The 72,089-nt window shown below is 37.4% G+C and overlaps 1 protein-coding gene across 2 annotated transcripts; it reads right to left on the bottom strand.

The window, feature by feature from the left end:
- Positions 1-38,346: 38,346 nt before the first annotated feature.
- Positions 38,347-42,873, bottom strand: LOC121980152 (serine/arginine-rich splicing factor RS41-like). 2 transcript variants are annotated; one of them, XM_042532115.1, is made up of 6 exons: positions 42,784-42,873; positions 42,071-42,213; positions 40,778-40,890; positions 40,466-40,704; positions 38,747-39,007; positions 38,347-38,664 (listed from the first exon to the last, which is right to left on the bottom strand). In XM_042532115.1, exons 2-6 carry the CDS (start codon positions 42,174-42,176, stop codon positions 38,637-38,639), a joined length of 747 nt encoding a protein of 248 aa, XP_042388049.1. In that variant the 5' UTR covers positions 42,177-42,213; positions 42,784-42,873; the 3' UTR covers positions 38,347-38,636. The 2 variants fall into 2 exon arrangements, with proteins under 2 accessions (XP_042388049.1, XP_042388056.1); XM_042532122.1 differs by lacking the exon at positions 42,784-42,873 and adding an exon at positions 41,079-41,408 and having other exon boundaries at positions 42,071-42,209.
- Positions 42,874-72,089: the final 29,216 nt, after the last annotated feature.

Genomic DNA, 72,089 nt, shown 5'->3' with positions numbered 1-72,089 from the left:
GCTCGAGGAACTTCTCCCAAAGTTCCTTCACGGAGTTGTAGTTGCCGATTCGATTGACTTCTTGTGGCGGAAGAACACTCAATTGTTGGAGTGTATACTGAGAGCCTAAGCTTTGTAAACATTCATTATGAATAAAGAATCACATTTGGTCTAATTATATACATTTGTTTGTAGTTGTTCATTTAATTTATATTGTAGATAACATAGTATGTGGTGTCACATACAGAAGATGATGTTATCGGTACCTTATAAATTATAAACAGTAGCTCACGACCAGAATGGAAAGGAACAAACCATTAGAAAGTCGTAGTGTAATTAGGTATTAGTTTATCTTGACTATATAATTACACTAGTACACTCAGAGTGTATTGAGTAGGACCATTTGAGGTCGTTCCTTTTATACTGACTTTATAAAGGAACAAAGACCTTAGTTATTATGGAAGTGTGTGCTCTTAATCCTAATATAATAACAAGCACATATGTTTGATATTTATTTCTTTAATTTATCAATGGGTGAGATTTAGTTCGATGAATCAATAAACCCGATAAATTGGGAAATGGTATCACTCATAGTGTGTGTTGTTGATTATAGAAGGAAACCGTGTCCTAGTGATACTAGGTTGATAATGTCCTCAAGAGGAGCTCATAAAGATTGTCATGTTAAACCTGCGGTGGACTTAGTCCGACATGATAATAAGGTTGAGTGGTACTACTCTTGGACTTAGATATTAATTAAATGAGTTGTCAGTAACTCACTTAATTAGTGGACATTCGATATCTTAAACACAGGGAGACTAACACACTCATAATAAGAAGGAGCCCAAAAATGTAATTTGGGATTGGTGCGGTAGTTCAATGATAGTTCTCTAGTGGAATGAATTATCATTGATAAAATTAAGTTGTGTGTTCGGGCGAACGGGATGCTTAATTTTATCGGGAGACCAAAACCAATTCCTCCTCTCGGTCCCTATCGTAGCCTCTTATTTATAGAGTATTATACCCACCTATACCCACCTTCTACACCCACCTAAAGGGGGCCGGCCAAGCTAGCTTGGGAATCAAGCTAGGGCCGGCCTAGGTATGATTTTGGGTGGCCGGCCCTAGCTTGAACCCAAGCTAGTAGGGCCGGCCAAATAAAATTAAAAAAGAAATTTAATTTTAATTTTTATTATTATGTGGAAGATATATTTTAAAGAGAATTAAAATTAAAATATCTCTCTTATAAAAAATCTACAAAAGATTAAAGAAAGAGATTAGATCTCTTTCCTTATTTGTAGATTGGAGAGATGTTTTATTTTCTCTTTAAAATTATTCACATGTTAATAAAATTAAAATTATAGATATTTCCTTTTATTAACCATGAAGAGATTTTAAAGAGAAATTTTATTTTTTTAAAATTTCCGGAAACAAATTAGGAAGTTTTAATTGTTGATTGAAACTTGTCCTATTTGCCTTCCAATGATGTGGCCGATCACAAATTAATTGGGAAATTTTATTTTATTTCTCTCAATTAAATCATGTCAAGGAAATTAAGGAAAATTTATTTCCTAATTTGCCTAGGCCAAGGAATATAAAAGAAGGGGTGAGGTGCCTTCACAAGACACAACCTCTATTGTTTTCTCCCTCTTTCCTTGGTGTTGTGGCCATCATCCTCTCCTCTCTTCCTCTTGTGGTGGCGAACCTCTCTCCTCTCCTTGGAGTTCTTGTGGTGGCGGATACTACTCGGAGAAGAAGAAGAAGAAGGAGAGAAAGCTAGCATCTCTTGGAGCTTGGTTAGTATTTTGTTTTCCTCCTTGGTGAAGTTTCCTTTGTGGCCGAACCTTGCTTGGAGGAGAAGAAGGTGGTTGGTGGTTTCTCATCTTGGAAGATCGTTGCCCACACAACGTCCGAGGTTAGAAGAGGAATACGGTAGAAGATCAAGAGGTTTTTCTACAAGGTATAACTAGTAATTTCTATTTCCGCATCATGCTAGTTATTTATGGAAATAATACCAAATACAAGAGGCTTACGTTCTAGTATTTCGAATATGTTTTTTCGAAGTTGTGTTCTTTTGTTTCTTTCTTTTCCTTGTGATTTGATTGTTCTCTTTGGTTAACCTAAAGTTATTTTAGGAAATTAAATATTAGCTTTCTATTAAAGGTTTTGTCTAGTCGGTGGTGGTTGCTCCCATATCCAAGAAGGTCATGTGCCTCGCCACGTCAGTACTGGGAACCTTTTATGGAAATTAATATTTAATGGAATTAATAACTTAAGGAGACTTGGGTCGAACGTGTTAAGTTCCGCAGAGATCCAAGTCAAAACCTAAAAGAACAAATAGATTAAGTTTTGGATCAAACGTGTTAAGTTCCGCAGGAGATCCAAAATTTAATTTAAAAGAACACATGGTAGCTAGGAAAAGGTTCAGACCTTTGTACAAAATTTTTGTACAGTGGAACCTATAGGCTTTCCGAGTAGCAACCAACAATTGGTATCAGAGCTAGGGTTTTGCCTCTGTGTATTTGGTATTTAGTTTAATTATGCACATGTCATACATAATTTAGGCAGGATAATAGTAGGATGTGCTAACTTTGTGGATGCAGGATCCAACTATTATGGCTTTTAGTTAATTATGTGTGTGATTGGACCCTTGGACATGTCAAGGGCAATTTATATGTGTGTGCATGATTGTATTAAAATACCAGCTGTATTTAGTTTTATTAGGATTTTATTTTGATCTAGATACATGTACATTCCTTTTATGGAATATAGGATCAAAATGTAAAATTCTATTTATGTCATGGATCGAATCTTGCAAAGCGTGGAACCTTCTAAGGACCAGAGGCGCAGCGGAACTCGGAGCAAGATGGATGCGACAGATAGACCCGATGGCGGTGGCCAAATATGGCAGCAGCTTGGATGACAACACACGGAGGACAATTAAAGATAAAAGCCATAATAGTTGAAAATTAGATTTTCTATTTATTGCTTTTATATTGTCTGTATGTGCATGTTAGTTTACAAGTTTAGTAGGCTAGCATAGTTAAAATTCCTCATTTATAAATAACTAAGTGGGAGAGGATTTTTAAGTAAATCCCATGGTCTCCATTACTGGTTTGTAAGTGATGCAAACAAGCTTGCGCGTTGGCTCTGAGTGCCTTCCTCCATAACGGATGAGCTTGTTTGCGGATCACTAGAACAGACTTCCATTTTGGATGACTATAGGAAGTTAATTAAGAGCGTGTGATCTTCCCCAACGGAAGGGGCATAATCTTATTAATGGACTTAGTGTCAAGTAATGGTGTACACTTAGACACATCTAATAGTATCCTCCCCAACGGAGTCACTGCTATTATTTGTGTGACCAAATAATACCAACTATTAATTTTATTTTTCAAAAGTTAGGTTGACAAGATAATAAAATTAATGGGTTAAAACCCTCCTTTTACAAATGTTGAATTTGTATACGTCCACACTAACGTGGCATACAAAATTCACGGTGTTTTAAGGTGTTGGTTAATTTAAAATAGTATTGTTTGAGGAATCAATATTATTCTAAATTTAGAGTTCTGACCAAAAGTTATTTGTGATTCTTAGGATGACTTTCAACCCACTGTCCATCATACTTCAACAGAATAGACTTACTGGACCAAATTACATAGATTGGAAAAGAAACCTGGATATTGTTCTTACTGCTGAAGGCTATAAATTTGTACTGACTGAGGCTTGCCCTGAAGCACCTACTGGTGAATCTACCCAAGAGGAGATTGAATATCATAGGAAATGGGTAAAAGCTGATGAGATGGCGCGGTGTTACATTTTGGCTTCAATGTCAAATGTATTGCAACATCAACATCAAGATTTACCAACAGCTTATGATATTATGAACAATCTCAAGGAACTCTTTGGTCATCAGGATAGGGCTTCTAGGCAAGAAGCCATGAGAAAGATAATGACAGCCACCATGCAAGAGGGTACTCTGTAAGGATCATATCCTAAACATGATGGCTTATCCGAACGAAATCTGAGATCCTTGGAGGAGAAATTGATGGGAAACCCGGATCGATATGATCCTCCAAACCCTACCTAGAAGTTTTGAGCGATTCCCTTTGAACTATAATATGAATAAAAGGATTTATTCATTAGGGGAACTCTTGACAGAACTTCAGCAGAAGGGTTATTTCGTCACAATGCTCAAATTCACTATGTTGAAAATGGTTCTACTTCTAAACCGAAAGGTAAGAAGAAGAAGAAACAAAATGGTTCAGCAAAGAAAGTGAATAAATCTCAGAGTACGGGATTTAAAGCTGGAATGAAGAAGCAGAAGGGCAAGTGCTTCATCTGCAAGCGGCAGGACATTAGAAGGCGATTGTCCTCGTAAGAACCAAAACAAAGGTATATCTCATACTCTAGTTGTTGAAACATGTTTAGCGGTGTTATCTACCAGCACCTGGTGTAGAACAGGAGCCATGATCATGTCTGCAATTCCTTGCGGGGTTCCAGGAACGACTATCTGAAGGGAGATTACCGTCTACATGGGCAATGCTACTAAGGTGGCGGTGTTACAGTGGGAGACGTCTACTTATCTTTTAGTAGAAATAGAAATTTGGTTTTAAGAAATTGTCTTTATGTACCCAGTTTTAGAAAGAATTTAATTTCAGTTTCTAAACTGGTTTTAGATGGATATTCAGTTTCTTTCAGTAACGATGTAGTTATTAAAAGAAATAAAGTGATTATTTGTTCTGGTGCATTAGTTGGCAATTTGTATACTTTAAATCCAATTTCTTCCACAAGGCAAAACATGGAAATTTATAACTCATCTTCTAACTCTAATAAAAGAAAAGAACCTTCGGAAATGAATCAAGCATATCTTTGGCATCTAAGGCTTGGTCATATTAACTTAAGTAGGATTCAGAGGCTTATAGATGATGGACTTTTGAGTTCGTTAGAGTTGGAAAATTTTCCAACTTGTGAATCTTGCTTGGAAGGTAAAATGACCAAGAGGCCGTTCAAGGCCAAGGGGTATAGAGCCAAAGAAGTGTTAGAGTTGGTTCACTCTGATTTGTGTGTCTGTCCGGGCAAGAGGAGGTTTTGAATATTTTGTCTCTTTCATGGGCGATTATTCAAGATATGGATACATTTACCTAATGCAAGTCAAGTGCTTTGATAAGTTCAAAGAATACAAGGTGGATGTGGAGAAACGACTAGGTAAAGTATCAAGACACTACGATCGGATCGTGGTGGCGAATACCTCTTAGGAGAGTTTAGGAATTACTTATCGGAGGGATTCAATCCCAATTATACGCACTGGAACACCCCAGCAGAATGGTGTAGCAGAACGAAGGAATAGGACTCTTATGGAGATGGTTAGATCAATGATGAGTTATTCAGAATTACCAAATTCGTTTTGGGGATATGCTCTGGAAACAGCAGTATACGTTCTGAACTTAGTACCTTCTAAATCAGTTTCTTCTACTCCCATAGAATTGTGGAATGGGCGAAAACCCAGTCTAAGACATATTCGGATATGGGGTAGTCCAGCACATGTGCTGAAACCAGATGCTGATAAGTTAGAATCTCGTACAGAAGTTCGCGTGTTTGTAGGATATCCCAAAGGAACGAAAGGTGGTTTATTTTATAGTCCTAAAGACCAGAAGGTCATTGTTAGCACCAATGCCCAGTTTTTAGAAGAAGACTATATAATGGATCACAAGCCCAGTAGTAAAGTTGTTTTAGAAGAACTTAGAGAGGACATGTCTACTTCAGTACCAACAGTACAAGATGAAGTACCACAAGAGACTGCAACACGTGTCACACATGATACACAACCACAGACAGTGCCTCGTCGTAGTGGGAGGGTTGTAATGCAGCCTGAAAGATTCATGTTTTTGGGAGAGTCTTCGGACTTGATCCCGAGTAAACATGAACCTGATCCCCGGTCATATGACGAAGCACTCCAAGATATAGATGCAGCATCTTGGCAAAAGGCAATGAATTATGAAATAGAGTCCATGTACTCTAATAAGGTCTGGGAGCTTGTAGAACCACCTGATGGTGTAAAAGCCGTTGGATGTAAGTGGATCTACAAAAGGAAAAGAGGGACAGACGGGAAGGTAGAAACCTTCAAAGCTAGGCTTGTTGCGAAAGGGTACACTCAGAAAGAGGGAATCGATTATGAGGAAACCTTTTCACCGGTAGTCATGCTTAAGTCTATCCGGATACTCTTATCCATTGCTGCTCATATGGATTATGAGATTTGGCAAATGGATGTCAAGACAGCTTTCCTTAATGGAAGTCTTGAAGAGAACATCCATATGAAGCAACCAGAAGGATTTATTGAAAAAGGCAAAGAGCATCTAGTATGCAAGCTCAATCGGTCCATTTATGGACTGAAGCAAGCTTCAAGGTCTTGGAACATCCGGTTTAATGAAGTAATCCAGTCATATGGATTTATTCAAAGTCCGGATGAGTCTTGTGTATATAAGAAGTGTAACGGAAACGTGGTGGTATTTCTTGTACTATACGTAGATGATATTTTGTTAGTTGGCAACAATGTCAAGGTATTATCAGACGTAAGGGTATGGTTGTCCAAACAATTTGATATGAAGGACTTAGGAGAATGTGCACACATTCTTGGGATCAAAGTTATAAGGGATCGCAAGAAAAGAATGTTGTGTCTATCCCAAGCTTCATATAGATACAATCCTTGCTCGTTTTAGCATGCAAGACTCCAAGAAAGGTTTCTTACCTTTTAGACATGGAGTAGCTCTATCTAAAGAGATGTCTCCAAAGACATCAAAAGAGATAGAGGACATGAAAGCAGTTCCTTATGCTTCGGCTGTAGGAAGCCTAATGTATGCAATGCTATGTACGAGACCTGATATCTGTTTTGCCGTAGGCATGGTCAGCAGATATCAGAGTAACCCTGGACAAGGACATTGGACTGCGGTAAAGCATATATTAAAGTACCTGAGAAGGACTAGGGATTATATGCTAGTTTACCAAGCAGATGATTTGCTCCCTGTGGGTTACACGGATTCAGATTTCCAATCAGATAGGGATAACAGTAAGTCTACATCAGGCTATGTGTTTACTTTAGGAGGTGGAGCCATTTCATGGAGGAGTGTTAAGCAGAAATGCGTTTCGGACTCAACCATGGAAGCTGAGTATGTAGCAGCCTCTGAGGCAGCTAAAGAAGCAGTATGACTCAGGAACTAAGATGTGATTCGTTTGAACCTGATCATCATTGTGATAATAAGCGGCTATAAACCAAGAACCATACTATAGCAACGGAGAAATGTATCACGTATGATCGACCGACGTGATAAGGTAGGACGAAGTTTCATCGTGCATCTTGGAGTGAGTGGACTACCAATCCTTTCACTTTGACTAGCTTTAGGGTGGAATGAATCATATGGTGAGAGCTAGTCATTAGAATGGGAGATTGTTGGAGTGTATCTTGAGAGCCTAAGCTTTGTAAACATTCATTATGAATAAAGAATCACATTTGGTCTAATTATATACATTTGTTTGTAGTTGTTCATTTAATTTATATTGTAGATAACATAGTATGTGGTGTCACATACAGAAGATGTTATCGGTACCTTATAAATTATAAGCAGTAGCTCACGACCAGAATGGAAAGGAACAAACCATTAGAAAGTCGTAGTGTAATTAGGTATTAGTTTATCTTGACTATATAATTACACTAGTAAAGTCAGAGTGTATTAAGTCGGACCATTTGGGGTTGTTCCTTTTATCTTGACTTTATACAGGAACAGAGACCTCAGTTATTATGGAAGTGTGTGCTCTTAATCCTAATATAATAACAAGCACATATGTTTGATATTTATTTCTTTAATTTATCAATGGGTGAGATTTAGTTCGATGAATCAATAAACCCGATAAATGGGGAAATGGTATCACTCATAGTGTGTGTTGTTGATTATAGAAGGAAACTGTGTCCTAGTGATACTAGGTTGATAATGTCCTCAAGAGGAGCTCATAAAGATTGTCATGTTAAACCCTGCAGGTGGACTTAGTCCGACATGATAATAAGGTTGAGTGGTACTACTCTTGGACTTAGATATTAATTAAATGAGTTGTCAGTAACTCACTTAATTAGTGGACATTCGATATCTTAAACACAGGGAGACTAACACACTCATAATAAGAAGGAGCCCAAAAATGTAATTTGGGATTGGTGCGGTAGTTCAATGATAGTTCTCTAGTGGAATGAATTATCATTGATAAAATTAAGTTGTGTGTTCGGGGCGAACACGGGATGCTTAATTTTATCGGGAGACCAAAACCAATTCCTCCTCTCGGTCCCTATCGTAGCCTCTTATTTATAGAGTACTATACCCACCTATACCCACCTTCTACACCCACCCAAAGGGGGCCGGCCAAGCTAGCTTGGGAATCAAGCTAGGGCCGGCCTAGGTATGATTTTGGGTGGTCGGCCCTAGCTTGAACCCAAGCTAGTAGGGCCGGCCAAATAAAATTAAAAAAGAAATTTAATTTTAATTTTTATTATTATGTGGAAGATATATTTTAAAGAGAATTAAAATTAAAATATCTCTCTTATAAAAAATCTACAAAAGATTAAAGAAAGAGATTAGATCTCTTTCCTTATTTGTAGATTGGAGAGATGTTTTATTTTCTCTTTAAAATTATTCACATGTTAATAAAATTAAAATTATAGATATTTCCTTTTATTAACCATGAAGAGATTTTAAAGAGAAATTTTATTTTTTAAAATTTCCGGAAACAAATTAGGAAGTTTTAATTGTTGATTGAAACTTGTCCTATTTGCCTTCCAATGATGTGGCCGGCCATCACAAATTAATTGGGGAAATTTTATTTTATTTCTCTCAATTAAATCATGTCAAGGAAATTAAGGAAAATTTATTTCCTAATTTGCCTAGGCCAAGGAATATAAAAGAAGGGGTGAGGGTGCATTCACAAGAGACAACCTCTATTGTTTTCTCTCCCTCTTTCCTTGGTGTTGTGGCCGGCCATTACCCTCTCCCTCTCTTCCTCTTGTGGTGGCCAAACCTCTTCCTCTCCCTTGGAGTTCTTGTGGTGGCCGGATACTACTCGGAGAAGAAGAAGAAGAAGGAGAGAAAGCTAGCATCTCTTGGAGCTTGGTTAGTATTTTGTTTTTCCTCCTTGGAGAAGTTTCCCTTTGTGGCCGAACCTTGCTTGGAGGAGAAGAAGGTGGTTGGTGGTTTCTCATCTTGGAAGATCGTTGCCCACACAACGTCCGAGGTTAGAAGAGGAATACGGTAGAAGATCAGGAGGTTTTTCTACAAGGTATAACTAGTAATTTCTATTTCCGCATCATGCTAGTTATTTATGGAAATAATACCAAATACAAGAGGCTTACGTTCTAGTATTTCGAATATGGTTTTTCGAAGTTGTGTTCTTTTGTTTCTTTCTTTTCCTTGTGATTTGATTGTTCTCTTTGGTTAACCTAAAGTTATTTTAGGAAATTAAATATTAGCTTTCTATTAAAGGTTTTGTCTAGTCGGTGGTGGTTGCTCCCATATCCAAGAAGGTCATGTGCCTCGCCACGTCAGTACTGGGAACCTTTTATGGAAATTGATATTTAATGGAATTAATAACTTAAGGAGACTTGGGTCGAACGTGTTAAGTTCCGCAGGAGATCCAAGTCAAAACCTAAAAGAACAAATAGATTAAGTTTTGGATCAAACGTGTTAAGTTCCGCAGGAGATCCAAAATTTAATTTAAAAGAACACATGGTAGCTAGGAAAAGGTTCAGACCTTTGTACAAAATTTTTGTACAGTGGAACCTATAGGCTTTCCGAGTAGCAACCAACATCAACAGATGGTATTCTTCTTTGTCTTTTGCCACGTATTCAGCCTGCTCCTTTTTTGTCCATTGATATTTTTCCTTGCCCTCTGGAGCTACAAAGCCAAGTTCCATTGTTAAAATTAATTCAAAATATATTGTGAAAAATACCTACATCAGTTTTTTCCAAGTAGTGAAATCCCCTTCGTATTTCGGCCGGTGGATGCTTGGTTCGGCCATTATCTTTGCTTCGATTGGTGGTTAGTCCTCCTGAAGCGCCTCGGCTCTGATACCACTTGTAGGACCGTTGCGGCCGGCTAGAAGGGGGGGTTGAATAGCCCTGTAAATACAAAAATAAAAATCAACCCTTCTCGAACTCTTAAGCTAACACTTGCATAAATAGATAAACAGAAAATAACTCAGAAAAGTAAAAGGCACACCGAGATTTACTTAGTTACAACCGGGGAGGTTGTTAATCCAAGGAAAGCATAGCACTAGTATCTCCTTCAGGCGGAGAAGCCTTTTACAGCAATGAAGTGCACAACAGAAGCTAAACTACAGAAAAATCTCACAAGTGTAGAAAGAATGCTTGAGTTCTAATTTTTTTTTAAAAAAAGCTTCTGGACCAAGGCTATATTTATAGCCTTGGTCGGGGTGCCCTGAGGGTTTCGAGCGTCCTGGGGGGATAAAACTTTATCTCCCAACGTTCAGATCGCGTCAACCCCGATCTGGTCAACTTTTCAGGTCCGGACACCTGGAAGGGTTCCGGGCGCCCTGGGCAGGTCCGAGCGCCCCGGACTGTTCCGGGCGCCTCGGACCCCGAAGTCAACTCTGGTTGACTTTTTCAGTCCGGGCTCTCTGCTCCGGCTCTACTCGCCTCGGTGCGGGTCTTCTACTCCGGATCCGCTCCCTTGGGTGATCTCTGCCATCAAGAAAAGGGCTCACCCGAACCCAGCTTCCGGTCTTCTCGAGCAGGCTTCCACTCCGACTTCTCGTCTCTCGAATCATCACGTGGTTCCTTCTCGTCCACTAGCGTACTCATCCACAGTCTTCATCCTTCGGTCGCATCCCGTGCCGACCTCCTCGCTAGCTGCGTCTCTTGCTCCTCGACCAGTCTTCCGCTCCGGTTTCTCGTCCCTCGGAACCACCGCACGCTTTCTTCTCGTCCGCCGATTTACTCTTCCGCAGCGCTTCATCCCTTGGACGCACCGCATGTCGTCCTTCTTACTAACTGTGTTTTCCGCTCGACTACCTGTGCTCCTAAGATCTGCACACTTAGACACAAGGTTAGAAAAACACAGGACCTAACTTAACTTATTGATCACACCAAAACAACCTTGGGGTTCCAACAGAATTGACACGACCATGTCAAGGCCATGTAGAATCCACATGACAGTGTGAAGGCCGTGTGGAATTTTTAACACTACAGACTAAAACTAAAATAGCCATAACTTTGTGCTCGGTTGGAGTTACTAGCTTTTATTTATATCAAAATGTAGATAACTTCAAAATCTACAACTTTACTAAAGACTTCAACTAGAGAAAACCCCATCTTGGTGGTCTAAAAGATGTTGCAATTAAACATAGCCATGACAAGGGCCATGCAAGAGGCGTGCGAGATCCACACGGTCGTGTAGCACTTCCAGAGAGCAAGCAGAGGCAGGCCGTGTGAGCCACACGACCATGCAAGATTTCCAGAGACCAAGCAATGTCATGTCGTGTGAGCCACACGACCGTGTGAATCCATCTAGAAACAAAGCAGAACACGGCCGTGTAAGCCACAAAACCGTGTCACCTTGGTCGAAAGCAAGATGTATGAGGCCATGTGGATCCACACGGCCGTGTCATGGGTTGTATGGTGCCCGTGTCCAGCTCTATAAAAGGGGTTTCTCCCCTTTTCAAGGATCTTTTGGCTCATCTTTGGCTTGGGGTTCTTCCCCGTTGCTTGGGGAAGGGTTCTCCCCTTTGGGGAGGCCCTAGATCTCTTTCATCTTCACTGATCCATCCTCCTCCGAAACAAGGGAGCACTTTCAAGGACACCACGCTTTAAGGATAAGCACTCTCCTCTCTCTACTTCTTTGTATTAGGTTGTAGTTTGTTTCTTTCTTCGTCTTTGGTTGTATTTCCTTTGCTATGGAGTAGATTTCTAGATCTAGGATGTAGGAAGTAGCTGTGATATGATTGTGAATGTATGAACTATGTATTTGGATATTTTCTTATGCAATGAAGTGTTTATATCATCATCTATGTGTGTTGTGCCTTGTATGCGTTTTGTTGGTGCAATCTTAGGTCAAGGTTGACCTGGTTGACCAGACTCGAGTTGACTTGACTCGAGTTGTGTTTTGATGTTTGACGAGTTATGTTTGACGATGTTTGACGAGAAGAGAAGTTCTATTCTTGATATGGGACAAGAATAGATGTTTGGGAGATTATTGGTGCAACCGTAGGTCAAGGTTGACCTGGTTGACCTGATTCGGGAAAGAGTCCAAATATGGAGACTTGGCAACGGAAAAGTTCAAGTGTGGAGACTTGGCACTAGAAAAGTCCAAGCAGGGAGCTTGGCACGCGAAAAGTCCAAGTGTGGAGACTTGGCACGGGAAAAGTCCAAGTAAGGAGACTTGGCACTGGAAAAGTCCAAGTATGGAGACTTGGCACGGAGAAGTCCAAGCAGGGAGCTTGGCACGAGGGAAAGTCCTAACTGAGATGTTAGGCAGTTGGAAAGTCCTGGTGAGTGAAGCCAGATAGTGGGAAAGTCCTAACTGGGATGTTAGGCAGTGTGGAAAGTCCTGGTGAGTGAAGTCGGGCAAGGGAAAAATCCAGATGGATCAAGGGTGATCGGACATCTGGTGTGGAGAAGTCTAAGTGGGTCAAAAGGATTGACCAGACAATTAGCGGGAAGTGCTAACAGGTCAAGGGAGTGACCGGATGCTAGGAATGATGTACCAACAGGTCAAGGTTGACCGAATGTTGGTGTGGAAGCCTTAGGTCTAGGGCTGAGAAGTTTGGATCGGTCTGGTGACCGATCCAGTGACACTGCGTTTGCCCTGATCATTCTGGTGACCGATCAGAATCAGATCAGTGGCTCACTGATTGTAATTTGATCGGTCTGGAGACCGATCAGGAGGCAACGCAACCTCACGAGAAGAAAGTCGTGGATCGGTCTGCTGACCGATCCACCCATGGCCTGATCGGTCGGCAAGACCGATCAGGCATAAGCCTGATCGGTCTGTGGACCGATCAGGGCTTCGATCGCGACACCTGATCGGTCTGGGGACCGATCAGGTGACAAACAGAAGCTTCATGCACCTAGGCTGATCGGTCTGCAGACCGATCAGGGTTCTAGCTGTTGCGACGCAACGGCTAGTTTCTTCGCTGTCTTCTTCGCAGGTATAAAGGGGTCGAGGGCTGCTGCTGCACCAAGATTTCTTCTTCTTCCTTCCTGTTGTGAAGTGCTGTTGTGCTTGAGCTTTGTTGAGCTCCTCCTTGTCGAAGCTTCGCGTGAGCTTCATTCCACGACTGGATCAGCTGCTGCTGAGTTGCTTGTTGCATCTGTCCGTGAAGTTGCTACTTCATCCGGGACCCCAGTCGACGAGAAGGCAAGCTACTGTGTTTACATTCTTGTTGTATTTTGTTCTTGCTATTCTCTTGTACTCTTAGCTTGCTGTTGCAAGTGATTGTGGCGAGGTTTCTCCACCCACAAGGAGTTGATATTAGCCGGTTCTCCGGGGACTCATCCACCGACGGATTGATAGGCTTCGTCCACCTTACGGACATGCCGAGGAGTAGGAGTTTCATCTCCGAACCTCGTTACATCCTTGCGTTGAGGTTTGATTTCTTCTCCTGTTTTCTTTCTACATTTAGTTTCCGCTGCGCTAACCCTAGTTTGTAGAAAGAAACGCGAGCAATTGGGGTCGGCTATTCACACCCCCTCTCTAGCCGTACGAAGAGATCCTAACAAGTGGTATCAGAGCAAAGGTTTGCTCTTCATCGGATTAACACCCGGGGAGCACGAGCTAGAGGATGGATCTACTCGGAGAAGATGTCACCATTCCACCATTCTACGAATGCGGTGACTTCGCGTATTGGAAGGTAAGGATGAAGTACTTTCTTATGACTAACATAATGAATTGGTTTTGTGTACAAGAAGGTTTTATTCCTCCGGTGGATAAGGAAGGAAAACCACTTGAGAAGAAGGAGTGGACAAGAGAACAAATTCACAAATCCGAAATCAACGAAGAGGTAACGAGAATAATTGAATTTTCATTGCCTACTAACATCTTGTGTAAGATAGGTTACAACAATGCCAAGGAATTATGGGATAACTTGGCCAAGTACCATGAGGAGAGCTCCACTTCAAGCCATGAAGAGGAGCCTAGTGAGCCAAGTAGCTCACATCATGGAGGGAGCGAATTGGGAGTTGAGGGCTACTCAACATCCAAGGAAGAAGAGGAGGAGAGTTCCTCTTGTTCAAGATCGGAGCAAGAAGAAGATTCTACCTCCGGAAGGGATGAAGAAGAAAGCTCATCTCCATCCACAAACCTAGGTAACTCAAACACTTTAATTTCGAGCAAATTACATATATTATGCTTTGAGTGTAGGGAGTATGGACATTACAAGAGCAAATGTCCAAAGAGAGTTAGGAAGACTCCACCGGCGCCTAAGGTCAAGGAAGCCGGAGGCCCGATACGCAAAGGCAAGGAGCACGTGGTGTGCTTCCAATGCAAGCGAAGGGGACACTATTGTTGGAGTGTATACTAAAAGCCTAGCTTTTGGTATAAACATTTATCTAGAAATAAGAATCACATTGGTCAAATGTCTACATTTATGATAAATGTAGTTGTTCAATTAATTTATATTGTAGATGACATGGTGTGTGGTGTCACACACAGAAGATCATATTATCAGTAGCTTATAAATTATAAACAGTAGCTCACGACCATGATGGAAAGGAACAAACCATTGGAAGGTCGTAGTGTAATTAGGTATTAGTTTATCTTGACTATATAATTACACTAGTACACTCAGAGTGTATTGAGTAGGACCATTTGGGGTCGTTTCTTTTATACTGACTTTATAAAGAAACAAAGACCTCAGTTATTATGGAAGTGTGTGCTCTTAATCCTAATATAATAACAAGCACATATATTTGATATTTATTTCTTTAATTTATCAATGGGTGAGATTTAGTTCGATAAATCAATAAACCCGATAAGTTGGGAAATGGTATCACTTATAGTGTGTGTTGTTGATTATAGAAGGAAACTGTGTCCTAGAGATACTAGGTTGATAATGTCCTCAAGAGGAGCTCATAAGGATTGTCATGTTAAACCCTGCAGGTGGACTTAGTCCGACATGATAATAAGGTTGAGTGGTACTACTCTTGGACTTAGATATTAATTAAATGAGTTGTCAGTAACTCACTTAATTAGTGGACATTTGATATCTTAAACACAGGGAGACTAACACACTCATAATAAGAAGGAGCCCAAAATGTAATTTGGGATTGGTGCGGTAGTTCAATGATAATTCTCTAGTGGAATGAATTATCATTGATAAAATTAAGTTGTGTGTTCGGGGCGAACACGGGATGCTTAATTTTATCGGGAGACCAAAACCAATTCCTCCTCTCGGTCCCTATCGTAGCCTCTTATTTGTAGAGTTATATACCCACCTATACCCACCTTCTATACCCACCAATAAGGGGCCGGCCAAGCTAGCTTGGGAACCAAGCTAGGGCCGGCCTAGGTATATTATTGGGTGGCCGGCCCTAGCTTGAACCCAAGCTAGTGGGGGCCGGCCAAATTAAATTAAAAAGGGATTTTAATTTTAATTTTTATTATGTGGAAGAAATAATTTATTAAAGAGAATTAAAATTAAAATATCTCTCTTGTAAAAGATCTACAAAAGATTAAAGAAAGAGATTAGATCTCTTTCCTTATTTGTAGATTGGAGAGATGTTTTATTTTCTCTTTAAAAATTATTCACATGTTGATAAAATTAAAATTATAGAAATTTCCTTTTATCAACCATGAAGAGATTTTAAAGAGAAATTTTATTTTTAAAATTTCCGGAAACAAATTAGGAAGTTTTAATTTGTTGATTAAAACTTGTCTAATTTATTTCCTCTAGAAGTGGCCGGCCATTAGAGATTAAATTGGGAAATTTTATTTAATTTTTCTCAATTAAATCATGTCAAGGAAATTAAGGAAATTTTATTGTAATTAAATTTCCTAATTTGCCTAGGCCAAGGAATATAAAAGAAGGGGTGAGGGTGCCTTCATGAGACATAACATCTATTATTTCTCTCCCTCTTTTGTTCCTTGGTGTGGCCGGCCAACCTCTCCCTCTCTTCCTCTTGTGGTGGCCGAACCTCTCTCTCCCCCTTGGAGCTCTTGTGGTGGCCGGATACTACTTGGAGAAGAAGAAGAAGGAGAGAAAGCTAGCATCTCTTGGAGCTTGGTTAGTATTTAGATTTTCTTCCTTGGTGAAGCTTCCTCTTTGTTGGCCGAACCTAGCTAGGAGGAGAAGAAGGTGATTGGTGGTTTCTCGTCTCGGAAGATCGTTGCCCACACAACGTCCGAGGTTAGAAGAGGAATACGGTAGAAGATCAAGAGGTTTTTCTACAAGGTATAACTAGTAAATTTTATTTCCGCATCATGCTAGTTATTTATGGAAATAATACCAAATACAAGAGGCTTACGTTCTAGAATTTCGAATATGATTTTTCGAAGTTGTGTTCTTTTGTTTCTTTCTTTTCCTTGTGATTTGATTGTTCTCTTTGGTTAACCTAAAGTTATTTTAGGAAATTAAATATTAGCTTTCTATTAAAGGTTTTGTCTAGTCGGTGGTGGTTGCTCCCATATCCAAGAAGGCCATGTGCCTCGCCACGTCAGTACTGGGAACCTTTTATGGAAATTAATATTTAATGAAATTAATAACTTAAGGAGACTTGGGTCGAACGTGTTAAGTTCCGCAGGAGATCCAAGTCAAAACCTAAAAGAACAAATATATTAAGTTTTGGATCAAACGTGTTAAGTTCCGCAGGCGATCCAAAATTTAATTTAAAAGAACACATGGTAGCTAGGAAAAGGTTCAGACCTTTGTACAAAATTTTTGTACAGTGGAACCTATAGGTTTTCCGAGTAGCAACCAACAATTGGTATCAGAGCTAGGGTTTTGCCTCTGTGTATTTGGTATTAGTTTAATTATGCACATGTCATACATAATTTAGGCAGGTTAATAGTAGGATGTGCTAACTTTGTGGATGCAGGATCCAACTATTATGGCTTTTAGTTATTATGTGTGTGATTGGACTCTTGGACATGTCAAGGGCATTTATCTGTGTGTGCATGATTGTATTAAAATACAGCAGGAGCTGTATTTAGTTTTATTAGGATTTTATTTTTGATCTAGATACATGTACATTCCTTTTATGGAATATAGGATCAAAATGTAAAATTCTATGTATGTCGCGGATCGAATCTTGCAAAGCGTGGAACCTTCTAAGGACCAGAGGCGCAGCGGAACTAGTAGCAAGATGGATGCGACAGCTAGACCCGGTGGCGGTGGCCAAATATGGCAGCAGCTTGGGATGACAACACACGGAGGACAACTAGAGATAAAAGCCATAATAGTTGAAAATTAGATTTTCTATTTATTGCTTTTATATTGTCAGTGTGCATGTTAGTATACATGACTAGTAGGCTAGCATAGTTAAAATTCCTCGTTTATAAATAACTAAGTGGGAGAGAGATTTTTAAATAAATCCCATGGTCTCCATTACTGGTTTGTAAGTGATGCAAACAAGCTTGCGCGTTGGCTCTGAGTGCCTTCCTCCATAACGGATGAGCTTGTTTGTGGATCACTAGAACAGACTTCCATTTTTAGATAACTATAGGAAGTTAATTAAGAGCGTGTGATCTTCCCCAACGGAAGGGGCATAATCTTATTAATGGACTTAGTGTCAAGTAATGGTATGCACTTAGACACATCTAATAGTATCCTCCCCATCGGAGTCACTGCTATTATTTGTGTGACCAAATGAAACCAACTATTAATTTGTCATAAAACTAGGTTGACAAGATAATAAAATTAAAGGGTTAAAACCCCTCTTACAAATGATTGATTTTGTATACGTCCACACTAACGTGGCATACAAAATTAACGGTGTTTGAGATAATTTTATTTGTCATAAAGATACGTTGACAAGATAGTTAATGGGTAAAACCCTCCTTTTACAAATGTTGAATTTGTATACGTCCACACTAACGTGGCATGCAAAATTCACGGTGTTTGAGGTGTTGGTGAATTTAAATAATATTGTTTGAGGAATCAATATTTTATTTTAAATTCAAAGAGTTTTGACCAAATATTTGATCAAAGACAGATCAACTATTAATTTTATTCGTCATAAAGTAAAGTTGACGAGATAATAAAATTAATGAATAAAATCTCCTCTTCGATTTTGTATACACAAAATTCATGGAGATTTTAAGGAGTTGATCTTGACCAAATATTTTTGTGATTCTTAGGATGTTTGTCAATCCCTAGTAGTCATACTATAGAAAAAGACTTAGTAGTCCCAATTGTAATGATTGGAAATAGGACTTGGACATTAAGGTAGACTGTCTTCTTAGAACTAAGAACAATTTAGATGTATTTAATTCATTAGTTGAAACATGTCCAGTGGTGTTATCTACCAGAACCTGGAGTGTAGATACAAGATGCCATTAATCATGTCTGCAATTCATTGCAGGGTTTCAGGAAACCCGACAACTAAATGAAAGGTAAATCACCGTCCACATGGGCACTACTGTAAAAGTGGTAGCTGTTGCAGTGGGAGATGTTTATCCTTTGATAAGAATAAAATATGGATTTTAAGTAATTGTCTTTACGTACCAAGTTTAGAAAGAACTGATTTCAGTTTCTAAACTATTATAGATATTGTGTCTATTTTGATAACAAAGTTGTTATCAAGAAAAATAGGAAAGTTATCTATTCTGGTATGATGGTTGACAATTTATAATCCAATAACTCCCACGATGCAACAAATGGAAATTAGTAACACATCTTCTAAATTTTAAGAGAAAGCAACCTTCGGAAATGAACCAATTATATCTTTGGCATATAAAGCTAGGTTATACTTGAGTAGGATTCATTGGTAGCTGATGAACTTTTGGGTTCATTGGTAGTGAAAATCTTTCCAACCTGCGAGTCCTACTTGGAAGAAAAATAACCAAGAAGCTTTTAAGCCCAAGGGGTATGGAGTCAAAGATATGTTGAAATCGGTTCATTCTGATTTATGTGATCCTATGACTATCCAGACAAGAGGTAGTATTGAATATTTTGTCTAATTTATAGACAACTATTCAATATACAAATAAATTTACTTAATATACCGCAAGACTAAGTACTTTGATTAGTTCAAAGAGTACAAGGTTGATGTGGAGGAATAAAGTAAAAAGTCACTATGGAAGATCGTAGTGGCAAGTACCTCTTGAGAGATTTTAGGAGTCACTTATCAGAAGTTGATTTCAATCCCAACTAACTGCATCTGGTACACCCCAACAGAATGGTGTAGTAGAAAGAAGGTAAAGAACTCTTATGGAATAATTAGATAGATGATGAGTTATTCAGAAAATTACCAAATTTGTTTTAAGGATAAACTCTGAAAATGAAAGTGAACATAGTGTCTTCCAATTCATAACTCTCTACTCATATAGAATTGTTGAATAGGCGTAAGCCTATTTTGAAGCATATTCGGATTCAGGTAATCCAACATATATGTTAAAGAGAGATAATGATAAGTTGGATAGGAGTTCACTTGTTTGTAAGTTATCCTAGATAAACAAAAGTAGGTTTATAGTCTTAAAAATTAGAAGGTCATTGATAACATCAATGACTGATTTTTAGAAAAAAACTATATAATGAACCACGTGCTCATAAGTAAATTTGTTCTTAAGAAAATCTAGTACCAACTGTACAAGATGAGATACCACAAGAAAACTGCAACACGTATCACAAATTATACACAATTGCAGAAAATGCCTTGTCGTAGTGGGAGGGTTGTTAAGCAACCTTAAAAGATTCATGTTTTGGGAGAGTTTTTGAACTCGATCCCTGAAGGACATGAACCTGATTTCCGGACATATGACGAAGCACTCCAAGATAAATATGAAGCATCTTGGCAAAGAGTAATGAATAATAGAATTAGAATATATGTATTCTAATAAAATCTAGAAGCTTGTAGAACCACCAAGTGGTGTAAAAGCCTTTGGGTGTAAAAGGTCTATAATAGAAAAAGAGGGATAGAGAAGGTAGAAACCTTCAAAGCAAGGCTTGATGAAAAAGGAAACCTTTTCACCGGTAGCCATGCTTAAGTCTATCCGGATTCTTTTATCTATTTGGCAAGTGGATGTCAAGACAGCATTCCTTAATAGAAGTCTTGAAGAAAGCATCCATATAAAGCAACCAGAAGGGTTCATTGCAAAGTGCTAAGAGCATCTTGTGTGCAAGCTCAATCAGTCTATGGACTGATACAAAGCTTCAAGGTCTTGGAACATCCAGTTTATCAAAGTAATCCACACCTATGGATTTATTGAGTAAACGGATAAAGTTTTGTGTATACAAAAGATGTGATGGAAACGTGGTGGTATTTCTTGTACTATACGTAGATAACATTTTTTGTAGTTGGAAACAATATCAAAATGTTGTCAGAAGTAGGGGTATGGTTGTCCAAATAATTCGATATAAAGGACTTGGGAGAATGTATATAAGATCAAAGTAATAAGGGATCACAAGAAAAAATATATTTATTCCAAGCTTGATACATCGAAAAAATCCTTGCTCGTTTTAAGCATGCAAAACTCCTCAAAAGGTTTCTTACCTTTTAAGCATGGAGTGTCTTTATCTAAAGAGATGTCTCCGATGACATCAAAGGAGATTGAGGACATGTAGGCAGTTATTTATGCTTCGGCAGTTAGACAACCTAATGTATGCTATGCACGAGATCAGAAATCTATTTTGCCAAGGGCATAGTTAGCAGATATCAAAGTAACCCTAGACAAGGACATTGGACTGCAGTAAAGTATATATTAAGTACCTTAGAGGCACTAAAGATTATATGCTAGCTTACAAGGCAGTTAATTTGGTTCCTATGGGTTGTATGGATTTTGACCTCCAATCGGATAGGGACAATAATAAGTCAACCTCGGGGTTTTGTGTTTATTTTAGGAGGTAAAGTCATAACTATGGAAGAGTGATAAAGGTGTTTTTCTGGACTCCACCATAGAAGCTTAGTATATGGCAAGCCTCCGAGGTAGCCATTAAAAGATGTATGACTCAATAACCTCAAGATAGACTTAGATATGATTTATGGTTTGTCCAAAGATTATTACAATTTATTGTAATAATGTTGGTGCAGTAGCAAACTCGAAGAATCCATAAGTTTATAAGGCAAGTAAACACAATAGAGCGCAAGTACCACAAATCGTATAAACGAGGAGAAGTTGTTGCCGCCTAGATTGCATCAGGTGATGACCTATTGATCCTTCCACTGAGGTCCTTAAGGCAAGAGCTTTTGATGGGCATGTTGAAGGGTTAGGAATCAGATGTATGGCAGCAGATATAGCAGCTTAGTCTTTTAGTATAAGTGGGAGATTGTTGGAGTGTATACTAAAAGCCTAGCTTTTGGTATAAACATTTATCTAGAAATAAGAATCACATTGGTCAAATGTCTACATTTATGATAAATGTAGTTGTTCAATTAATTTATATTGTAGATGACATGGTGTGTGGTGTCACACACAGAAGATCATGTTATCAGTACCTTATAAATTATAAACAGTAGCTCACGACCATGATGGAAAGGAACAAACCATTGGAAGGTCGTAGTGTAATTAGGTATTAGTTTATCTTGACTATATAATTACACTAGTACACTCAGAGTGTATTGAGTAGGACCATTTGAGGTCGTTTCTTTTATACTGACTTTATAAAGAAACAAAGACCTCAGTTATTATGGAAGTGTGTGCTCTTAATCCTAATATAATAACAAGCACATATATTTGATATTTATTTCTTTAATTTATCAATGGGTGAGATTTAGTTCGATAAATCAATAAACCCGATAAGTTGGGAAATGGTATCACTTATAGTGTGTGTTGTTGATTATAGAAGGAAACTGTGTCCTAGAGATACTAGGTTGATAATGTCCTCAAGAGGAGCTCATAAGGATTGTCATGTTAAACCCTGCAGGTGGACTTAGTCCGACATGATAATAAGGTTGAGTGGTACTACTCTTGGACTTAGATATTAATTAAATGAGTTGTCAGTAACTCACTTAATTAGTGGACATTCGATATCTTAAACACAGGGAGACTAACACACTCATAATAAGAAGGAGCCCAAAAATGTAATTTGGGATTGGTGCGGTAGTTCAATGATAATTCTCTAGTGGAATGAATTATCATTGATAAAATTAAGTTGTGTGTTCGGGGCGAACACGGGATGCTTAATTTTATCGGGAGACCAAAACCAATTCCTCCTCTCGGTCCCTATCGTAGCCTCTTATTTGTAGAAGTTTTATACCCACCTATACCCACCTTCTATACCCACTAATAAGGGGTCGGCCAAGCTAGCTTGGGAACCAAGCTAGGGTCGGCCTAGGTATATTATTGGGTGGCCAGCTTGAACCCAAGCTAGTGGGGCCGGCCAAATTAAATTAAAAAGGGATTTTAATTTTAGTTTTTATTATGTGGAAGAAATAATTTTTAAAGAGAATTAAAATTAAAATATCTCTCTTGTAAAAGATCTACAAGAGATTAAAGAAAGAGATTAGATCTCTTTCCTTATTTGTAGATTGATGAGTTATTTTATTTTCTCTTTAAAAATTATCCACATATTGATAAAATTAAAATTATAGAAATTTCCTTTATCAACCATGAAGAGATTTTTAAAGAGAAATTTTATTTTTAAAATTTCCGGAAACAAATTAGGAAGTTTTAATTTGTTGATTAAAACTTGTCTAATTTATTTCCTCTAGAAGTGGCCGGCCATTAGAGATTAAATTGGGAAATTTTATTTAATTTTTCTCAATTAAATCATGTCAAGGAAATTAAGGAAATTTTATTGTAATTAAATTTCCTAATTTGCCTAGGCCAAGGAATATAAAAGAAGGGGTGAGGGTGCCTTCACAAGATACAACATCTATTATTCCTCTCCCTCTTTTGTTCCTTGGTGTGGCCGTCCAACCTCTCCCTCTCTTCCTCTTGTGGTGGCCGAACCCTCACCTTCTATTGGAGCTCTTGTGGTGGCCGGATACTACTCGGAGAAGAAGAAGAAGAAGGAGAGAAAGCTAGCATCTCTTGGAGCTTGGTTAGTATTTTGTTTTTCTTCCTTGGTGAAGCTTCCTCTTTGTTGGCCGAACCTAGCTAGGAGGAGAAGAAGGTGATTGGTGGTTTCTCGTCTCGGAAGATCGTTGCCCACACAACGTCCGAGGTTAGAAGAGGAATACGGTAGAAGATTAAGAGGTTTTCTACAAGGTATAACTAGTAAATTTTATTTCCGCATCATGCTAGTTATTTATGGAAATAATACCAAATACAAGAGGCTTACGTTCTAGAATTTCGAATATGTTTTTTCGAAGTTGTGTTCTTTTGTTTCTTTCTTTTCCTTGTGATTTGATTGTTCTCTTTGGTTAACCTAAAGTTATTTTAGGAAATTAAATATTAGCTTTCTATTAAAGGTTTTGTCTAGTCGGTGGTGGTTGCTCCCATATCCAAGAAGGCCATGTGCCTCGCCATGTCAGTACTGGGAACCTTTTATGGAAATTAATATTTAATGGAATTAATAACTTAGGTGATTTGGATCAAACGTGTTAAGTTCCGCAGGAGATCCAAGTCTAAACCTTAAAGAACAAATATATTAAGTTTTGGATCAAACGTGTTAAGTTCCGCAGGCGATCCAAAATTTAATTTAAAAGAACACATGGTAGCTAGGAAAAGGTTCAGACCTTTGTACAAAATTTTTGTACAGTGGAACCTATAGGTTTTCCGAGTAGCAACCAACAATTGGTATCAGAGCTAGGGTTTTGCCTCTGTGTATTTGGTATTAGTTTAATTATGCACATGTCATACATAATTTAGGCAGGTTAATAGTAGGATGTGCTAACTTTGTGGATGCAGGATCCAACTATTATGGCTTTTAGTTATTATGTGTGTGATTGGACTCTTGGACATGTCAAGGGCATTTATCTGTGTGTGCATGATTGTATTAAAATACAGCAGGAGCTGTATTTAGTTTTATTAGGATTTTATTTTTGATCTAGATACATGTACATTCCTTTTATGGAATATAGGATCAAAATGTAAAATTCTATGTATGTCGCGGATCGAATCTTGCAAAGCGTGGAACCTTCTAAGGACCAGAGGCGCAGCGGAACTAGTAGCAAGATGGATACGACAGCTAGACCCGGTGGCGGTGGCCAAATATGGCAGCAGCTTGGGATGACAACACACGGAGGACAACTAGAGATAAAAGCCATAATAGTTGAAAATTAGATTTTCTATTTATTGCTTTTATATTATGCTGTGTGTGCATGTTAGTATACATGACTAGTAGGCTAGCATAGTTTAAATTCCTCGTTTATAAATAACTAAGTGGGAGAGAGATTTTTAAATAAATCCCATGGTCTCCATTACTGGTTTGTAAGTGATGCAAACAAGCTTGCGCGTTGGCTCTGAGTGCCTTCCTCCATAATGGATGAGCTTGTTTGTGGATCACTAGAACAGACTTCCATTTTTAGATAACTATAGGAAGTTAATTAAGAGCGTGTGATCTTCCCCAACGGAAGGGGCATAATCTTATTAATGGACTTAGTGTCAAGTAATGGTATGCACTTAGACACATCTAATAGTATCCTCCCCATCGGAGTCACTGCTATTATTTGTGTGACCAAATGAAACCAACTATTAATTTGTCATAAAACTAGGTTGACAAGATAATAAAATTAAAGGGTTAAAACCCCTCTTACAAATGATTGATTTTGTATACGTCCACACTAACGTGGCATACAAAATTAACGGTGTTTGAGATAATTTTATTTGTCATAAAGATACGTTGACAAGATAGTTAATGGGTAAAACCCTCCTTTTACAAATGTTGAATTTGTATACGTCCACACTAACGTGGCATGCAAAATTCACGGTGTTTGAGGTGTTGGTGAATTTAAATAATATTGTTTGAGGAATCAATATTTTATTTTAAATTCAAAGAGTTTTGACCAAATATTTGATCAAAGACAGATTAACTATTAATTTTATTCGTCATAAAGTAAAGTTGACGAGATAATAAAATTAATGAATAAAATCTCCTCTTGATTTTGTATACACAAAATTCATGGAGATTTTAAGGAGATGATCTTGACCAAATATTTTGTGATTCTTAGGATGTTTGTCAATCCCTAGTAGTCATACTATAGAAAAAGACTTATTAGTCCCAATTGTAATGATTGGAAATAGGACTTGGACATTAAGGTAGACTGTCTTCTTAGAACTAAGAACAATTTAGATGTATTTAATTCATTAGTTGAAACATGTCCAGTGGTGTTATCTACTAGAACCTGGAGTGTAGATACAAGATGCCATTAATCATGTCTGCAATTCATTGCAGGGTTCCAGGAAACCCGACAACTAAATGAAAGGTAAATCACCGTCCACATGGGCACTACTGTAAAAGTGGTAGCTGTTGCAGTGGGAGATGTTTATCCTTTGATAAGAATAAAATATGGATTTTAAGTAATTGTCTTTACGTACCAAGTTTAGAAAGAACCTGATTTCAGTTTCTAAACTATTATAGATATTGTGTCTATTTTGATAACAAAGTTGTTATCAAGAAAAATAGGAAAGTTATCTATTCTGGTATGATGGTTGACAATTTATAATCCAATAACTCCCACGATGCAACAAATGGAAATTAGTAACACATCTTCTAAATTTTAAGAGAAAGCAACCTTCGGAAATGAACCAATTATATCTTTGGCATATAAAGCTAGGTTATACTTGAGTAGGATTCATTGGTAGCTGATGAACTTTTGGGTTCATTGGTAGTGAAAATCTTTCCAACCTGCGAGTCCTACTTGGAAGAAAAATAACCAAGAAGCTTTTAAGCCCAAGGGGTATGGAGTCAAAGATATGTTGAAATCGGTTCATTCTGATTTATGTGATCCTATGACTATCCAGACAAGAGGTAGTATTGAATATTTTGTCTAATTTATAGACAACTATTCAATATACAAATAAATTTACTTAATGTACCGCAAGACTAAGTACTTTGATTAGTTCAAAGAGTACAAGGTTGATGTGGAGGAATAAAGTAAAAAGTCACTATGGAAGATCGTAGTGGCAAGTACCTCTTGAGAGATTTTAGGAGTCACTTATCAGAAGTTGGATTTCAATCCCAACTAACTGCATCTGGTACACCCCAACAGAATGGTGTAGTAGAAAGAAGGTAAAGAACTCTTATGGAATAATTAGATAGATGATGAGTTATTCAGAAAATTACCAAATTTGTTTTAAGGATAAACTCTGAAAATGAAAGTGAACATAGTGTCTTCCAATTCATAACTCTCTACTCATATAGAATTGTTGAATAGGCGTAAGCCTATTTTGAAGCATATTCGGATTCAGGTAATCCAACATATATGTTAAAGAGAGATAATGATAAGTTGGATAGGAGTTCACTTGTTTGTAAGTTATCCTAGATAAACAAAAGTAGGTTTATAGTCTTAAAAATTAGAAGGTCATTGATAACATCAATGACTGATTTTTAGAAAAAAACTATATAATGAACCACGTGCTCATAAGTAAATTTGTTCTTAAGAAAATCTAGTACCAACTGTACAAGATGAGATACCACAAGAAAACTGCAACACGTATCACAAATTATACACAATTGCAGAAAATGCCTTGTCGTAGTGGGAGGGTTGTTAAGCAACCTTAAAAGATTCATGTTTTGGGAGAGTTTTTGAACTCGATCCCTGAAGGACATGAACCTGATTTCCGGACATATGACGAAGCACTCCAAGATAAATATGAAGCATCTTGGCAAAGAGTAATGAATAATAGAATTAGAATATATGTATTCTAATAAAATCTAGAAGCTTGTAGAACCACCAAGTGGTGTAAAAGCCTTTGGGTGTAAAAGGTCTATAATAGAAAAAGAGGGATAGACAGGAAGGTAGAAACCTTCAAAGCAAGGCTTGATGAAAAAGGAAACCTTTTTCACTGGTAGCCATGCTTAAGTCTATCCGGATTCTTTTATCTATTTGGCAAGTGGATGTCAAGACAGCATTCCTTAATAGAAGTCTTGAAGAAAGCATCCATATAAAGCAACCAGAAGGGTTCATTGCAAAGTGCTAAGAGCATCTTGTGTGTAAGCTCAATCAGTCTATGGACTGATACAAAGCTTCAAGGTCTTGGAACATCCAGTTTATCAAAGTAATCCACACCTATGGATTTATTGAGTAAACGGATAAAGTTTTGTGTATACAAAAGATGTGATGGAAACGTGGTGGTATTTCTTGTACTATACGTAGATAACATTTTTTGTAGTTGGAAACAATATCAAAATGTTGTCAGAAGTAGGGGTATGGTTGTCCAAATAATTCGATATAAAGGACTTGGGAGAATGTATATAAGATCAAAGTAATAAGGGATCACAAGAAAAAATATATTTATTCCAAGCTTGATACATCGAAAAAATCCTTGCTCGTTTTAAGCATGCAAAACTCCTCAAAAGGTTTCTTACCTTTTAAGCATGGAGTGTCTTTATCTAAAGAGATGTCTCCGATGACATTAAAGGAGATTGAGGACATATAGGCAGTTCTTTATGCTTCGGCAGTTAGACAACCTAATGTATGCTATGCACGAGATCAGAAATCTGTTTTGCTAAGAGCATAGTTAGCAGATATCAAAGTAACCCTAGACAAGGACATTGGACTGCAGTAAAGTATATATTAAAGTACCTTAGAGGCACTAAAGATTATATGCTAGCTTACAAAGCAGTTAATTTGGTTCCTATGGGTTGTATGGATTTTGACCTCCAATCGGATAGGGACAATAATAAGTCAACCTCGGGGTTTTGTGTTTATTTTAGGAGGTAAAGTCATAACTATGGAAGAGTGATAAGCATAGGTGTTTTTCTGGACTCCACCATAGAAGCTTAGTATATGGCAAGCCTCTGAGGTAGCCATTAAAAGTTGTATGACTCAATAACCTCAAGATAGACTTAGATATGATTTCTGGTTTGTCCAAAGATTATTACAATTTATTGTAATAATGTTGGTGCAGTAGCAAACTCGAAGAAACCATAAGTCTATAAGGCAAGTAAACACAATAGAGCGCAAGTACCACCCAATACGAGAAATCGTATAAACGAGGAGAAGTTGTTGCCGCCTAGATTGCATCAGGTGATGACCTATTGATCCTTCCACTGAGGTCCTTAAGGCAAGAGCTTTTGATGGGCATGTTGAAGGGTTAGGAATCAGATGTATGGCAGCAGATATAGCAGCTTAGTCTTTTAGTATAAGTGGGAGATTGTTGGAGTGTATACTAAAAGCCTAGCTTTTGGTATAAACATTTATCTAGAAATAAGAATCACATTGGTCAAATGTCTACATTTATGATAAATGTAGTTGTTCAATTAATTTATATTGTAGATGACATGGTGTGTGGTGTCACACACAGAAGATCATATTATCAGTAGCTTATAAATTATAAACAGTAGCTCACGACCATGATGGAAAGGAACAAACCATTGGAAGGTCGTAGTGTAATTAGGTATTAGTTTATCTTGACTATATAATTACACTAGTACACTCAGAGTGTATTGAGTAGGACCATTTGAGGTCGTTTCTTTTATACTGACTTTATAAAGAAACAAAGACCTCGGTTATTATGGAAGTGTGTGCTCTTAATCCTAATATAATAACAAGCACATATATTTGATATTTATTTCTTTAATTTATCAATGGGTGAGATTTAGTTCGATAAATCAATAAACCCGATAAGTTGGGAAATGGTATCACTTATAGTGTGTGTTGTTGATTATAGAAGGAAACTGTGTCCTAGAGATACTAGGTTGATAATGTCCTCAAGAGGAGCTCATAAGGATTGTCATGTTAAACCCTGCAGGTGGACTTAGTCCGACATGATAATAAGGTTGAGTGGTACTACTCTTGGACTTAGATATTAATTAAATGAGTTGTCAGTAACTCACTTAATTAGTGGACATTTGATATCTTAAACACAGGGAGACTAACACACTCATAATAAGAAGGAGCCCAAAAATGTAATTTGGGATTGGTGCGGTAGTTCAATGATAATTCTCTAGTGGAATGAATTATCATTGATAAAATTAAGTTGTGTGTTAGGGGCGAACACGGGATGCTTAATTTTATCGGGAGACCAAAACCAATTCCTCCTCTCGGTCCCTATCGTAGCCTCTTATTTGTAGAAGTTTTATACCCACCTATACCCACCTTCTATACCCACTAATAAGGGGCCGGCCAAGCTAGCTTGGGAACCAAGCTAGGGTCGGCCTAGGTATATTATTGGGTGGCCGGCCCTAGCTTGAACCCAAGCTAGTGGGGCCGGCCAAATTAAATTAAAAAGGGATTTTAATTTTAGTTTTTATTATGTGGAAGAAATAATTTTTTAAAGTGAATTAAAATTAAAATATCTCTCTTGTAAAAGATCTACAAAAGATTAAAGAAAGAGATTAGATCTCTTTCCTTATTTGTAGATTGATGAGTTATTTTATTTTCTCTTTAAAAATTATCCACATATTGATAAAATTAAAATTATAGAAATTTCCTTTATCAACCATGAAGAGATTTTTAAAGAGAAATTTTATTTTTAAAATTTCCGGAAACAAATTAGGAAGTTTTAATTTGTTGATTAAAACTTGTCTAATTTATTTCCTCTAGAAGTGGCCGGCCATTAGAGATTAAATTGGGAAATTTTATTTAATTTTTCTCAATTAAATCATGTCAAGGAAATTAAGGAAATTTTATTGTAATTAAATTTCCTAATTTGCCTAGGCCAAGGAATATAAAAGAAGGGGTGAGGGTGCCTTCACAAGATACAACATCTATTATTCCTCTCCCTCTTTTGTTCCTTGGTGTGGCCGGCCAACCTCTCCTCTCTTCCTCTTGTGGTGGCCGAACCCTACCCTTCTATTGGAGCTCTTGTGGTGGCCGGATACTACTCGGAGAAGAAGAAGAAGAAGGAGAGAAAGCTAGCATCTCTTGGAGCTTGGTTAGTATTTTGTTTTTCTTCCTTGGTGAAGCTTCCTCTTTGTTGGCCGAACCTAGCTAGGAGGAGAAGAAGGTGATTGGTGGTTTCTCGTCTCGGAAGATCGTTGCCCACACAACGTCCGAGGTTAGAAGAGGAATACGGTAGAAGATCAAGAGGTTTTTCTACAAGGTATAACTAGTAAATTTTATTTCCGCATCATGCTAGTTATTTATGGAAATAATACCAAATACAAGAGGCTTACGTTCTAGAATTTCGAATATGGTTTTTCGAAGTTGTGTTCTTTTGTTTCTTTCTTTTCCTTGTGATTTGATTGTTCTCTTTGGTTAACCTAAAGTTATTTTAGGAAATTAAATATTAGCTTTCTATTAAAGGTTTTGTCTAGTCGGTGGTGGTTGCTCCCATATCCAAGAAGGCCATGTGCCTCGCCACGTCAGTACTGGGAACCTTTTATGGAAATTAATATTTAATGAAATTAATAACTTAAGGAGACTTGGGTCGAACGTGTTAAGTTCCGCAGGAGATCCAAGTCAAAACCTAAAAGAACAAATAGATTAAGTTTTGGATCAAACGTGTTAAGTTCCGCAGGCGATCCAAAATTTAATTTAAAAGAACACATGGTAGCTAGGAAAAGGTTCAGACCTTTGTACAAAATTTTTGTACAGTGGAACCTATAGGTTTTCCGAGTAGCAACCAACAACTATAGGAGCCAATGTCCGAGGGGGAGGCAACCTCACAAGGACAAGAAACCAAGCACATCAATAGGGGGGCTAAGGCAAACCCTAAGGTAATCTCTAAAGTTCATTATTGCAATTCTAATAAAACTCATGCTAGTAGTTTTGTTGCAATTGTTAATAATGATAAGCATGCTAACTTTAGGAACCAATACATGTGCTTAGGAGCTAAACATGTTAGCCTAGGTAAGGATAACACTAGAAATACCAACCCTAGGATTAACGCTTCTAAAGTTAAGGAAAACCTAGGTAGAAATCCCAAGAAGACTAGACACATGCCTAGGAATATCTCAAGAGAAAATGACAAATTAACACTTGAGGTATTAGAGAGGGAAAATCAAGTCTTGAGGTCAAGACTTGATAATTTAGAAAAGGCTCTTAAAAACATGGAGAAGTCATCTCTAGGGTTTAAGAGTCAAAAACCCAAGTCCAAGGACAAGAAAGGTTTGGGTCACAAACCTAAGTCCCAAGTGGTCAAGCCCACTTATCATAGTGTTCCATTCGATTATGGAACAAAACCTAGGGCTAGGAAGACCACCACCAAGGTCACAAGGGGAGTCACCCCTAGAGTTGATCTTGATGAGTCCCAAATGACCAAGGCTTCAAAGCCTAAGAGGGTCATTAGGAGGGATGCTAGGGAAGTCATCCCTAGTGAATATTTAGTGAACCCAATGAGCTCACATAGATATTGGGTTCCTAGGAGCATCTTCTCTACCCCATAAATGGGTTAGAGAGTGTCAACTCCAATAAGAAGGGTAGTTAACCCAACTTTGAGGAAATTGACACTCAAGGAGCATTTTCAAGGTTTTGTGAACCTTTGAAAATGAAATGGAATTATCATTTACTCCTTGGAAGAGTAAAATGTGCTATTATGGAAAAGAATGATTTTAATTGGCACAATTTGGGAAAATCTAGAGAACTCTCGAGGAAAAATGAAACATGCAAAGTTTTGAGGATAAATTTGATCTTTAAGTGGCATGAATTAATCTAGAGTTCAAGAAGTGTCAAAATTAGGATTTTGGCATTTTAGGGCAATCAAGGGTTAAATTTTAGGTTAGCAAAGTGGTTAAGGATACTTAGATAGGTAATCTAGGTATATTTATTTATGCTAAATCTTGCCATGATTGATTGCCCTCACATGTCATGACATCATGTTTAGTTTTATTATCATTTGAAATGTCATGATAATGCTTAGGCTAGTTTATATGTCATGCTTTATTTAAGTTTTCAAACTTTATGCCATGACATCATGACATTGGCACATGTTTTTACTTATGATATCATTATATGCCATGTCATCATCTCTTGCATTAATAATCAATTGAATTGATTTAAGGATGAAAAACACATTTTGATATTGAGATCAAATTTGTGTTTAGAAAATGCATGAGACCTTAGTCTAAGATACCTAAACCCATATCTCACATCAAAATTGCCATGGATGTGTTTGATACACTTTAGATGTGTGTGAGATATTAGGATCATGAATTAGGATCAAGGTGCATAGTTCTTGTACCTAGATGAGCCTAATTCAAGAAATGGAGGATCATAGGGAAAGCTTGTGTACAAGTCATGTACATTTAGCCCTAAGATTATGGTCCTAAATTAAAAGGTTTAAAATCATTTTGAAATTGATTTGGAAAACCTTGATGAAGCCATCTTAGTGATTGCATTCATCATTGAACATTGTGATACAAAGTTGAGTTAAACTTGAACTATTTCAAAGTTTTTGAACTTTGTATCAAGATTGAAAAATGGAAGTTATTTTCATAGAAAAATATTTTTCCATGATAGTATATGTTATGAGGAATATATCCTCAAAATTTTATAATTTTTCGAATTTTCTGGAATTTTCTAGGAGTTTCTGAATTTCTCCCGGGGAGGAAAATCAGAAATCTCTGATTTCAGAGTCTGGATCGGTCACCGGACCGATCCAGGGAAGGCCTGATCGGTCTGGTGACCGATCAGTGATGATCCAGAAAGAGGATCGATTTGGGAATCGATCCAAGGGGTTCCTGATCGGTCTGGGGACCGATCAGTGCGTGCTGAATTGCTGAAATTCGACTGGATGTCTGAAATTTCAGTTTTTGGGAGTTGAGTTTCGGATCTCTAAAGGATTGAAACTCTCCAAGACATTGTTGGCGCAATGGCCAAGGGGGAGTTGGCCTTTAGGGAGAGTTTTACCTATTAGTCAAGGGGGAGTTGACTTTTAGGGGGAGTTTTTACTCCTAAAGACTTGAGTGATATGGGATTATCACTAAGTTGATTGTTGTGTTTAGTATCAAGGGGGAAATTAAGAGTTTCAATGAAAGGTATGGGACTTTCATTAGGAAGAAACTCTTAACCTTGATTCCCTCTTTTTGATGTGTGTCAAAAAGGGGGAGAGATGTCCCAAGGGGGAGAGTGTAGATTTTGGAAGAATGTTCAAGGAAGAACATTGGAAAACCTAAGTTAGGTTATCGGGTTAACCTAACTTGATTTTGGATTTTGTCAAACATCAAAAAGGGGGAGATTGTTGGTGCAATCTTAGGTCAAGGTTGACCTGGTTGACCAGACTCGAGTTGACTTGACTCGAGTTGTGTTTTGATGTTTGACGAGTTATGTTTGACGATGTTTGACGAGAAGAGAAGTTCTATTCTTGATATGGGACAAGAATAGATGTTTGGGAGATTATTGGTGCAACCGTAGGTCAAGGTTGACCTGGTTGACCTGATTCGGGAAAGAGTCCAAGTATGGAGACTTGGCAACGGAAAAGTCCAAGTGTGGAGACTTGGCACTGGAAAAGTCCAAGCAGGGAGCTTGGCACGCGAAAAGTCCAAGTGTGGAGACTTGGCACGGGAAAAGTCCAAGTATGGAGACTTGGCACTGGAAAAGTCCAAGTATGGAGACTTGGCACGGAGAAGTCCAAGCAGGGAGCTTGGCACGAGGGAAAGTCCTAACTGGGATGTTAGGCAGTTGGAAAGTCCTGGTGAGTGAAGCCAGACAGTGAGAAAGTCCTAACTGGGATGTTAGGCAGTGTGGAAAGTCCTGGTGAGTGAAGCCGGGCAAGGGAAAAATCCAGATGGATCAAGGGTGATCGGACATCTGGTGTGGAGAAGTCTAAGTGGGTCAAAAGGATTGACCGGACAATTAGCGGGAAGTGCTAGCAGGTCAAGGGAGTGACCGGATGCTAGGAATGATGTACCAACAGGTCAAGGTTGACCGAATGTTGGTGTGGAAGCCTTAGGTCTAGGGCTGAGAAGTTTGGATCGGTCTGGTGACCGATCCAGTGATACTGCGTTTGCCCTGATCGGTCTGGTGACCGATCAGAATCAGATCAGTGGCTCACTGATTGTAATCTGATCGGTCTGGAGACCGATCAGGAGGCAACGCAACCTCGCGAGAAGAAAGCCGTGGATCGGTCTGCTGACCGATCCACCCATGGCCTGATCGGTCGGCAAGACCGATCAGGCATAAGCCTGATCGGTCTGTGGACCGATCAGGGCTTCGATCGCGACACCTGATCGGTCTGGGGACCGATCAGGTGACAAACAGAAGCTTCATGCGCCTAGGCTGATCGGTCTGCAGACCGATCAGGGTTCTAGCCGTTGCGACGCAACGGCTAGTTTCTTCGCTGTCTTCTTCGCAGGTATAAAGGGGTCGAGGGCTGCTGCTGCACCAAGATTTCTTCTTCTTCCTTCCTGTTGTGAAGTGTTGTTGTGCTTGAGCTTTGTTGAGCTCCTCCTTGTCGAAGCTTCGCGTGAGCTTCATTCCACGACTGGATCAGCTGCTGCTGAGTTGCTTGTTGCATCTGTCCGTGAAGTTGCTACTTCATCCGGGACCCCAGTCGATGAGAAGGCAAGCTACTGTGTTTACATTCTTGTTGTATTTTGTTCTTGCTATTCTCTTGTACTCTTAGCTTGCTGTTGCAAGTGATTGTGGCGAGGTTTCTCCACCCACAAGGAGTTGATATTAGCCGGTTCTCCGGGGACTCATCCAACGACGGATTGATAGGCTTCGTCCACCTTACGGACACGCCGAGGAGTAGGAGTTTCATCTCCGAACCTCGTTACATCCTTGCGTTGAGGTTTGATTTCTTCTCCTGTTTTCTTTCTACATTTAGTTTCCGCTGCGCTAACCCTAGTTTGTAGAAAGAAACGCGAGCAATTGGGGTCGGCTATTCACACCCCCTCTCTAGCCGTATGAAGAGATCCTAACACGTTTGACGAAATGTGTGTGAGGTAAATCCATGTAGATATAGGGTTAGATCACCATGTAGAGGAAGAGCCTTGTAATCTAAGATCATGGCACCTTGTGACAGAAGGTATCTCTTACTTTCTACGATAGTTTCTTGAAATGGGGATCGACTCTCTACTAGGAAAACTAATTAGAGTTTAAAAGGGTTCTCCCAAATTAATGTTAAAAAGTGACTTGTGTAATCTAGGAACGTGGATCGTGGGTCCTTGTGTGAGAAGGATGTTCCCTATAATCGGACTTTCTAAATTACCTCTTCTAATTAATTACATTAATCTAACGTTAGGAAGTGATCTGTGTAATCTAGGAACGTGGACCGTGGGCCCTTGTGACAGAAGGATGTTCCCTATAATCGAACTTCCTAAATTGCCTCTTCTACTTAATAGCGGTAGAACTTGGGTAAAATCTTCGGTGCAATCTTCGCGAGATAGTACCGGACTTTAGTTAGAACTCCTACACGAGTTTAAGCATAGAGTTAGGTAGATGAACAATGCATAGGGGTATTAACTAGCGTCATAGTAAAACCGAAACCCTAGTATCTATCCATCCCCAAATCCAATTCTCCCTCTTTCTCTACTCTTTACATTCTATCTTTTTTTCACTCTCTCTTTTCCAATTAACCTTTGATTGTCTAGATAATTCGTCGTGTGAAGTTAACTAGTGCTTAATCAACGGTCCTTGTGGGATCGATAATCTTTTATATTACTGACGACGTGATCGTGCACTTGCGGTGACATAACAATTATGTCAATCGATTGACTTGGGCTGAATCAATTGGTCAATCAATTCCCCAACTCACTATGCTTCTCGAGACAAAGAGCTCTTAATTGATTAGTAAACTGCCTAATTGATTAATATCTTCGTAATTGATCATCCCAGTCAATTAACATGGCAGGAATTGATTGCCCATATTGATTTCGGCACCTTCGTGTGAAATGTCACTCTAATTGATTACCTAATCAATTAGTTATGTCCTACTCGAGTCTAAATCGATTGACCAACCCTAATGCACTTGATCCGAGTCTAGGGTTCTCCTTGCCCAACATCCGGTCAACTGTGACTTGTTGTGTCTTCCCCACCAAGTATCCGGTCAACCTTTTGACCCACTTGGACTTTCTCTTATGCCAAGTTTCCGGTCAACCTTTGACCCACTTGGATTTTCTCTTTGCCAAGTTCTTGTTAGACTTCCAATCACAAAGTACGATCTACCTCGACCTACTTAGATTTGCTTCTTGCCTTACTGCAATTAGAGTTTTTCTCTTACCAATGTACGGTTTTCCTTAATCCACTTGAATATTCCTTTTCCTAACCACAATTAGGACTTTTCTTTGCCAACATGCAATCCTCCTTGACCCATTTAGACTTCCCTTTGCCTAACCACAATTAGAACTTCCCTTTTCCAATGTGCAGTCCTCCTTGACCTACTTGGATTTTTCTTTGCCTAATCGTAATTTGAGGTTTCCTTTGCCAACATGCGATCCTCCTTGACTCACTTGGACTTTTCTTTGCCTAACTCTCGAGTTAAGCATTTTTCTTGTCTAACTTTTAGTTAGGACTTTACAAGACAAGTATTCAGTCCTCCGTGACTTACTTGATTTCTCTCTCACATATTGTCAAGTATCTGGTTGACCTTGACATACTTGACCTCTTCTTCACATATTTTTGAAACATCGAAACTAAACCTTGAATCAACTCGAGCTTAGTTAAACTGGTCAACTTTAATCTAAATGTAATTGTACAAACAATCTCCCAACATGAAAAATAAAGTTATATTTCTCATGAATGCCAAGAGTGCACTTGCCATCTTTATGATGATTTACCTTTTGTCCCTTGGTTCATGCAATAATGTTATTGTCAATGAGTCTGAGATTGATTCCCAGTAGATATGGAATGTCTCATTAGTTGTCTCAACTCTTCCTTATATGTATTATTGTTGTTGAACGAAATTCTTCATGATTTATCTCCCTTCCAGATAATGGGGGTCATCTTGGAGGAGTCGCCGTGGTGACGGTTTCATAGTTTTGCTACCAATGATTTACCTTCTTGTTGTGCATCAAACACTTAAATTAGGATATGAAAAGGAAGTCCCTACGAGGTTGGCCAATTGGCTAGAGGGTGGCAATTTTACTACAATGAGACAAGGGGTCAATTCCTAGTAGGTGCATGTCCTTGGGAGAAAAAAACTCCTCCCACCCTTTAACTACTTGACGGTTAGCTATAAGCTGACCTCGTAATTTACCTTTCTTCATATAACCTGGGGACGAGCTATAAGGGACGTCTAAGTAAGCGTAATCATCTTTTTTACTACAATAGGATATGAAAAGGAAGGATATTAACCCATGAAGCTTTGGCGTAGCGATCAGTTACTCCTCCGATGATTATTCAAGTATCTTAAATATCTACGGTTCGAATCTTAACTACGATCCATTGTAGAACATTTTCCTTTAAGGGATCTCAAACTTTGAGAGTTGGCCGCTCTAGATTGACAATAACAAGCATTTGCTAATTTACTTAGTGGATGAAATGTGAGATCGGATCATCCATTCCGAGATTAGTTAGCTCACCAAAATTGGATACCCGATTACAAAAATAAAAAAGGAAGGCTCTCAACCCCGACGTATAATGATTAGGGATGAGCATTCGATTAAAATTGAAATCGAATAAATTAATTTTTTTTAATTAACTAAATATTAAATTTTTCCATAAAATCAGATAACCTGAACTAATAAAATATCAATTAATTCGATTTTTAACTATTGAGTTAGGATATACGAGATCTTCATTTGGGACTCTTTCTCTCCCCTCCGCTTCTTTCTCTTCTCTTTCTTCTGACCGAATTCAGAAGCGACCACGGATGAAGAGCAAGAGCTTGCGAAGAGAGAGAGCTTCCGGCTGATTGGTTTTTCTGGTGAGCTGTCTTGAATCAAATGGCTGAGCCTGACATGAATTCTCATTCCCGGCAGCACGAGGCATTTCTTTTGCCGACCCAGCACTCCCCTTCCACAATTCCAGCAAACAACCATTTATTATATATTACAATCCTTAGCAACTCCCTTGACAGGTAAAAGATTACTTACTGCAATCAATATCTCGTTATAAAACAGTTTGAATAAGGCAGTAACCAGATCCATACTCTTCAACCATCCCACTCCACGAGATGTCACGGAAAAACATAAATAGTGGAAACGAAGCACATTGACTGACCCATCCTGATGTTTTAAAAATCAATAGACTCTAAAAATTTAACCACTAAAATAATTTTAAACTTTAAATAATATATCAAATAATGAGTGCATCACTCTAAGCTTCACTTCAATACACATGCCAACATTGCAAATGAAGACATGCAAAATGGTTCACAACTAGTACTGCAGTTGGAAATTTTCACCATACTAATCACAAGCTAGTCCATAAGAAAAAGCTCCAGAACTATTGGAACACAGAACACATAATTTTGTCCACTGCCTAAAGCACAAATAGTTCAAGACAGATGCATATAAAGCACAACATTCATTAACAGTGCTTGATTCGACACTAAAGTAGAATCTGCGTTGCATAAGCTGACACTCACTCCCTTTCTTGCCTAGGAGAATCTCTGCACAAGATTTTTAAGAGGAAATCATCAAGACAGAAAAGATATGCAAGCAGCAGTGAGAGAAAGCTTCATAATAGCATACCTTTCATTCCCAGGGCTTTCAGCTCTTCCATAATTAGGACTGCCCCTTTTTTCCAGTTTGTTGTATGGACTTGAACCACGACCATAATCAGGGCTATCCCTCTCCCTGCCTCTTCCATATGGACTTGGAGAACGCCCATTGTCACGGCCTCTCCTTTCCAGGGATCTATCTCTACCTCTTCTCTCAGGGCTGTACCCATTTCTTTTGTCATCATCATCACGAAGAGCATACTCCACGGATATAATCCGATCCAACAATTTACTGCAACATTAAGGGGATAAGACAAACACAAAAGCAATGCCGCAAGTTATACACATCATTCATTGGTTTGACGTTCATTGATGTCAAAGAACTTGTCCCATGGAAATATAACAACCAACAACAACCAAACTTTATCTCATTAAATAATATCAGCTATATGTATCTTGATACACCATTGGACTCTATCTCTTATTATAAAAAACAAAGAACCCCCAACTACGTGGATATCCCATTATTGAATTCTACACAAGACTTTAGTATCATGAAAAAATGCTCAGATAATATCAGTATATCCACAAATTGCATTGCCACAGGAAAGTTCACATCAGCCAAATATATACAAGCATGAACAAGAAATTATAGAAAAAAAAAGGTTAGGCAACCTGACCCCCACCAAAACATCTAATATCCTCCATCGAAAGAAAATCATATTCATGCTACAATTAAAAGAACAAAAACATTTCAAACAAGGTCAATTTTCACCAGAGCATTCAAAAACTTGATCCTTGACCAGAATACAACAATAACACCTCTTCTGTATTTATCCATGCAGCATTCAAAAACTTACTATTCATGTTACATACAAATTTCATCTTCCTTTGAAAGCATAGACAACCCAAATGCTAATACAAAGAAAAAATGATAGTCCATAAAATTATTTTCATCTTCCAGGTTTAGTAACTCCTAAAAATTATTACCCACCCGCCTTTTTATTAGCCTTCAGAAAACTGAAAAACAAGAACTTGTCTTATAACTCTCCGTCATCAACAGGCAATCATAATACAGCACTACAATCATATTATTAGATTCTAACCAAGCATAAGATGCACAAGAAGTAGAAGACAAATAAACAAGTCAATCAAAATGGCATTTTCTTTGACAATACAAAGGAATGTTTGAGATTAAATGAATTAAAGTCACTGTAATTAATAACTGAAAGGAAGAAGACAAATGAGATATTTGTAAAAATATATATATATATAAGGTCCCTCTGTAAACATATACACTAAAAAAATTAAGAAAAAAGAAAAGAATAACACAGTATGTGAAAAAAGTTAAAATTGGTAGAAAGGAGAAGAAACCTCCTTTATTAGCCTTCAGAAAACCCAAAAACAAGAACTTGTCTTATAACTCTCTGTCATCAACAGGCAATCATAATACAGCACTACAATCATATTATTAGATTCTAACCGAGCATAAGATGCACAAGTAGAAGACAAATAAACAAGTCAATCAAAATGGCATTTTCTTTGGCAATACAAAGGAATGTTTGAGATTAAATGAATTAAAGTCACTTTAATTAATAACTGAAAGGAAGAAGACAAATGAGATATTTGTAAAAATATATATATATATATAAGGTCCCTCTGTAAACATATACAGTAAAAAAATTAAGAAAAAAGAAAAGAATAACACAGTATGTGAAAAAAGTTAATATTGGTAGAAAGGAGAAGAAACCTCATGTTAGTTGCCTCTAAAGCTTTTGAAGCATCCTCCTGATCCTCAAAGTGGATAAACGCAAAATTTCTTCTAATCCTAACGTTTGATATCTTCCCATAAGGTTCAAAGTGTCTCTCCAAATCTCTCGTCCTTGTATTGATTGGATCAAAGTTTATGACAAACAAAGTTTTTGTAGGCTTCATGTTTGCAGGAGACCTTCTTGAACTGCCTGATCGCCTACTGCCACCTCGCTCTTGCTGTCAAGTATTTAGATTTTTTTTAAAACCAAATTATAAGACACAAAGGGGCAGGCTATTCAGTTGTGTTTACCTTCGTCCATTCAACACGAAGCCGCCTTCCCTGTCTCCCAAACTCAGTCCTATCAAGGGCACGAATAGCATCCTCAGCATCCCGTTCATCTTCCATGTAAATAAATGCAAATCCTGCACATTTGTTATGAAAGAGAAAGAATTTAGTAAAATCACAAAGAGACATCTTAGGAACTAAAGCTAAGCTACACAAATTTCCTGAAACCACTGAGTCTGGTATGTCTCTTTGAATTCTACAAATTATTAAAGAAAAGACATCTCATTTCTGTCAAAGCTAAATATGAGAAAAATCAAGAACAGACCTCATATGTAGAAGTAGAACTAAATGATGTCATGGTATAATAGGGCAAAGTAAGTCTGTTGTGGTAGGCCATTGAAGAGATCGTGCGTTCTTCATCTATTCTCCAGCCTGTCGGCGGCAAGGGCATGGAGAACATGACCGGATGGGAAGGATGGGCAAGGTTCATAGAAAATGGAAGTCAATGGACTTGCTGGAAAATGATTCCAGGTGGACAGTGCCATAGAGCAAGGTTGATCGGATCAGCTCCTGGAAATAGGCAAGGAGATGAGGCTCGGCAGGAAAGATGATGCCACCTCATCATCGAGGAAGAGAATAGGTTCTCCAGATATTCCTGCACCAAAGAAAGTGTTGAGTATGTGGGCTAACCTTAAAATAAAATACTCTCATTCACTAGACTGATCCTTCCAATTCTTCAAAACTCAACAAAACGATTTCCATGGTGATGCTGTATTGTCTCGTAACTGAAGGCAAAACTGGAGCGTACAAGCTGCTTCAGTTAATTCATCGGGTCACCTTGCGATATAGAGGACTCTCCCAGTGGAGAAAAAGTACCAGTGACGGAATTAACCATTATGATGTCTTTAATACTTCTGTAATCAATTGGCTCATATGTCATCCGTTTCAAAACAATTACACCATGTAAAACTTATGTAAAATTTGATATCAATATTTGTTAAACCAACTATAGAGTGAGAGAACATTCTTAAACAGGACTTGCAAATAAGTATCTCCCTTTGTGATCTCTACACAATTGCTTCAATTCTTGAGCAAGTCAGGCAAATGGAGAAGCAAACAGCACAGGTAACAAAAAATTAAACAGAACTTACTGATCTAAACCAAAAATACAACCAATCTTAAAGACCAGTTGTATATAATAGCATATCCAAAGAGTTATTGATCAATTCAAACAAAATAAAGCATAGCACAAGACAAAGTAGGACCTAAGTTCCTATTAACACGCAGTAGATCAGATCTTTGGGAAATAAAATTTACCTGATTTCATATCTACCCTGTCAACCTTCCCATATCTGCTGAAAAGGCGCTCCAACTCAGATTGGCGAGCGTCATACTCAAAGTTTCCACAAAAAATGGGCCTCATCTTGTATCAAATAGTTGAAATCTAGATGCACTTGAATCTACAAGGAAGAAGGGGGGAAATGGAACATAAGATTGAAGAAATAAAGAAGGCACGACTCATCTATGTTACTTTAATGATGTTCATATCATATCGGACAAAAAAGACTATTGGTCCGTCATTGTTTCAAATAGTTACAGCAAGAACTCGCTTTTTTAAAAAAGGAAAAAGGGAAAAAAGGCTTTTTTTTAAAAGACAACAAGAGTTCACTATCAACTATAGAATACCTCTCAGATGGAAACAAATCTAAAGGTTATTTACAACCAGAACTCTGCTAAAATCAGTGCTTCTACACGAACTAGAACGGTATCAACGATATACTTTATTTCAGCAGATCTGAACCAGATCGGACATCGACGAACATAATTCCTTCAACCACTGACATCGATCATCCAGATCCAGACTTACAACCACAATTTAAACAAAAATAAAACTTCTGCGAAGAGAGGACCAGTTATCCACGAGATACTCGAAAAACAAAATAAAAATAATACTCAAAGCAAGCATACGATCAAATAAAATTAACACAGACGCAGATACTTGACTAAAGGAGTCCGCTGGGATGGTTCACCTTCGAACGAGAAAGATAAGGATCTGAAGCAAAACCCTAGTCCTGACGCGCCGGCAAAAGAAGAATAAAAGCTTGACCAAAAGGATGGCTGGATAGGGTATTTATAGGACCTCGAATAAGAGACTCCGTAGCAATGATATTTTGTGACCAATTGTCACTCTCCACGTAGGCAGTCTAGGTTAAAAATCCAGGACATGCTGGACAACCGTGATGACATTTAGGTGGGTGAGCACTATATGACCAGTTATCCTATTAAAAATTAATTTTAACTAAAAATTCTTTTTCACGAATTATTCTATTCAATTCCTAAATTTTATATTTATGAATAATATTTTTTTAATTTAAAAAATAAATTTAAGAAAGTTGATATATATAGTGTAGTAAAAAAATAAAAATTTAAATTTAATAAAATAAATTTTTAACTCTAAATAATATACTTTAGATAAATAAGTCGATATAAATGCTCTTGTATAGTGACATAGATATCTATCATCTATTCGTTACTCAAAAGAGATTCATTAAATGATCAATTATTAGATTCTATTTTGACAAATAAATTTTTATAAGGTAATTTATCAAAGGCACACTTACCTTTCTAAATTAATCAAAAGGCACATGCTACTTTCATAATTATCAAATGGCACATCTGTTTTGCTCTTTTCATTATATTCTCCTGATAAATCTGACTCTTCTCTTTTTCATTTCTCTCTCGTTTTTCTCTTTCTTTTCTTTCGTCTCCTTGTTCCTCTCATCTCTTCTCTTTCTTCTATCATTTGCATGCATACATATATAGCATGGGTCTCGTATAAAAATCATATCAAGTTCACAATATATTTAAGATTTAGTTGATTTATTCGATAACATTTTAAGAAGCCGAAATAAGTAATGAAAGAGACTATTAGACTGCTTGTAGTCTTAGTAATCCATAGGACTTAAATAGGTCCAATCGAACCAGTTTAGATCAATTAGTAGGTTTCGATTAAAATCCACTGATGGATTTAGACATTTTTAATTAGACTCATTTTAGGTCATGTAAATTTCTGAGATTGCAAGGAGTCAAACAGTATTATCCATTGCTTATTTCGATATCTAAGGAGATGTTCAAATATTAATAGAAAAATTAATTAAAAAAATACTAATATGTGTCTGATATGAAATCATATCACAATCATAAAATCAAAATAATACGTAGAAACTATCAATATAAACAAAAGTTCAATTTTGATTCAATCTGATAATATATGTCACTAAATCTAGATGCATTTTAGAATTTGTGTTGAATGAAGATTTTACTTATTGCATTTACCCATAGTTATATAACGTAGATCCTTTTCCCTTCTTGTCTTTCTAGGAAGAAAATTGGTCATAAAATCTGTGCACAATTTGTATGGTGGTGATTTTAGAAGTGAACATGAGATACATCCACATCACACCTCCATTTTTTTTTTCTCTTTGTTTTTTAAAATGAAAAAAAGCCCACCGTAACAGCAAGAATAAACTATATGCAGATGTTTCTTCACAACATGTGTTTGTAAGGTTAGTTTGTTCTATGACTTTATTTTAAAGAAATGTTTACTCAACAATAAGATAAATCATCAAAAATTAATACCTTTTCTGATATAAATCATATCATACTCACGTTGGAACTGATATGATTTCATATTAGATCTAACATGTACTTAATATGATTCATATTGGTCCCAGATTGATATTTTTTTAGCTGATTGTTTAATTAATATTTTAATATTTTCTGAGAAACTAAATAAGCAATGGATAACACTAATTAATTCTTGTAATCTCAAAAATTCATAGGACCTGAAATGAGTCCAATTAGATATATCTAGGTCGATTAGTGAGTTTGATATTATTCATATGAGGCCCATGTTGGGATTTTTTAGCCGATTATTCGATTAATGTTCAAATACATCACCGTTTGACTCTTTACGATCTCAAAAATCCATATGACCTAAAATGGGTCAAATCGGACTTGTCTAGGTCTATCAGTGGATTTCAGAAAAAACCCACTAATGGACCTAGACAAATCTGATTTGACCTATTTCAGGTCCTATGGATTTCTGAAGCTACAAGAAGTCAAACGTTTCTATCTATTGCTTATTTCAACTTCTCAGGAGGTGTTTGAATATCAATGGAAAAATCGGCTAAAAAATTTCAGGATGGGTCATTAATATCAGGCTCAACGTGGGTCTGATATAGCCCAACATAGGTCAGATATGGAATTATATCAAGTCCAACACGGGCTTGATATAGAATTATATCAGGCCCAACATGGGTATGATATGATTCCATATTAGGCTTATGTTGGAATTTTTTAACCAATTGTTCCATTAACATTTTAACACCTCCTGAGATGTCGAAATAAGTAATGGATAATACCGTTTGACTCCTTGCAACCTCTGAAATCCACAAGACCTGAAATAGGTTAAATCAAACTTGTCTAGCTCTATCGGTGGATTTAGGTCAAAATCTACTAATGGACTTAGACATGTCCAATTGAACTAATTTCATGTCTATGGATTTCTGAGGCTACAAGGAGTCCAACTGTGTTATCCATTGCTTATTTCGACTTCTTGATATATCTTTTAATATTAATGGAACAATCTGCTAAAAATCCCAACGTGAACCTGATATTAATTATATCAGGCTACGTTAGACCTAATATAGAATTATATCAGGCCCGACGCGGGCCTAATATAGAATCATATCAGGCCCAATGTGGGCTTGATATGATTCATATTAGACCCACGTTGGGATTTTTTTTTTAGTTGATTCTTCTAATAACATTTTGAAACATCCCAAAATGTCGAAATAAGCAATGAATAATACTGTTTGATTCCTTGCAGCCTCGAAAATTCACAGGACCTGTAATAGTCCAATCAGACATGTCTAGGTTCATCAATGGATTTTGACCAAAATTCACTAATAGACCTAGACAGGTCAAATTGGATCTATTTCAAATCTTGTGAATTTTTGAGGTTGCAAGAAGTCAAATAGTGCTATCTATTGCTTATTTTAGCTTCTCGGAAAGTGTTAAAATATTAATGAAAAAATTAGCTAAAAAATATCAACGTTGGCCTAATATGAAATTATATAGAACCCACTGTGAGCACAATATAGTTCATATCAGGCTCACATTACGATTTTACCTCTTCTTTATGAATACATTTTTTTTTGGAGAGGATTTTCACATCTAGACATCAAGTTACTATTTTTTTTATTTGTAGATCGAGAAGTGTGCTCAGATGAAAAGGTACTAGTTTTTGGTAATTTGCCTAATTGTTGAGTAAACATTTATTCAAGATACAGTCGCATAACAAACTTTACTCACAAACACATGTTGCGGAGAAACATTCACATATAGTTTATCCATGTTGCCTTGCAATGGCTTGCTGCTACGATGGACTTTTTTTCATTTTAAAAAACATAGAGAGAAAAAATGGAGGCGTGATGTGATGTAACTCATGTTTATTTCTAAACACACTCCCACATAAATTGTGCACAGATTTTATGATCAATTTTCTTCCTAGAATGACAAGAGGTGAAAAGGATATACATTGTATATCTACTGTTAAATGCAATAAGTGAAATTTTCATTCAAGGCAAATTATAAAATGCATCCAGATTTAGTGATGTTTATTATCAGGTTGAATCAAAATTGGACTTTTATTTATATATTGATAGTTTCTATATATTATTGTGAATTTGTGATTATGATATAGTTTTATATAGGCTCATATTGGGCATGATACAATTCGATATTAAGTTCAATGTGGGTATGATATAATTCTATATCAAATTCACATTGGTATTTTTTAACAGATTCTTCCATTAACATTTTAACACCTTCCAAGATGTCGAAATAAATAAAGGATAACATCGTTTCACTCCTTACGATCTCAAAAATCCACATGGCCTGAAATGAGTCCAATTTTGACTGAAATCCACTGATGATCCTAGACTTGTCCGATTGGACATATTTCAGACCTTATGGATTTCTAGGGCTATAAGGAGTCAAACAGTGCTCTTCATTACTTATTTCAGTTTCTTCCAAGGTGTTAAAATGCTATCAAACGAATCAATAAACCCTAAACATCGGGGACCTGATACGATTTTTGTATCAGATCCATGTTATGCATGTATGGATGCTAAAGAAAGAGGAATGAAAAGAGAGAAGTAAGGTTGCATGCATAAGAGCGAGGAAAAAAAGAAAGAGAAAAATAAAAGAGAAAAGAAAAAGAGAAAAGTCAGATTTGTCAGGAAGATAAAATGGGATCCTTTGGTAAATACTAAAATAGTATACATCTTCTAGTCAATTTAGAAATGTAAGTGCACCCTTTGATAAATTGTTATTTTTTATATACAAATGACTTTCAGATTTACCTATATTTTTAAGGAACTGAGTCCATGATTTTGAAGATTAGTGCATCTCGTGCTAATTAAATAAAAAATGATAAATAATTTTTTAATTGACATTAGATATATATTTAATTTTTTAAATTAATTAATCCTAAAAATTATCGATAAATATATTTTTACTAATCATTAGAATAAATTAGAAAACACTTTATCTATGCTACTTTCTCATATTCACTATGAAAAATCCTTTTAAAAGGATGATTGAATCTCGTTCTTTTGGGGGAATTGATAAGATGGCAAGAGTGAAAAAGAATTAAGCCTTAAGTCTCTGTACATTAGTCAAAAGCCTTCAAAATTTAATTCTTTGACCACTCACTACCAAAAAAAAAAAAAAAAAAAAAAAAAAAAAACCTAATGGATTAGGAATGAAATTTAGGGACAAATTTTCATCCCAAATCGATAACAAATTTAGCAACAAAATAAAAATTTGTCCCAAAATGTACTTTTGCAACGAAAATGAGATTAGTTGCAAAGTTTGCGACAAACTAATAATTCATTGAATATTTTGTGACAAATTTAAAATTAATCGCAGAAACATAATATTTTAATGAAGCAGAAACTAAGATAAATTCAGGATTTATCCCAAAATTTGGGATGAATCCAGGGATTCGTCCCTAAATCTGGGATGACTCAGGATTCATACCAGTATTGAAAAAATAACAAAAACAACAAAAAAAAGAATCAAAAGTCCTAAATATTGTGGCAAAAGGCGAATACGCTTGCCCCCAGTGCCCCCGCCAAACCGTCCCAGGGCCAACACAAAGGAGGTAAATGACGGGTGGCTACTAGCCTTTGGAATAGTGATCAAAAGTCCTAAATATGAACCTAGAGATGTCAGAATTTAATGAAATAAATTTCTAAACATTCATACTTTTCTCTTGATTATAAAAATGTCCTCATCCATAATTTTGACCAAATATATTTTATGTGGTAATTTTTTAATACGAATTAGGTCAAATTCATGTTAAAAAACAACTACACTCAACTTATTTATTAGGTCAAAATTATGGATAAGGACATTTTTATGATCAGGAGAAAAGCATGAGCGCATAGAAACTTTTTTCATGAAATTCTGACATTTCTAGGTCGATATTTAGGACTTTCAATTTATTTTTTAATTTATTTTTTAATTTTTTAATTATAGGATGAATCCCTGGATTCATCGCCAAATCTAGGCCGAATCCAAGTATTCGTCCCCAAATCTAGGTTGAATCTAGGATTCATCCCAGAATTCAAAAAATAAAAAAAAGAATCGGAAGCCTAAATATAGACCTAAAATATCAGAATTTTATGAAATAAGTTTTTATGTGTTTGTACTTTTCTTCTAATCATAAAAATATCCTCATCTATAATTTTGACCTAATATATTTCACGTGGTAATTTTTTAACACGAATTAGGTCAAATTCAGGTTAAAAAATTACTACATTCAATATATTAGGTCAAAATTATAGATGAACATATTTTTATGATCAAAAGAAAAGTATGAATGCATAAAAACTTGTTTCATGAAATTTCGATGAATTTGTCTCAGAATTTGAAAAAAAAATGAATCGGAAGCCCTAAATATTGACCTAGAGATATCAGAATTTTATGAAACAAGTTTCTCTGCGTTCATGCTTTTCTTCTAATCAAAAAAATGTTCTCATCCATTGAGTGTGGTGATCTTTTAACACTAATTAGGTCAAATTTTGGTTAAAAAATCACTACACTCAATATATTAAGTTAAAATTCTAGATGAGAACATTTTTATGATCAGGAGAAAAGTACGAACATATAGAAACTTATTTCATGAAATTCCGACATCTTTAGGTCGATATTTAGGGCTTCTGATTCTTTTTTTTTATTTTTTGAATTCTGGGATGAATCCTGGATTCATCCCAGATTTGGGGATGAATCATGGCTTGTTTGTATGTTTTTATGCAGGAAAAGAAGATTTGATAAGGAAGATAGTTTGTGAAAAAAGAAGATAGGTTCATGCATGTATTATTTATTTTGAAAAAATTTGTATAACTTTTAGGAGATGTTGGATTTGTATTACTTTTTGAACTATTGGACTTGTATAAGTTCTTAGTCTTAAAGAAGAAAGTTCTTGTATAACTTTTTGAGAACTTTAGATTTGTATTACTGTAAAATTGATTTCAAATATTAATAGATGTGTATATATGTGTTAAATAGGATGTGATAATGTTAATTAGGATGTGTTGAATATTTATAATATGGTATTTAATTTTATTGTACACATGTTTATATGTATTGGATTGGAAATTACAAAAATAAATTGTTTCTGCTAGAATTTTGGGATTTAGGGATGAATTTGACGACAAAAATAAATGTCACTAAATTATCATAATAATTTTGCAACAAATTATTTTTTGTCCCAAAATTTATCCTAAGTCTCGAATAAATCTACATATTCATCCTAGATTCTGAAATGAATCCGTGGTTTCACCCCATAATCTAGGATGAATCGATGAATTCGTCCTAGAATATAGGATGAATTGGTAAATTCATCCTAGATTCTGGAACAAAATTTGAAATGAAAATTAATTTATCGCATATCACAAATTTTTTTGTTATTATTTTCGTCGCCAAATTTGTTACAAATTTGGGACGAAAATTAATTGTCTCAAATCAATTTTTTGTTATATTTTTTATCACCAAATTCATTGCAAATTCTGCAATAAAAATATTATTCATCGCAAAAGTTGTTTCCAGTGTAGAATGTCAATGACAATTTTGCGAGGAATATTATTTTTGTTGAAGAATTTGGAACAAATTTGGCGACAAAATTTTAATTCGTTGTCAATCTCGTCGTCAAATTCATCCCCAATTTTACAGCAATTTGCAATGAATATTATTTTTATTGCAAACTTGTCGATGAATTTGGCGACAAAATTATTATTCATCGCCAATTTCATCCCCAAATTTGTCGCCAAGTTGGCAATGAGAATTTTGGGACGAAAATTTTTTCGTCACATATTTCATCCTAAAAAAATAGCCCGGATAATGATGCTGCAATAGGAACTAAGAAGTCTTCTCAATTTTTCATATATATATATACTCCCATAATAATCTATGATTAAGGAGTCGAGATGATCCAAAAAGCTGTGTATGTGGGTCGAGTCAACCTAGGTCCACTAAGGTTGGGCCGCAAAGGTATGTATTATTTTAGGAAAGGAGGTGATCGTGGGGGCTGCTGTCTAGGGCAAAACCAAGAATATAGCCAAGGAGGGGCAAAAGTAAATCATATATAATTTCAAAACAATCAATAAATATATCTAAAAAAATTACATTGAAATTATAATTGTTCATGACGAGAAGTCATTATTTGAAATCGTTGTATAATAGCTTCATTGTTAATTTGATTAAAAATATTTTTCTCAATGTATGGGATCATACAAGTATTAAGTCAATCATCTTTCATTCGATTGCGCAACTAATTTTTTATGAACTTCACCGCAGGTAATGCTCTCTCTACACTCACTGTAACAACTAGCTATAAGTACCCCAGGTAAATTTTAATGTGATCAACCAGGTTAAGTTAGGTCATGTGTTATCTTGATCCTTGTGTTTAAGTATGCAGGAACTTAGGAACACAAGAAATCGAGCGGATGATGCAGTGGACGAGAAAGATGATATGAGAATCGAGTCGACGGGCTCAGTGTATTCGAGGGACGAGAAACTATAGAAGAGTACACTGGTGGAGTGAGAAGGGCGGACGTGGTGCTTCCGAGAGACATGAAGCCTGAGCCAGTTGAAGACTACTCGAGGAGAAGGGCACAGTTGGGTTCTGGTGAGCTTAAGTATGGAAGGTCAGAGGATCGCCCAACTGACCGGAGAAGAAGCCATCAACCGAAGAAGGTGCTGGATGGTTAGCGAATTGCTGACTAATCCGATCCCCCAGACTGTCTGGGCGCCTAGACTAGATGGTTTGGGCACTTGAACCACCAAAGCACCTGACAGGCACCTCGTCGTAGTGTCATTGTTGTGGATCACCTTCAAGTCCACATCAGTAACGATCCGGGCGCCCGGACATGGTTTAGGCCCCAAGACATGGAAAATTTTAATCTCAAAGCCGTTGCGTAGAGATAAAGTTTGCCTCACTCGGGGTGCCCAGAGAGGGTCCAGGCGTCCAGAGATGCTACGTCAGCAAACGATTAGTTTTGACTAGTGAAGTATAAATAGAGCTCTGGTCTTCTTAATTTAAGAAAACACACTTGTATTTTATCTACGAATTCTGTTAGTTGTTTTTGTGCTTTCAACGACTGTAAGAGGTTACTCCGTCTAAGACGAAAGAAGAAACTTAATGAACTTCATTTGCCTTGGATTAATAACCATCCTAGTTGTAACCAAGTAAAATTCTGTTGTCTCTTAATTACTTCATTTTTATGTTATTTATTTTGTTTAAACTAACAATGTGACTTTACTAAGAACAATAGCAAAAGAAAGTGTTAAAATTCATTACAAGACAATTCACCCCCTCTTGCAGGCTGCACGAGATCAACAATTGGTATCAGAGTCCAACCACCTCAGAAGGACTAATCGCCAATTGAAACAACAATATGATCAGAGCTAACATCTATCCACCAACGTTCGAGGGGGAGTTCACGTTCTGGAAATGAAGAATGGAGGTATTTTTCCAGACTGACTTTGATAGAATGCTTTCTATTAAATTGGGTTTTGAAGTCCCTAAGAGTAAAGATAGAAAAGAACTCGAGGAGCATCTTTGGACTAAGAAGTAGCATGACAAATTCATGGCAAATGGTAGGGTTGAGTTCAACCTTCTTAGCCTTCTGTCTGCTAAAAAAACTCGACAAAATCAACAACTACCACTGTGCAAAAGAACTTTAGAAAAAGTTCTTAACTCTTTAAGAACAAACAAAGGAAGAAGAATATGATTCTGCTATGGATACCGATTCTTCTTTAGAAGAGTCCGAGATCGAGGAGATTATCTGAATAACTCTAATTGTCGATTACCTAACTAAAGATGACAAAAGCACCTCGGAGATGAGCATCGATGAAGGGGAAGATACTGTAGAAGAAAGCAGTAATGAAGGGGGAGCGTCTACTAATGAAAATGATATGGTAAGTCAGGCAAGTAAGCTTCCTCCAGAGCAATTAAATAAAATTGTGCAAATGCTAACTAGATCCTTATATAAAAAGAGAACAAAATATGCAAATTCAAAGAAAGAATATACATGCCTAAAAGAAGAATTTGAGAAATTAATAGATGAAAATATAAAATTAAAAGATAAAATATAAATGCTAGAAAATGATAATTCATGCTCAAATTTTTTTCATATTCCAAAAAGAAATTTTAAATATCAACATAGGCTTAGTTGTTATTTTAGATATCATAAGGGCTAAATCATAAAAGTAGATAGAAAATTAATTCCCAGAAAATATTTAATTAATCTAATAGGAAATAATTTATTCTGGATAACAAAATCATGCTTAGTTCAATAAATTAATTTCTATGTAGGCTAGAAATTTAATTTGATTGATTTATTTATTTTTAGTAAAATCAATTATTTTGTTAACTTTCTGGTCATATTTTTAGTTTAAAATTTTATCTATAAAATTTGGAAACATTATCTATTATTAGAATTTTTTTGAAATATTTTGACTGATATATTAATTTTTATGAAATTTTCAACAAAAATCATAATTTAAAAATTAAAATTATTTCACAGATTTTTTTTTTTAAAAAAATTCTTCTGTGATAAAATATTATGTCTTCTGTCAAAAGATTTTTTTTTAAAATTTTTTTTGACCATTAATTAATTTTCTAAGAATTGTTTATCAAAATATTAATTTTTAATATTAAAAATTCTCAAACACATCAATTTTCAAAAATTTTATTTTTCTATAGATATACTCTCTTTTCATATAGTTAGAAAAAGTTACAAGATTCTTAGAGCTTAAAATTTATTTTTAAAATATGTTTTTGAAAAATTACATATCTCTGGATAAAATAATTTATAATTTCTTATATTAACCTTGTTTACTCGTGAAAATTTTATCACAACTCTAGATTATTGTATTTAAGAGTGATAAAAAAATTCATAATTTTTTAAAGATTAAAAATAATTTATTTTATTTTTTAAAATTGGGTTTTAAGTCATGAAAATTCAGATTTTTGAAAAATAATTTTCAGAAATTTTCTAAGTTTTAGTCACTGTTTATGTATCCCTTAGAACTTTTTTCCTTACCTCCCTTCATATTCGTGAGATCAGCACTAAGGGGGTTGTTAATGTTGCATATCTATTTTCTTTGTTAGATTTTTTTCCAAATTTATTTTCGATGTTTACCTTTATTTTTAATATGATCAAAGAGGGAGAAATTGGAGGGGCAAAGTTAGGACTTATTTGCAAAATATTAGTTGAACATAAATTGTTTTATCCATGTCAATTTATTTTTGTTAAATAAATTTTTATGTCTATTTTACCCTAATTTTAACTAGAGTTGATGCACATAAAAAGGGAGAGATTGTAAGTACCCCAGATAAGTTTTGGTGTGATCAACCGAGTTAAGTTAGGTCTTGTAGTATTTTGATCCTTGTGTTTAAGTGTATAAGAACTTAGGAACACTATAAGTAGAGCGGAAGAAACACTAGACGAGAAGGATGGCACGAGAATCAAGTCGACGGGCTCAGTGCATCCAAGGGAAGAGAAACTGCGGAAGAGTACACCAGTGGAGCGAGAAGGATGCACACGGCGTTTCCGAGGAACTAGAAGCTGGAGCGAAAGACTACTCGAGGAGAAGGTCATAGTTGGGTTCAGGTGAACTAAATTTTGGAAAGCCAAAGAATCACCCAAGCGACCAGAGAATAAGTTAGCGACCGGAGAAGGCATCGAACTGTCAACGGATGGTTGACTCATCCGAGCGCCCGGACCGTCCAAGTGCCGGACCACCAAGGTATCTAGCAAGTGCCTCGTCATACTGTTATTTTTGTGGATCACCTCAGGTCCACGTCAGCAACGGTCCGGACACTTGGATATGGTCCAAGCACCCAGACATGGAAAAATTCGATCTCGAAGCCATTGTGTGGAGATAAAGTTTGCCTCGATTGGGGCACTGGGAGAGGGTCCAGGCACCTGAAGATGTTACGTCAACAAACAACTAGTTTCAACCAGTGGGCTATAAATAGAGTTCTAGTCTTCTTCATTTAAGAAAACACACTTGTATTTCATCTATAAGTTTCTACTAGTTTCGACCATTATCTCTCATAGATTGTAATCTTTGTTTTGATATATGAACTAATCTCATATCACTCTCCATCTTATACTCTTTTCTTTGTAATGCCAATGACAAGTCATTAATAATCCTCATTGATCATGTTCAAAAATAGTGGAGATGATAAGCTGGGGATGTGGTTGTTGTATTGACTGGATGTAGATCTCGCTCCGCTTTACGATCACAAGAAGCGTCAGTGCCAAGCCAAGGAAGGGTTCCCCCGGTGTTGGCCCTTCGATGCTCAAGTCAATCACCGAAAAGAGAGAAGAAAATGGAGTAACAGTAAACATAGGCGTGAATAGTGAATAACGCGTACCTCCGTCGGTGTATGGACCCCTTTTTATATAGTGCCCTAGTGGACGACGTGCATGCTCCTCAAGGCGTGGGCACATTCTCTAATTTATCTTATGAAAGGATATGTCAGGAAAGTGCCTTTAACACCATACCTTAACAAAGCATGTACATCCCTGACAAGACAGTAGAAGCTTCCATCGTACGATCCGTCTGTTGACCATACCTCGTGTCAGCGACACTATCTCCTAGAAGGATATTAAGAGATGCATCAATAATCCCTCTGCTTGGCCAAGCAGGATAGCCGCTCGACTAGGATCTCCTCCGCTCGGTCGGACTCAGCTGTTTTTCCTTACGGCGACTCGGTTCGGTAGCTTATTTTCGCCTAACCGGACTAATGCTCCGGTCATCCAACGTTCCTCTACTCTATTATGAGCGCTTGATGATCTTGGCTGTACGGGCGTTTTGCTTGGACCAACCCTTTACCGGTTGGGCGCTTCATGCTCGATCGACCGCTGCAGGAGAGCTCCGCTCGACCCCCCTTTGGTGAGCTCGTTGGTTCTTTAGAGTTGACCTCCTTGACTCTGACCTCCACATTGGCTGCTATCTCCGTCCTTTGACCCACACTTAGTGGGCCCCCTTTATCACTGCATCACAAGCCTTCCCCTCAAGTCTAGTAGAAGAAGGCTGCAAGTTCGACTGATTAGATAAGTAGCATCTTTGGTGACCTCCATGTCCGATCGAACCTTCTCTGTTCTCGAGCTCCTAATCAGATCACATAATCTTCGTCGTTCGACTTCATTTTACTGACCTTGGTGTCTAGTTGCCACTCGAATCACACCTAATAAGTGTGGTGGTGGTTTAGCCGCTCAGCTATATCATAGTCAGATATCCGTGCCGATCAGAATGGTTGACGACAACACTTAGTGAATTTTTCCATTTCTCTACGCTTTCTCAGATGATCGACCTTCCATAATGGCTGGCGTCATCTAAATTTCTAGAAGACTATGCATATCTTCGATAATTATTGTCGAACACGTGACTATATGTAACGACCACCCTTCTTACTACTACTACTCTCTAAGGATGACCGTTACTTAACTACTAACTCTACTTAACCGGTATGATTAAAAATCACATGAAAACCCTACCGAAAAATTTCGACAGAGTCTCCCCTGTACCGGTGACCATATTCAATAATACATGCAATATATACTCAGCCACAAGCGGCTGGAACACATATCAATCAACCACGCAGTATAATAAATCCAAAATAAAGAAAACAACACACAAATATCTACTTACTAAACTGAACTCATCTTACATGCAATCTAAACAGAATAATCTCAAATGACATGCACTTAAAATACAACTCAAATGTTTACAATAACTAAAATGCGGAAACTAAAATTAAAACTTCTTTCCTAGTCCCAAGGCTTCCATAGTCCTGGCATCACACATCCTTCGAACACCTCCTTGTCGCCTTCCTTTCTATATCTTTTCCTTTCCTGTATCTGCAGTAAGAGGAAGTGTAGTCTATAAGCAAAATTTGCTTAGTAAGCGCTATCTAACTCACAAAAATCTCGATATGCATGTACATGTATCTATAACATGAACTAACTGAATGCTTACTAAAGACTACTCATGCTCATCTAATAGTAAAAGAATCAGACAGGCTGAAATGCTAAACATGTAAGCAAGTCTAACATAAACATAAACATAGGCATAAACATGAACATGACTTGAACATACTTGCATGCGTACTTATAAACCTACTATTGTGGAGATCTAGTTGCACTTAGCAGTGCCGTAACATAAGTTGTTGATCAAACAACTACTCTAGCGCTAGGTTGGTAGGGGTCCGAACTTAGGACCGGAGTTCCCCTCTATTCTGGCGCGCTCACCGGGCTTAGGTCCCCGGATCATACCACCATCCCAGAATATATCTTAATTGATTCTGGCGCGCTCAACGGGCTTAGGTCCCCGGATCATACCACCATCCCAGAACATATCTTGGTTGATTCTGGTGCGCTCACCGGGCTTAGGTCCCCAGATCATACCACCATCCCAGAACATGTCTTGATTGATTCTTCTAATAAAAGAATGCTTCTTACAAGACTGAAATGTTTAAACAAATTCTAAAAATGCTTAAACAAAAAATCTGCATACAAAGTTTAACATGAATCTACATGCTAAGCTTAACTAAAATCTGCACATTACGCTTATCTGAAATCTGCATACTATACTTATAAAAATCCGCATGCTATCTTATAAAATCTGCATACCATACTTATAAAATCTGCATACTAAGCTTATCTAAAATCTGCATACTAAGCTTATCTAAGAATCTACATAACATGCTACTCGGAATTCTGCATTCTTAGCTAATAAATTTCTACACTATAATCTCTAAAGCAAATCAAAATTCACAGAACTGGATTGTTCATTCCTATAAGTCCTTTATACATGACTCGTTATATCAAGGATTAACTCTACCATAATCTGTCCGAACCTTTAGAAAACTTTATCTATTTAATGATACGGAAATATCAGGGATTGACTCTACCATAATCTGTCCGAACCTTTGTTGCATCAAGAGAAAACAAATTCAATCAACATTTATGCTACTACCTTAGCCTTCCACAGAAATGGATCATAAACCATCAAAGAACACAACATCTTCATTATTATGTCTAATTCTATCAAAATCTGTGTACAACAGCACTAGCGAAAATTCCAACAGTACATCATCAATCAAAAACTTAGTCCCCATAAACCCAATCCAAGTTTCCAGAACCAATAACAAAAACATACATCTCCATCCCTAGGTCTTATTTCCATCAGCAATCAGCCCACTAATCAGCAACAATAAGAAAAATGAAAAACTTCTCTAATCAAACCTTAATCTATCAATGATCTGCTCCAAATTAAATGCATGCCATCTCTTCTAAAATCTATACAAATTTTGGATTTAGGAACTCCCTCTCCATGAAGTATGAATCTATCAAGTAGTAAGGTAACTAAATCTGCTCGAACCATAAGCAAAGACTAAAACCAAAAGAAATCTATTCCAGAATCTCCACAAGCTGAAATGCTAAACTACATGCTCATCTGATCAATTTGTTCAACTCTAAACAAATCTGAAATTGAGATTCACGGCAGAAAGCTTAAGCAACAAATCTTACAGCTTAAATCTGAATTCTGTAAAACTCAAACTGTGTACTAACCCTTTACAACCTATTCCTTATAGCATGTTTCAAAATAAACATTAAGAAGATACAAGGATTTAAATCCTCAATTCGCGGCAACAACTTAAGGAAGCAAACATGCTGCAAAAATCAGAAAGAAAAGGCTAACGGGAAATCCAAAACTACTCTTCTGCAGGTGAGTAAGCAACTTACCTCTTGTTCTAGGACTTACAGCCAAAGAAGGTGGCTTCTAATACTTCTAGGGCTTGCGGAGAACTCAACAATCCGACTCCTCTTCATGCCCACAAGCTCTCTTCAACGAGGAGACCTCAAATCTGTGAAGATCCCACGGTGAGAAGTGCTCGCCGGCCGCCGGTGACGTGCTTGCTTGCTGCCACGGTTTCGCCGAGAAGAAGTCGCGCCGTCGCGAGAGAGGAGAGGAAGAGATCCGGGTCTCGGGAAAAATAAGTCCCCTTTTCTTATAACTAGGTTTTCATTAAACCAACTACCACTTATATACAATTTATTCTTTCCTTAATTAACAAAACCCGCTGGCGCAGTTGGTTGACTGCGTCCGGGTTCGGGTCCGGGGTCTTGGGTTCAAAACCCGGCTTAAACAAATTTTATTTTTTATTTATCTTTTACTTCTTCCTCTTGGTAAAAATACCAAACGAACTCCAAAAATTTCATAAAAATACTCTATAAATTCTTAAAAATCTCTAGAATTTTTCTAAAACATTTCTAGATTTTAATAAGCTCTTTTAGAACTCTAAATCATGAAATTTGGGGTGTTACACTATACCTTTTAATTAAGTCTCATTAATGCCTTTTGGTAACCGACTGCCATGTGTCCTAGCCTCTGCCACCGTACGTTTGACGTGACAGGCGAATATTTGCTGATGATATTGTTGGTATAGTTTACACTAACGATCTTACTAAGATTTTGATGAATGACAAAGTAAGTTAAGTTAGGCATTATTGTGATCTAACTACTTTACTAAGTGTGCAGGAGTTAACCAGATAGATCAACGGGCCGACCGAATATCTGATATGAAGTCTAGATAGGTCTACTGGTTGATCAGATATCTGGCAAGAAGTTCATATAGGTCCACAAGCTGACCGATATATGGTGCAAAGTCCAAATAGGTCGATGGGCTGATCGGATATCTGGCAAGAAGTTCAGATAAGTCGATGGGTTGATCGGATATCTGGCAAGAAGTCCAGATAAGTTGACAGGCCAATCGAATATCTGGCAGGAAGTCTAGTTGGGCCTACGAACCGGACAACTAGCAAACTGATAAGTAAAGGTAAGTCAATGGAGGAGAGTGACTAAGTGAGGACGCATCCCTGTTGAGGGGACAGTAGGAATCAGTCCAGGTTAGGTCCATTTTGGATCCCTAATCTGGGACCTTGACTAGTTCCTGGTCTTGGAGGACAGTGTTGTATCACGGCGGTCGGCTAGAAGGGGGGTTGAATAGCCTGAAAATAAAAAATAAACCCTTCTTAAACTCTTAAACTAACACTAACACTTGCATAAAATCGAAAAGCAATAACTTAAAATAGAAAATACGAGGCACTGGAGTTGACTTGGTTACAACCGGGGAGGTTGTTAATCCAAGGAGAATGATCATACTAAAAACTCCTTCAGGCGGAGAAGTCTCTTACAACGATGAAGCACAGAAAATAGAAGCTTAACTACAGAGAAAGCGTACAAGTGTAGAAAGAATGAATTGCTTGAGTTATTGAAAAAGCTTCTGGACCAATGTTATATTTATAGCCTTGGTCGGGGTGCCCTGAGGGTTCTGGGCGCCCCGGAGGGAAAAGTCAACCCCGTGGACTTTTTCCAGCCCAGGTCTTCTGCTCCGGCTCCGTTCGCCTCAGATCGAGTCTTCCGCTCGCTTGGGTGATCTCTATCATCCGAAATAGGGCTCACCTGAACCCAACTTCCGGTCTTCTCGAGCAGGCTTCTGCTCCGGCTTCTCATCCCTCGAAATCGCCGCGTGCTTCCTTCTTGTTCGCCAGCGTACTTATCCGCAGTCTTCGTCCCTTGGTCGCACCCCGTGCCGACCTTCTCGCTAGCTGCGTCTCTTGCTCCTCGAGCAATCTTCCACTCCGACTTCTCGTCCCTCGGAACCACCGCACGCTTCCTTCTCGTCCGCCGGTGTACTCTTCCGCAGCGCCTCATCCCTCAGATGCACCGCGTGCCGTCCTTCTTGCTAGCTGCGTCTTCCACTCGACTACCTGTGCTCCTAAGTTCCTGCACACTTAGACACAAGGTTAAAATCACACAGGACCTAACTAAACTTGTTGATCACACCAAAACAACTTTGGGGTTCCAACAATCTCCTCATTTTGATGTGAGCAACCTAAGTTAAGCTAGAGTAAAAATAGACATTAAAATAAACTAACTAATTTTTGCAATTAAGTGCAAACAGATAGAAAAATTATTTTTGGTCTACCTCCCCCTAGACTTATATTTTTCCTCTCCCCCTTTGATCACATAAAAAAATGGGGTTGCAAGAAAAAATCTAAGGGTTAAGACTTAGAAAATTTTGAGAACTTTGAAAATTTTTGCAATAATTTTCACAGAAGCAGTCTTAAAAAAAATTTCTAAGTATCGCTTTAAGTAAAAATAATTCTGACTCAGACAATTTTGTAAAAATATTTTTAAAAATTCTAAGTAAAAATTTCCAATTTCAGAAAAACTTTTAACTTAGGCAAAAATATTTATTTATTTATTTTTATTTAAACAAAATTCATTCTCAAGTTATTGTCATTTCTTTAATATCATTATGATATCTAAATTTCCATTTTAGTCTATCATAATTTCTCAAATCATAATTTTCTAGATTTAAAATAAACAATATTAAGCATGCAGAAAATTCTTTCGACAACATAATTGGTAAAAAATCTTTCGGCAATGTTTATAATTTGCAAGATTCGTTCGACAAAGTATTTTGTAACTCACAAGAATCTTTTGGCAATGCTTCTAATTTGCTAAATTCTTTTAACAAAAGATTTTCTAATCCGAAAAATTCTTTCGACGATTCAATTTCGAATTTACAAAAATCTTCAGACAACTTTTCAATTGATTTAACTAATTGTTCAGAAGGTAGAGACCATACCTGACTTACCTTATTAGCTGTTGATTCTCCCCCTGTTGTGTTGCTTTCTTCCGAAGTCTCTCCCCCTTCATTGATGCTCATCTGAGATGAGCTTTTTGTGTCCTCGGTATGGAGTTCGGCTGTCTTGACAGTTTCCTCATTCTCAGACTGTTCCAATGGTGACTTAGCAAAGAGTTGGATTCGACTTCAGCTGGTTCTTCATAGATCTTTAAGAACTTTTCCCAAAGTTCTTTTGCGCTTTTGTATTCTCCGACTCTGTCGATATCTTCATCTGGTATTACGCTTAGAAGATGAAATTCAGCCCGAGCGTTAAATTTGCCATCGATTCGTTACGTTGCTTCTCGTTCCAGAGATATTTCTTGATTTCTTCTCCATTTGTTATCTTTGGTGCTTCATAACCAAATTTCATAATTAATGAAATACCAAAATCTGTGTTTAGATATACCTTCATGCGTTGCTTCCATAAAGCAAACTGCCCCTCGAATGCTGGTGGGTAGATGCTAGCTCCGACCATCGTTTTATTGCTTCAGTCGACGGTTAGTCCTTCTAAAGAGCCTCGGCTCTTATACCACTTGTTGGATCGCGACGGTCGGCTAGAAGGGGGGTTGAATAGCCTGAAAATAAAAAACAAACCCATCTTGAACTCTTAAACTAACACTTGCATAAAATCGAAAAGCAATAACTTAAAACAGAAAATACGAGGCACCGGAGTTGACTTGGTTACAACCGGGGAGGTTGTTAATCCAAGGAGAATGATCATACTAAAAACTCTTTTAGGCGGAGAAGCCTTTTACAATGATGAAGCACAGAAAACAGAAGCTTAACTACAGAGAAAGCGTACAAGTGTAGAAAGAATAAATTGCTTGAGTTGTTGAAAAAGCTTCTAGACCAAGGCTATATTTATAGCCTTGGTCGGGGCATCCTGGGGGGATAAACTTTATCCCCCAACGTTCAGATTGAGTCAAAACTCGATCCGGTCAAAAAGTCAACTTCGGGCGCCCGGAAGGGTTCCGGGTGCCCCGGACGGTTCCGGGTGCCCCGGACGTCTCCAGGCGCTATTGGTGCAGTGAGCATCAGATGATCAAACCTCAGTTTTGATTATGACAAAGGGTTCAAAGTTAAGCTGCGGTGTTATCTAATAAGGTTCATGGAGCTTGCAGGAAAGTCCTAAGTGGTACTTAGGCAAAAGTCCTAGCTGTGGTTAGGCAGGTGGAAAACCCTAGGGGGTGGAAAACCCTAGGGGGTGGTAACCCTATGCGGAAAGTCTTGGCGGGTCAACAGCTTCAGGTAAAAGTCCTAGGGGGCTAACCCTAGGTGGAAAGTCCTGGTGTCAAAAAAGGTGAAAGACTGGACTAGCCGGGAAGCAGAAGTCCAGCAGAAAGTCCGGAAGCTTCGAAAGTTGAGAAAAAGTCCAGTCGATCTGGAGGATCACACTAGTATCAGGTAAATCTCCTGAGTGGAGTAGGTGAGGACGCGTTCCCCGTAGAGGGAACAATAGGCGTCGGGTTGACTTAGGGTTTTCGGTTGGAAATCCGAAGTCAAAGCCGGACAGTCCGACGACTGTCAAGTATATCTATCATATTGTTTCTGTGCTAACTTTGTTTTGCAGGGTTTGTGTTTGGGACTAACACAATTTGCAGGAATAAAGGAGCAACTTAGATCTCGGATGAACAGTGTCCGAGGCGCCTCCATGGGGCTTGGAGGCGCCTCGGGTGCTAGCCGAAGCCAGCTATCCAAAGACGCTTGAGGCGCCTTGGAGGTCACTGGAGGCGCCTTGGACCAGGCGTTGGAGGTGCCTTAGAGGAGCTTGGAGGCACCTTCAGTGGGATAATGCGCGACCAGATCAGAGCTGATCCACGCGTGCGACTCGGCGGCCTGGAGGCACCTCGGACAGGCTTGGAGGCGCCTCCAGCACTGTTTAAAAGGGGACTTCGAACATCAGCTTAGAACGAGAATTAACAAGCGATCCCTCTGCGTTCAACTACTAACGAGTTCATCTCGAAGTGCTGTGACGACATACCGACGACCCGGAACTCCAGAATTTGATATTCTTACTGTCGGTATTATTTCCTTTTATAGTTCTAATTGTAATAATCTTGTAACAATCTTTCGAGCTTATAGTTGCTGCCCACCGAAAGCGGTCAACGACCGCGGGCCTTGGAGTAGGAGTCGCCACAGGCTCCAAACCAAGTAAACGACCGTGTTAGTGTGTTGTTCCTTTTTCCTTTATTTCCGCTGCGTGTTTTTACTCTAATAATTTTACGAAAAGAACGAAATATCCATGAGCGCTATTCACACCCCCCTCTAGCGCTTTCGATCCAACAAGCGCCCCAGAGGAAAAAGTCAACCCTGTTGTCTTTTTCCGACCCGGGTCTTCTACTCCGACTCCGTTTGCCTCAGATCGAGTCTTCTGCTAGCTTGGGTGATCTCTGTCATCCAGAATATGGCTCACCCGAACCCAACTTCTGATCTTCTAGAGCAGGCTTTTGCTCCAGCTTCTCGCCTCTCAGAATCGCCGCGTGCTTCCTTCTCGTCCGCCAGTGTACTCATTCACAGTCTTCGTCCCTCAGTCGCACCCCGTGCCGACCTTCTCGCTAGCTGTGTCTCTTGCTCTTCGAGCAGTCTTCCGCTCCGGCTTCTCATCCCTCAGAACCACCGCACGCTTTCTTCTCGTCCGCCGGTGTACTCTTCTGCAGCACCTCATCCCTCGGACGCACCGCGTGCTGTCCTTCTCACTAGCTGTGTCTTCCGCTCGACTACCTGTGCTCCTAAGTTCCTGCACACTTAGACACAAGGTTAAAAACACACAAGACTTAACTTGTTGATCATACCAAAACAACCTTGGGGTTCCAACAGACAGGAATTAATTGCTACTCATTTTTATAATTGTGCTAACTTTATTTTGTATGGTAGATGTTTTAGTTTTGGATTAATATCTTTTTACAAGACAAAAGAGCGAAAAAGTCTTCGGATGAATAGTGCCCGAAGGCACCTTCAATGCTGATGGAAGGCGCCTTCTCACTGTTCATGGAAGGTGCCTTCAAAGGCTTTGGAAGAAGCCTTCCACAGGATGAACTTTGGACCTCCTCACGGATAAGAGTCAGGATTATCGGGATCAAATTTCTTGGGTTGGAGGCACCTTCAATAGCTATCGAAGGGCCCTCCAAGTCCTTTATAAGGATCCTTGCTCAAAGCTTCCCAAGTAACATTCATACGAGCTTCTACGCATCCAAAAAGGCTTTCCGACTGCTCCGAGCTCCTGCTACAACTCTACTGTGAAGCTGCTACACCCGACTACTACTCTGAAGATTTTAGATTGCAGCCAGTAGACTGACACACGAGCTCGTTTACATCAAAAGTGCTGGTAACGAAATTATTTACCTATACTTAATTAAAAAGAACAAGTGCAGTGTGTTGCACTTGTTTCGTCTTTCTGTACTCGATTTCCTCTTTTGAAGGTACTGGAAGAGACTTTTAGTGGATTACCCATCTATAGGTCCATAGAACCTGGGCCTTGGAGTAGGAGTCGTCGAAGGCTCTGAACCAAGTAAACTGCTTATATTTTTTTATGTCATTTTACTTTCAACTTTGTACGTATTTTTTGCTGCGCATACTCGTGTTTTTTCAAACGATAAAACAAGTTTTTGAAAACCACGTGATTCACCCCCTCCTCTCACGTGCGTATCAATCCAACAAGTGGTATCAGAGCAGGTTCTGCTTTGAATTGGTGCAACCACCAATCAAGCTAGGGGAAATAGGTTCATTTACGGATTTCAATTTTTCTCGTTTGGTTTTAACTCAAAATTGGTGCAACACCACTCGAGTTCTTCGATATTTCATCTTATTTCTCAAACTCTACTAATCCAAGACCAAGTCTTGGTACCTTCTTTAGTTGCTCTTTTTAGTTCTAAATGGACCAAAATGAAGGATACAACGCCGTCCATCCACCATTTTCAATGGAAACGATTTTTCATATCGAAAGAAACACATGGAGGTGTACCTGAAGACTAACTTCGACCAATGGTTCAACATTACCAAAGGATACAAGATGCCAATTGACCACAACACTGGAATTCCAATAGACTCAAAAAATTGGAATTCGAAAATGAAGAAGAATGCCCAAATCGACTTTAAGGCCCTCAACACAATCCAGTGCAGATTAACAAAAGAAGAGCTAAACTGTGTCGACCCACATGAAAATGCCAAGGAGCTATGAGACAAGCTCATTGAACTAAATGAGGGAACAAACGACGCAAAGGTAACTAAAAGGGACTTATTTTTAAATAAATTATTTAATATTAAAATATAAGAAGGAGAATCGACCAATCAGTTGCACGCGAGGATAAAAGATATCCTCAATAGGCTTTACACAATTGACCATCAGATGGAAAACTGAGACTTGATTAGGTATGCCCTAAATGCCTTTCCTCGAAATGTATTGTGAGCGTCCATCGTGGATGCCTATAAAATTTTGAGGAATTTATCTAAATTAAAACTAGATGAATTTTTCTGTGAATTAGAGCTACATGAACAGACTAACACCAAAACCAAGAAAGGTATTGCTCTTGTTGCAAGAATGTAGAAAGGAAAATCCAGAACTAAGCCGAAACCTGAAGTCGAGTCTGACCCAGACTTAGATGATGAAGAATACCTGGTGAACTTGGTAAGAAAAATGTTCACCAGGAGAAAGAAGAACTTCACCAACAAGGAACTGCAGAAGATCAACTCCACCTCCAACTCTAACAATAAGAATGTGACATGCTTTGGATGCAACAAGAAGGGACACTATAAGAACGACTGCCCGAGTCTAAAGAATAAGAAAGCCCTTAAGATGACTTGGGACAAATCGGGACGAATCACCCGCAGAGGAATTGGACGACGAAGAACCAAAGCACACCAACTACCTTGCACTGGTGGCATATGGACCAGAATCAGAGAGCGAATCAGAAGACGGGCCCGAACTCAATCAGAAGACGGGCCCGAACTCGAGTTGAGCCATAAGTCCGAAGGTTCCGATGAGGTACATTTCGATTTAAGAAAAAAGTTTTTTAAAATCATTGCATGCTTAAATAGGAAATTGACTATTTATGAAAATCAAATAAACGAACTAACAAAAGAAAATAAATCACTTAATGAACAACTAAACCGATTCAACCTAAAATCCTGACTCAAGTTGCAAAACTTGAGGAGGACAATTCCAGGTTGATAAGTGAAGTACTTGAACTAAAACAATTACTAGAGAAATTTACAACAAGATCCAAGTATCTCGATATAATATTTGGATCACAAAGAGCTGTGTACAATAAGTCTAGACTCGGATATAAGTCCAGTCAACCAACAAAACCTTTATATCCTTAGTAAACTAAAATAAAAATCAAATTAAAGCTTTGGTTCCAAAAGCGTGTCTAACCACGCAAGTAGAACTCAATCAATTTTATGTGCCTAAAAATGAAGTCCACCATCTAAAACCAAATCCAACTGAAACTAATAATTCAAAATCAAACTAAAATAAAAAGTTAAATTCCAAAATAAATTAAACAAATCAAACCTAAATCTAAAAGGTAAAATAAAGTCAAAATTAAATAAACAAAATAAATTCAAATCAAATAACTTAAATTATCATCAAGTTCACTATAATTATAAAAGTAATCGACATAAACCCAAAACTTAAAAATCAGTCAAATAATTTGGGGGGAGGCTCCAAATTAGCCGGCACCTCCTAAAGAATAGGTTACATGGTTGGATAATTAGGATTAGTCAAAAAGGGACAAAAGCTTAACTTGATCAATGGTACTGGTGATGTTTTTGATGATAGTAAGATAGGAAAGCTCTATTTGTGCATGTCTAGGAAGATATAACTTCGACCTAGTGCATTTGGCTTAGTGGAACTAACTGAAGCTACCCCTTACGAATCCTAACTGGTTATACTAGAGTTTTGTTATTAAGTTCAGTGGATAGGACTATTTGAAAAACTTCGAAGGCATGGTTACTCTAATGATGTCCAAGTGACTCACCATAGCCTAGAAGTTTATCCAAAGAATGTCTATTTGTTGAACCCAAAGCTAAACTTGAATCTAATACAAAGTTAAACCAAACCCTAAAAATTAATTTAACTCATCTCACAAAATTATAGGATCCCTTTTTTTGAAAACTTAAACTGGGTGAGATGACTAAGGAATTAAATTAAATCAAATAAAATTAAATTAAATCAAATAAAATTAAATTAAATCAAATAAAATTAAGTTAAAAACTAAATTAAATCAAATAAAATTAAACTAAGTTAAATCAAATAAAATAAAATTATGTTAAATCAAATAAAATTAAATTAAATCAAAGTTAAATCAAATAAAATTAAGTTAAATCAAATAAAATTAAATTAAATCAAAGTTAAATTAAATCAAATAAAATTAAATAGATCAACAACAAACTAAATAAAAATAAAAAAACTAAATTAAATCAATCAAAATCAAATCAAACTAGAAACCGCAGGCACCTACCGAAGGCAACACCCATGTCAATTAGAGGTGCCCTCGGAAGGGCGAGAAAAATATCGCCTTAATCAATGGAAGGCGCCTTCATTTGTTTGAAGGCGCCCTCCATAAACTTGGAAGGCGCCTTCAATCAACACTGAAGGCACCTTCAACCAAGCCTTTTCCAGTGAACAAAGCGATGTTCTATTCGTAAAATCAGACACACCGAGGTGCCTTCCAGCGGCAATCTCCCACAATCTCTCAAACTTTTCATCTCTAACCTTCAAGAATACCTCCTAGGTATATATTAACTCAATCTATTTGGTTCAGTATACATTTTCTTTGTCAATATGCATTTATATATGTTTTTAGGAAACACCGACATGTTACTCCTAAACCTAGTAATGCTCCATCTACTGATACTAGGTTTCCCTCTGAGCAGCTTAGATTAGATTTTCTGAAACACACATATATTGCATTGAAATCTAGATATCTAAGTAGGACTTTCTTCACCCAGTACTATGCTTCTATTATAGAGATTATAGATTATTATCAGTTAGATAGACTAGTGTACTATATCTATTCAATAAATCTAGATATGTGTGCCCAGTGTTACAACAATTTAGTTAAGTTAGATGACCTGACCTATTCCACCTAAGTTGGTGGAAAGGACTTCAGTTTTTTCCCTACCCTATTATATGATAGCTTAGGCCTTAAGAGATCTGCATGTCCATTTTTATGCTACCCTAGTAGGGACCTACCATTTGATGAACTCTACTCTCACATTACATTAGATACTATCTATATGTATTTTTTTGGAGAGGAGAGATTACCTACAGTGATTGACTTCAGGTCACTCTCTTTTAGGGTCCAGGACTATATCCTATATCGAGTCCTGACTACCTGCATTCTGCCGATCACATCTCATGATATTGCGATGATGCCGCAATCTCATTCATTTTTTATATGTACTATGCCAGCGCCTAAACATTGACATTGCATTACACATATTCCATAATGTTATTCATGCATCGAGTTTCGTCACTAGGTTACGGATTCACATGCTATATTGTCACATCTTGACATATATATTCTCAGCCATAGGAGTAGACATAACTCAGGATACGACCACTCCCCTTAGCGCATATGACGAGATTGGTCAGCGTCATTTTGCATTAGTACATATAGACGTCACTACTCAAGGGGGACTAGCCTAGAGAGTGGGACTATAGCTAGATGCACTAGGCAAGGATGAGGACGAGTTACCCGATGAGGAGATGCCAACATTCATGGCCGAGGAGCTCTAATATATCCTCTGACTCTGACCCAGCCCTCGACCTCGACCCAGCCCTTGACCTTGTATCCGTCAAGGACTGACTGTCTTGACTCAAGGAGTCCTCTGCACAACTACGACAGTTAGTCTCGGATGGATTTAGAGCCATTTGGGGAGAGATGACTACAGGCTTCTCTGCTCTTCGGGAGGAGATTACCACTGGTTTTCAGTAGATCCTACGAACTATGCGAGCACTGGAGTAACCTCCACCTCCAGCTGATGATCAGCTCTGACTTTATTTACTATACAGTACATGTTTTGGATTCTATAAATATTTGAACATATGTTATTTGCCACTTTTTACCTCAGTTACTATACAGTGAATGTGTTTCATAGAATAGGACTACTTTTTTTTTTCTTAAAAATAATTTGAAAATTCTAAGATTTTTTTTAAATTCCCATTTCCTTGGACTTTTGAAATTTTTAATTTCAGCCTTAGTTTAGATCAGGTCCATAGAAAGCATGTTCCTATAGACATAGGACTTGAGCATCTCACAAACACACTATAACTCCCTTGATTGTGTATTCCAAAACTTAGAATGGCGTGAGATGCATAGACCCTTTGCCTAGACTTAAGATGCTTATATCAGTGTATCAACATATGTCTGAGCGTAAAATACCAAACAAAACAGTGATCAAGTTAAGTAATTCATTTTAGTCAAACACTAACTGGATAAAATTACTTAACTCGACTAACCAAGTGAACACTACTATCTTCTGATAGTTAGTTAGTAACTACCGGTTAGACATGTAAGGATAGTTTCTAGATGTTTATATATTTCAAATAGTATCAGGTTCAAGGGGAGGATATTTGAAAAATAATTTCAAACTCTATTTTTGAACTTAAAACTATGTTCAAAATTCTTATTTTGAAAATCTTAAGGTTTTGCATTCCTTTAAAATTTTATGAAACTTTAAAACTCAAAGTTACCTTAAAGATTTTGTTTGAAATATCTTTGAAAAATCTTTAGCCTGCTAAAACCTCTGATACCTTGGAAAGGTTTTGAACAGTTTTTTTTGACAAACCTTTTAAAACTATGGATGAAAATCATTCTATAAATAATTCTAAGTTTGTAATTCAATCAATAATTTTTTTTATATATTGCAAAGTACTTTCCAAGCCACTATTACATTTTTTTAGTATATTTGAAAATAATTACCTTGAAAGTTTCTTCAAAGTTATTTAAACTCTAAAACTTTAGTAAATGTTAACTTTTAAAACCTAGTATCAAACTTCAAAACTTTGAACAATGTTTTAATATTGGTCTTTAAATAAAATGTTTTCACAAATTTGTAACTCTCACTACAAGAAATTTTAGATTTAACTACACCTAATAGACAACAGTTTTTCGAGAAACTATTGTCTTTTTACCATTTAACAACAGTTTTATTGAAAATCGTTGTTGTTCACCATACTTTTTTTTAAAATGACAACGATTTTTAAAAAACTGTTGTCTAATATATGTCAAAGACAACAGTTTTAAAAAACTGTTGTCTTTTAACGTTGCTTACATGATAATATACAACAGTTTTATTAAACTGTTGTCTATTGAATGTTGTTGAATCCCAAAAAAATAATATATTTTTTAACTTCACGAAAAAAAACTCACGAACAAAAACCTAAAACCCATTTCTCTGGGACTCTTCCACGAACAAAAACCTAGCTCCGACTCCTCCTTCGCGAGTCCTCTATGAAAGACGCTCCTCGTTGCTCTCGCTGCTTTGCTTGTAAAGTGTCAGTGCATTGATAAAAAATTTGAGATTCAACCACACTCAATAGATAATAGTTTTTCAAAAAATTGTTGTCTTATTTCATTTAACAATGGTTTTATTGAAAACTATTATTGTTGGCCTTTTTTTTAAAGAATGGTTTTTAAAAAATCATTATCTTATGTATGCCAAAGACAACGATTTTTTAAAACCATTTTGTTGTCTCATCTTAAGATCGAATCCAGGGACAACTTATTTCTCATGTCATCGTATGCAGCTTAGATGGCAATTGTTGTTTATGTAATTTCAAAATCTGCTTGCTTTACTTGCAATCATTTGCTGGCCATATATTGGATGACCTTCATATCATCGTGTGTCTTGATAATTAGCATTTTGATACATTATTTTGGCTTTTAGACTTAGTATTTTTTTTACCTTATTGCATATTTAACTTTGTGTTTATATTATGTTGTGTGGTTATGATCTATTTTTGGACTTAATTATAAATTTCCTATAAATTATGGAATTTAATCTCATCTTTTTATGTGATTTTGTAGGAAATTCAAAGAGTCATGAATTACGGTATGATTGGATTGAATCTGGCTTGATTTGAAGATCAAACAGAGGAGATCAAATAATGATTAAATAATAAGATTATTTGACAGATAATTTTATTGGATTTTCAAGAATTTTAGAAATTTTCTGGAAATTTTTCAAAGTCCGTTTGACATATTTTAAGAGGATCAATTATAGGTTTGGGAAAAAAAATCTGTTTGGAATAACCACTAAATGGGAGTTGATAGAGAAGCTAACTTAAGATTTAATCAATTTAAAACCTAAGTATATAATAATTGTATCGTGCCCTTTTCATTTCCTTCACGAGTTTCCCATTCCCTAATTTTACGCTGCTCTCACCCACTCGCCCGAGCGCGGCGCAGCCTTGATCGCCGATCGCCGAGCACCGATCGCCTTGGCACCGCCGCCCCCTTCGCGTGAGGCTAGGTCACCACTGCCGATTCCCCTTTCCCCTCCTTCCCAACCCGACACTGATCCTCGCCGCCTATCGATGCCGCGATACTTCTTCTCGCCGCATACATAACCACCAGCCAAGAGTTACTCGATGCCGACTGAAGCCTCATTGAGTCATGCCTAGCTCCGATCAACGCTATAGCTGCAGTCGCTGAGCCCTAACTCTTCCCCAACGCCGGAGCCATGAGGAAATCGATCGCGCTAGCACCAAACGTCCACCGCTGGCTAAGGCTCTTCTCCACTGATCACTGGAGTCCATCCAGAGATTTCTCTTCTCCTAGAGTCGCCGACCCTGCATTGGTGGATCTCCGGTTAAGAGGGGTTTGAACCCTAGATCTAACCTCCTGCGGCGCCTCTCTACACATCGCAGCTTCGACGATCGAACCAGGTTTGCTCTAACCGATCTTTACTCTAGTGTTGGCATTGCCCTATTCTTCTGTCCCAGCTCACCGCCACAATAACCTCCCGAGCCCTCCGAGAGAGATATCA

Source organism: Zingiber officinale, chromosome 1B (genome assembly GCF_018446385.1).
Source record: "Zingiber officinale cultivar Zhangliang chromosome 1B, Zo_v1.1, whole genome shotgun sequence".
NCBI classification, from domain to species: Eukaryota; Viridiplantae; Streptophyta; class Magnoliopsida; order Zingiberales; family Zingiberaceae; genus Zingiber; species Zingiber officinale.
This window is presented reverse-complemented; position numbering and strand designations above follow the sequence as displayed.

Excerpts from the sequence above, each read along its gene's own strand:
- LOC121980152 (XM_042532115.1), bottom strand. The coding sequence starts at position 42,176 with ATGAGGCCCATTTTTTGTGGAAACTTTGAGTATGACGCTCGCCAATCT. Across the intron at positions 40,891-42,070 it reads CAGGGTAGATATGAAATCAG|GATTTGCATTTATTTACATG; the intron begins GTAAATTTTATT and ends ACAAATGTGCAG. Across the intron at positions 39,008-40,465 it reads TTAGAGGCAACTAACATGAG|TAAATTGTTGGATCGGATTA; the intron begins GTTTCTTCTCCT and ends TTAATGTTGCAG.